General features: G+C 30.1%; 5 protein-coding genes, 1 long non-coding RNA gene and 1 pseudogene across 9 annotated transcripts; 5 read left to right on the forward strand and 2 right to left on the reverse strand.

Annotated features, from left to right (window-relative positions):
- The first annotated feature begins 3,868 nt into the window (after window positions 1–3,868).
- On the forward strand, window positions 3,869–4,314 carry LOC114402624. The gene is made up of 2 exons (XR_003664483.1): window positions 3,869–3,958; window positions 4,097–4,314. It is a non-coding gene; the product is annotated as an uncharacterized LOC114402624 (long non-coding RNA).
- Window positions 4,315–4,897: 583 nt separating this feature from the next.
- LOC114403863 (probable aspartyl aminopeptidase) lies at window positions 4,898–10,195 on the forward strand. The gene is made up of 8 exons (XM_028367065.1): window positions 4,898–5,319; window positions 5,397–5,669; window positions 6,115–6,268; window positions 7,007–7,246; window positions 7,592–7,724; window positions 8,237–8,418; window positions 9,253–9,365; window positions 9,762–10,195. The coding sequence occupies exons 1-8, from the start codon at window positions 4,904–4,906 to the stop codon at window positions 9,868–9,870; spliced, it is 1,620 nt and encodes a 539-aa protein (XP_028222866.1). The 5' UTR covers window positions 4,898–4,903; the 3' UTR covers window positions 9,871–10,195.
- Window positions 10,196–12,083: 1,888 nt separating this feature from the next.
- On the reverse strand, window positions 12,084–18,984 carry LOC114402838 (R3H domain-containing protein 2-like). Of its 2 annotated transcripts, none has more exons than XM_028365526.1 (5): window positions 18,470–18,984; window positions 16,920–17,622; window positions 14,330–14,696; window positions 13,269–13,673; window positions 12,084–12,365 (listed from the first exon to the last, which is right to left on the reverse strand). In XM_028365526.1, exons 1-4 carry the CDS (start codon window positions 18,732–18,734, stop codon window positions 13,623–13,625), a joined length of 1,386 nt encoding a protein of 461 aa, XP_028221327.1. In that variant the 5' UTR covers window positions 18,735–18,984; the 3' UTR covers window positions 12,084–12,365; window positions 13,269–13,622. The 2 variants fall into 2 exon arrangements, with proteins under 2 accessions (XP_028221327.1, XP_028221326.1); XM_028365525.1 differs by having other exon boundaries at window positions 12,084–12,371.
- Window positions 18,985–23,013: 4,029 nt separating this feature from the next.
- Window positions 23,014–28,641, forward strand: LOC114402887 (annotated as a pseudogene).
- Window positions 28,642–29,217: 576 nt separating this feature from the next.
- Window positions 29,218–33,005, forward strand: LOC114401692 (organelle RRM domain-containing protein 1, chloroplastic). 3 transcript variants are annotated; one of them, XM_028364269.1, is made up of 11 exons: window positions 29,218–29,698; window positions 29,778–29,875; window positions 30,097–30,337; window positions 30,421–30,518; window positions 30,595–30,660; window positions 30,986–31,075; window positions 31,456–31,524; window positions 31,601–31,737; window positions 31,892–31,991; window positions 32,417–32,584; window positions 32,681–33,005. In XM_028364269.1, exons 1-9 carry the CDS (start codon window positions 29,373–29,375, stop codon window positions 31,967–31,969), a joined length of 1,203 nt encoding a protein of 400 aa, XP_028220070.1. In that variant the 5' UTR covers window positions 29,218–29,372; the 3' UTR covers window positions 31,970–31,991; window positions 32,417–32,584; window positions 32,681–33,005. The 3 variants fall into 3 exon arrangements, with proteins under 3 accessions (XP_028220070.1, XP_028220072.1, XP_028220071.1); XM_028364271.1 differs by having other exon boundaries at window positions 31,631–31,737; XM_028364270.1 differs by having other exon boundaries at window positions 32,417–33,005.
- A 5,729-nt stretch (window positions 33,006–38,734) lies between these two features.
- LOC114401590 (copper transport protein ATX1-like) lies at window positions 38,735–41,912 on the forward strand. Its single transcript, XM_028364141.1, has 3 exons — window positions 38,735–38,904; window positions 39,846–39,921; window positions 41,556–41,912. The coding sequence occupies exons 1-3, from the start codon at window positions 38,896–38,898 to the stop codon at window positions 41,714–41,716; spliced, it is 246 nt and encodes an 81-aa protein (XP_028219942.1). The 5' UTR covers window positions 38,735–38,895; the 3' UTR covers window positions 41,717–41,912.
- Window positions 41,913–45,601: 3,689 nt separating this feature from the next.
- LOC114402367 (serine/threonine-protein kinase D6PKL2-like) lies at window positions 45,602–49,051 on the reverse strand. Its single transcript, XM_028364906.1, has 2 exons — window positions 48,254–49,051; window positions 45,602–46,690 (listed from the first exon to the last, which is right to left on the reverse strand). The coding sequence occupies exons 1-2, from the start codon at window positions 48,721–48,723 to the stop codon at window positions 45,892–45,894; spliced, it is 1,269 nt and encodes a 422-aa protein (XP_028220707.1). The 5' UTR covers window positions 48,724–49,051; the 3' UTR covers window positions 45,602–45,891.
- Window positions 49,052–67,556: the final 18,505 nt, after the last annotated feature.

Raw genomic sequence — 67,556 nt, forward strand, 5'->3', positions numbered from 1 at the left:
GAAACATAATTAAAAAATATTCTCAAGAAACACTATTTTTTAGGAATGCTATTTTTTTTTAAATAAAGTGAACATTGAAAATAAATATTCCCAACTTTAAATTTCTAATAGCTATAAAATTTTCCTATTTCAAACACCCCCTAAGAGCACTGGTTAAAAAATATCAAAATAATTTTTTTTGTTACAATTCATATTTGGAGTATATTGAAAATCATATAGATATACATTAATGATATTTTTTAATAAAAAATTGACTTAAATACTTTGTTCGTCTATGTAATTTAGTATTTTTTTTATTTTCATCCTTACAAATTTTGATTTTTGTTTTAGTCCTTATAAAATATATTTGTTTTGTTTTTCATTCTTAAATTATTTTCTTCACTGTTTAAAGGATTTGTTTACTGTTTAAAACACTATCTAAATTATTTTAAGGACGAAAAATTAAATAAACATATTTTGTAAGAACTAAAATGAAAAAAAATATAAAGACAAAAATTAAAAAAATATCAAACTACAAATAAAAAGAAAATATTGAAATTGACTTCTCTGTTGTCTCTTTTAAAGTTGTCCCTTCAAAACGATTTCATTTTAAAAAAAATATTAACACAACTCTTAAAACGACTTATTTTGAAGGAATAGCGTGGAGACAACTTGAAAAGAAACAACAGAGAAAAATCAAGTCCCAAAATATTTAAGCCTAAAATGTTTTTATTTTAAATTTCCTAACCAGTGTGGACACTAGTTTACATTTATCTTAATTTTTTGTCATCATAATATGTTAAAGTATTTAGTCAATCCTATTCTAACTTGGTCATTAATTACAACATATATAATCAAGTCAACGCCAGTTTAAGTTAAATCCATCCCATACTTATTTCACAGAGCGCACTAATAAGTAATAAATATAGTAAACTGTGTTTTAAAAATAAGGATGCACGATAATTAATTGTGTGGCAAAAACATAACAAGAAAGTAGAGGGAAAGAAATTGATATGGTTCTGAGTTTTATATGGTCAATTAATTTGATCGCGTGTAAGTGTTTTTTTTTCTAACTCAAGTTGATTCTCATCTGGTATTGGACCTTATTAAGGTCAGAATATGGACTTCGTTGAACGGTAAAGTTGAACATAACATCTTTTTTTGAATTGTGCTAAATGCATTGGTCTCTTGCATGTATATGATCAAATAATAAAATAAATAATCACTTTCAAACAAAGGGAACACGAAGTAACGTTTGGTCATCCAGCTAAAAGAATACAATGAATTGATTCAGATAACAGCCTAGTCTTATAACATTATATGAGTACTTTGTCAAGCTCAGAAAAGGTGCATGTAATTCTTTAGAACAGGAGGGGGGGTCATTTATTTTTTGCAGAATTAATGTTTAGTTGGAAAAGGTTTATTAAACCCCTCGTACACTCTCGATAAAAATAAATAAATTATAGGTCAGTACAATACAAGAGCTTGATTAAGTTGACTGGATTATCTTTGACCTCTCATTAATCTGATAGTGCGATGATCACATGATAAATAGATAGAGCATTACTATGTGCCATTTTTTACAAAGATATAACAAAAGAGAAATTAAAGAAGGCACAAACATGAGAAAAAGCTGCCATTGGTCATCATTGAATTAATCTAAATCGAAGAATTAAGTTCTAGTTTCACTGTCACAGTTGACGTAGACATAGCAAAGTAAATAGGGTAAATCCTAAAGTCTGCATGCAATGTAACATAAAAATCTTGACAAAGGAAATAAAGTATTAGTTTATATTTTCTTTGATTAATTTCACAGGCAAGATTCAATCCCCTTCGACACCAACTCCAAATGCATATGTTAATTGTTCAGTTTGCTGCATGGTCACAACGACCAAATTATACCTCACTGATAGAGTGGTTGAGAGGTACCACCTTTAAGCATTAACCTTGTACTGAATGTTTAAAATGAAGAAAAAGAAATCCACTCATGAAATGAAAGAGTTGAATTTCTAAACTAATAAAATTGAAAAAAAAAAAAAAACAAATTCTCAAGATCAGTACTATACTTTTCTGCCGGCAGGAAAAAAAAATCTATACTTACCGTGCTTGCATTACTTATTCAATAATTCTATTATTAATTCACATGGATCGTAGAATGAAAATTGTATAAATATAAAAAAATATTCAAATATATTAATTTCTAAATTAGTGTATAAATATTTGTATTACACAAGAATGAAAATTATATAAAAAATATATTTAAACTAAATGAGTAAATGTTTTCTTCGCACTAAAAGAAAACTTTGCATAAAACTATATTAATATTTATATTATACTAATAAATATTTAAATCATTGAAGGGTAAATTTTTACATGAAGCTTTTTTTATTGAGCCTTCTCAACTATAAGCATGCCTAGAACACATTTTTTGACTCCTTGGTTTAATAATAACCATAACAAAATCAATTTAAGAAATTACATAATTGAATTTAGTTTTGCCTTTCAGCTTAAGTCATCTTTTTTCTGGTTTTGATTTATATATCTCTTTCTTTTGGGGTTTTGCATCTTACTCCAGTGGGATTAACGTCTACTTGGACTGTTAGCCTATTATTGCTTATAGGCCTTCCCTTTGGTCCAATAAGTATATGGAGGTAGTACTGGGTTTTGGGATGAAAAAAAAAGAGGGCCTTAAATTATAAGGACATTGCTATTGTCATTATCAGAATTGTTATTGACACAGTCAAGCCTTATCCAATAACCATTTTACCCTTTTAAGTATTCCTACACCCCCAACCCTTCTCCCTCCCTCTCTCACTTCTCCATCATAACATCCCCACCATTTCCTTTCCTCTCTCACACTATTTTCTTTCACTTCATTTTTAATTCTAATCAAATTAAATTATGATACAAATTAATATCATTAATTGATTTAATTACTATTAATAAAGATAATTAATTCAATTAAGTTTATAATTGGTAACTTCTATCCAATTAATTCAATTTAATTAAAAAAGATACCGATTAATATTAAAAATGATAAATTATATGGCAATTAATTTGATTTCTTTTAAAAAAGGTAACTTCAATTTAAAATTAATTAAAAACTTTAGTTAAAAATGCACAATGAAATCATGTTTCTATTATGTAAAAGGGGTGTAAAAAAAATACACAACAAAAACATGATTCTATTGATAAAATATACACCATAATCATGTTTCCATTGTGTATTTTTTTTTAACACTCATTTCATACAATAAAAATATGATTTCATTATGTTGTTTGGGACCGACAAAAATACAATAACAAAATCATGATTTCGTTATATTATTTGGAGTGAAAAAATTATACAATGAAATCGTAATTTTATTACTTATATGGGATGAAAAAAATTATACAACAAAATCATATTTTCATTATAGTTTATTTTTTCATGCCGTGTAGGTAAGGAAACTATGATTTTGTTGTGCTACGTAATGATGCCATGGCCATTTTGATTTGTTTTTGGGCTTTCATATGTTTCATAAGAAGAAAAAAAAGGAATTCTACTCGGTTGCTTCCACTCGGTCCAACTTGAATGGCACAAGCAGGGGTGTAACTTGTAAGTAAATTAAATTCAATCATTCGTGAATTGTTTAAATTTGACTAGTTAAATATTATATTAATTCAAGCTCAGTTATTTCACTAAACAAGTAAGTTTAAATTAGCAGAGTGAAAAAAAGGGAACGACGAAGATGAATTTGAAGCAAAATAATTTTAAAAAATTATGGATGTTTTGCGATATAAATCTGATCAAAGAGAGAAGTATCTGTTTAATTTTTCCCGGAAAAATTAGAAAGGAACACCAACAAAAGAAAATAGGAAAAAAAAAAGAAGCAACAAGAAATTTCTCATTGGGTAGTATGGCACTATGGCTGATGGTATAATGTGGCTGATAATTAAGAAGCCAAGAAGATTCAGCATCAACTGGTTCATCAATTGGGTAATGATTAACAATTCACATTAGCAACTTTAGTTTTCCTTTGAGATGCATCAAATGAATCATTCTAAAGGAGAATACTAAACTCAGACGATCTCTGAGCTGTTTCCAGCATTGACCCTCAGTTTATGTGTCTTTCAGGCTGCAATATACATAGGAGTGTGCATTATGTTGGCTTCTACTATTGGTGGCTTGAGGAATATTATTGCTGATGCATCCAGTTATAGTTTCTACACCTAAACTATATGATGCTATTGCAATATGGCAAATATAATCAATCCAGTAAATCAAGCTGGATTAGATTATCTAATTTAATTAGGTCTTTGTTACTTTGAGCAGCTGTAGGCCTTTTTTCACAATGTTCTTTCTCTCGTTTTTTTTTAATGGTAAAACGATGTCATGTCAGCAATGTGGAGATGTTGAAAAAAGTCGCAGATCTTCCATTTTTACTTGATTGCTTTTCTTCTCAAAATAGCTAAACTGCCATTGAGATTCTCGTGCTAGTGATTTTATGTAACCTTTCAAGCTGACGAATATCTTGTATAATGTAACTCCTGTTCACATTTGCAAAGGGGAAAAGGCAATTTGCTATTATTGTAAAACAAGCTTCTTTTTTTTTTCGTAATCACTAGTACTTGAATTAATTATAATTTAAGAGTAATTAATCACATATAAAATAAAATTAATTATAGTTACATACAAAATTAATCATAATTGTTAGATCAACCATGGTGTATATTTTGAGATGGATGCATATGAGTATTCGAAAAATAAGTGAAGAACTAATTATTGACACAAATAGTGCTACTTTAAATTTCGACTAACTCTTAATGTATTTTGCCAAAGAAGATATTGGTTCCTGTGGGACCATTTGGTACCAAATATCATCTTCTTTTTGTAAAAATAAAAAATAAAAAATAAAAAATAAGCGGAGAACTGGGAGTTAATATGATGTATGTGATGACTGAGATTAAAATGCGATCTGAGAGTGAAGTTGAATTCAAAGAAAAAATGGCGTCGATAACTGGACCACAGATTCTACTGCACTCTGGTTCTCCATGGTTGAAACAGACGATGAAACCCTCGTCATCACCCTTTCTCCTCTTCCCAAAACACACTCCTCGTCGCACCTTCTGCTCCATCAATTCCAATTCCAAGGGTTCGAGTTCCATCGTTCCCGACCTCCTCCATTACCTGAACCACTCCTGGACCCAATTCCACGCCACAGCCGAAGCTAAACGACAATTACTCGCCGCCGGTTTCCACATGCTCGACGAGAACCACGACTGGCACCTCAAGCCCGGCGGACGCTACTTCTTCACCCGCAACATGTCCTGTTTGGTTGCTTTCGCCATCGGAGATAAGTCAGTTCACTTCTTTCTTCGCCTTCTCTCTTCTTTGTTCCGTTACGGTTTTGTTTGACGGCGTCGTTTTTGCCTAGGTACAATGTGGGCGACGGCTTTCACGTGATAGCGGCGCACACCGACAGCCCCTGCCTCAAACTGAAGCCCAAAACGGCGTCCTGCAAGTGTAACTACTCCATGGTGAATGTCCAGACTTATGGAGCTGGCTTGTGGTACACTTGGTTTGATAGGGATTTGAGTGTTGCTGGCAGAGTCATTCTCCGAAGTAGCCATAATTCTTATGTGCATAAGCTTGTCAAAATCAATAGACCCATTTTGCGCATTCCCACACTCGCCATTCATCTTGACCGGTATATATATTATATAGACTTTATGTCATTCATCATTCATCATTCATCACACACACCATATGATTGTTAATTTCATCACGCGCTTTGTAGACTTGTTAGAATAACAAATGTAAGGTCATATGCTTGATATTTCCGGTTTTAAAGTCAACAATGTAGTTGTTGTGGTTTTCTTCAATATTTGTTCTAATTCGGATGCTGGTATATTGTTGTCCAGATTGAAGCAACCTTGTTAAAATTCAAGCAATTCAATTTTTGTTGGCTATTGTGTTGTAATATCAGAACAGTGTTACTACTTACTAGTAACTTAGGAATTTGTCTGGTTTCCATATTTGGCCCCAATATTGTTTCTTCCATTACTTCTTTGTCATATACCGGTGTTCTGCCACAGAAGCATGCAAGCTACCAGCAGATTCTATCTCCCTCTCTTATTTGTTTTATTGTTTAGCACAGTGAACCAGGATGGGTTTAAACCAAATCTAGAGACTCATCTTCATCCTTTACTCTCAATGAAGCCTGAGGACACTTCTTTGGAATCCAACTCCAAGGAGAAGAATAGTGCATTGCCATCCAAAGCTCATCATCATCGGCTGCTTATGCAGGTAGCTGTGTTGTCTATCCTTCATTCAAGTTCAATGTGAAGAATTGTCATAGGTTTGAACATATTGTGACTGTCAGAGGACAGTAAACCATGAATATCCTATGGAAAGATATTGATTTCAATTTCAAACACTTATTCCAAAAACAAAGAAGAAACACACCTGGCAATATTGATTCAATTGATGCTGACCATCATATAAGAAACATTTGTACCTTTCAGATTACCATTCTTCTATAGTTGTAGTAGTACTTTATTAGTCTCAGAAAATTGTATGCAACTTAATTTTTATATATTCTTTTATTCTTCAGTTCATTACAAAGCAATATGCCAATGAATTGGTTGCATTAGATGTTTGGCATGTCAATATGTGGGAAGATGGGGAATGAAGATTTTCAGTCCAAGAAAGGGATGATTACATTGAGGGCAAGCAAGATTTTTTATTGCTTTCATATATTAGTTCTTAAATAAATCATGTGAGAAGGATTTAATTGAATTAATTAGAGTAGCTGATAAATTATGCGAAAATGATACTAACACCATAATTACTAGTGACTTAACATGAATTCACATTGGGTCAAACTAGAATGATGTCTAGGTGTTTTAGCAATTGATAAGGGTAAAATGTAATACTGTTATTCTGAGAATGAAATAGTTTAATATTTTTTCCATCATGATTTTAAATTATAATTACCTATCTTTGCTTACTATTCTTTATAATAGCCCTTGTATTAATTCGCAGGTACTGTCAGATGAGTTAAACTGTGATATTGATGACATAGTGAATATTGAACTGAATGTTTGTGATACTCAACCTAGCTGCCTTGGAGGTGGAAACAATGAATTTATTTTTTCTGGAAGATTAGATAATCTGGCCTCAAGTTATTGTGCATTAAGGGCACTTATTGACTCATGTCAATCTCCTGGTGACTTAGCAAGTGAAAGTGCAATTCGAATGGTTGCTTTATTTGACAATGAGGAGGTATTTCTTTATCTTGCTTAATTTGTGTGCTTAATGTTTTATTTATAGATGTCAGATTTTGTTCCATTTTTGCTTGCCAACAAATAATTATGTGTTTGTAATAATTTCATTTAATAATATTAAATTCAAATTGCTCATGCACCTGTAGAACACCCCCCCCCCCCCCCCCAAAGAAAAAGAAAAAGAAAAAAAAGAACCCAAGATGAGAAAGTTCCTTCATTTGAAAGCTGTAAAGCCATTTAGATAAAATAGGATTTTCCCTGTTACAATGCATATTTGTTCATCACAGTATGATGGCATTTTACTGTTGATTTCTCAATGCTATGTCTAACTGCTGCTATTTAGGTGGGTTCAGGTTCTGTTCAAGGAGCTGGAGCACCCACCATGTTTCAGGCCATGAGACGTATAGTTGGTGACTTAGCAAATAACTATGTTAGTGAAGGCTCTTTTGAGCGCACTATTCGCCAATCATTTCTTGGTATATCATCCCCTTATCACCCTTCTAAAGTAAATTTGAGGCAAATGATACCCAAGGGTTGATACCATCAGCTTGATTATAATATTGTGGATTGTTTGCAAACTTCAGTTGTCCATCATGTGTTATAGATCTACTAGAATACCCAATTACAATTGATTCTGGAAAAGTTTAGGGCTAAAAAATTATGGGAAGTTCAGAATTTGTAAATATAAAATAAGAATGGTGTAGTGTGGGACCCTCTCTTTTGGTTGCTAGATCTATTAGAATGCCAATTTGATTTTTGGATACAAACCAAATTTTTAATTAAATAAAAAAAGAGGGTAAAAGAGGTTATGCATGAATTCCTTGTAGTTTGGACTGGGAACTCGTCTCTGTAGGAGTCTGTGACTCTATGACAGCAACTACTGCTGTATTATGCGTATTTTATGTGATTTAGTAATACTCTTCACTATTTATCAATTGGCTTTCTATCAGGGACCACTAAAGGATCTTTTGGATTCTATTCTTTACAGTGTCTGCTGATATGGCCCATGGAGTTCATCCAAATTTTATGGATAAGCATGAAGAACTCCACCGACCAGAGCTGCAGAAAGGATTGGTTATTAAGCACAATGCAAACCAGCGATATGCTACTAGTGGAATCACATCTTTTCTTTTTAAAGAAGTTGGAAAAATCCATAACCTTCCAACTCAGGTAGTTCTTCTTTATGGTTGCATTTGTTTATACACATGTATGTATATCTATTTATGAAGTATGAAGTGCGAATTATTTGATTGCAAGTTATTTGATTGACATGTCAACAATATAAAATTCTCTTCAATAGCCACATCATATACTATGCTAATCTGTTAGCTTCTCCTTGATTTACATATTTTTCTTGATTTACTTTTCTCAACATCAGTTAAATTTCCTATAAACTATCTTAATTACTGGAGTTACTCTTTGAATTAATTCTTTGAGTTATTATTTGAATTGTTTAATTTATCTTAATTATTTAAGTTACTATATTTAATTTTTTCCCATTCCAACCTAATTCCATAACCAAGAAAATAGAACAAGTATCAAAAGAAACAATCAAAGAGTATTTTTTGGCCTATCTTATCACCACGATGCAAGTCTTGACAATCTTTGCTCATTGTTGATTAGAATTAATTTTCAATATATTTGCTTAAAGGTTCACCTATTACACATATAAGAACCAATCATATATTTTATTATAGATATTTTACTAATTTATTTATATACATTATTCACAGACCATTGGAATTTGGAGGCAACTTACTAATGTTACTATGTTACTAAAGTTAGTATACTTTTCTAGAGGCACCTCTTTCTCTTTATGAAAGGAATTTTTGAATTATATATTTATAGAGAAGACAGATAGTAAAGCTTGCATGAATTATCAAAAATGAAAATTAGTGTATAGATAAGAGTGTTATGTCTTCTTTTCTCTGATTTGTTGATTATTATAGTATATTACATAACTGAGGCATCTGAAAAATTAAATTTTGTCTACTCAAACTGTAGGAATTTGCGGTTAGAAATGACATGGGATGTGGATCAACCATAGGCCCAATACTTGCTTCTGGAGTTGGCATCCGAACAGTTGACTGTGGAATTGCTCAACTTTCAATGCACAGGTATAAAATGATTTTTGCATTAACACTTTGTTTAAAGAGAAATTAAAATAAAGCCTTGATACCAAAAAGGTTAACAAGATAGGGTTTGTTAGTATGTTTAAACTGAAGGGGGTAAAATCAATTTGTGATTAAGGCTTACATTTCTCGTTTAGAATCAGGTGCAAGCTGTTGGTATAAGGCCCCTATTGTCTTTTACTTATCACTACTAAGCGCAGTTATCATCCCGGTCAAATTCTTGCCTTCCTCTTATTGAAATTCTACTTTTGTAATAAATAAAGCAAAAAGTCTTGCTGGAGTGGAAAAGAAGCAAAACGTGTTCTTATTTTCTTGTATTATTCATCTCTGACCCACTACAAGAATATAAAATGGTTGAGTCTGCTTTTACTTGGATTGCAGTATAAGGGAAATATGTGGGAAGGAAGATATAGACATTGCTTACAAGCATTTCAAAGCTTTCTATCAAAACTTTTCAAGCGTAGACAAGATGCTGACTGTGGATACCTGAGGAAGTGTTGATGGTAAAATCAGCACAATGTTTTTACGATGGCTTTGGATTCTCTGTTTCAATCTGAGAACAAAAGTTGATTTTTCTCCTTGAACAGTGAACACAAGCAGATGAACTTTCTTCCCTAGCTTTTAGATGGATTATGCCAGGAAGTTGTTTTGCAAATATATCCGCCTTCCGATTCTTTCTATTTGCCCGAAGGGTACTTGTAAATACATTAAATTAAAACATGGATTTTCTTGTCAGAGGTTCTTAGATTGTTGGAGTACATGGTAAGAGTAGCACACCATGAAATCTGAATGCCTATTCTCATGTTTAACGTTAATTATCGGCACGTGCCACGATGCCAGGATGGATTAGAACTTGAAATAGATAATCAAGTATTGGGTGGTGGAATTATGGTGTGCTCATATATATTCGTATGCTTAGACTAAAATGGATAACAAATTATGACAAAGTCAACATTATGAAAAATAACTGAAACAAATGTCCTCTAATAAAACTGAAGCAAATGTAATATAAAATAATCTCCTTTTAATAGTCATTTTTACGTCACACTTAATTTTCAAATTTAAAATATTGTTAAACATATTTCATGTAACATGGCATTAAATTATTGACTACATCACAACTAAATCACTGCCGTGTCCTATGGATCATCACTCGGGAATATTCATCCTTTGTGTTTGAACGAGAAAAAAATGAGAACAAAAAAAAAATTAATTTGTTAATTGTTATGAATAATTTTTTTTTATTGTCCATATCTTTTATAATCGTTTTCTTATTTATATTTATTTTTTGTAACTTCTTCAATTATTTTGTATTCTTTATACATATAAATAGGTTACTTCTATTGAAAAAAATATACACAATTATCATTCATTTAATACCATATTAGCATAATTGTTTTTTCACATGTTATTAACAATTGGTATTGAAACCAGCAAGAAAAAATCATGAAAAGAAATCAATTGAAAAAAAAATTCTTTTAAATTCAAATTTTAAGGTTAGATTTTTTTTCTCTCTCATTAATTCCATTATTCATACTGAGTTTGGTAGAATATTTTATGTTCTATTTATATAATTGTGAATTTGATCATTTAAGAGTCTTTAAAACTATCATAGAAAAAAATTTTAAAAAATATTTTTCTCACCCAAAGTAAAAATAAAAGAACAACTTTTTCACTCAAAGTGGAAAAATAATATCAGTAGTGATTGAAACTTATAAATTTTATTATAATTTGATTTTGCACAAGAAAAAACCATTCTTTTGAGTTCATATTTCAAGATAAGATTCTTTTCATCTCCCTGATTATATTATTTATAATTATGATGTATATAGTTATATTATTCACATAAATATAAAATTTATTTAAACATAATATGCCTTAAAGATACTTTTAAATAAAAAAATCTAAAAATATTTTGTAAAAGGTCTTGAACACCTTATCAAATAAAGAAATTTGAAAACAAAATTCTTCCACTAGAAATGAGAAAACAAAAAAAAATAAAAAAGAAAATTTTTCAGCTTGAAGAATGAGAATAGAAAAAAGATTGATTTTTTTCATCAAAAGTGAAAAAAATAGTGCAACAGATGAAAAAGAAAGATTTTTCATTCTTGAACAACGAGAATATAAAAGATTGATTTTACCGCCTTCGATCCAATATATACTATGCTTTGACATGACATCTTGTAAAATGAAACATTAAAATAAACCAACTAAAGATACTTGCGAAAATTTAGTCTATTAATCCTTCCAAATTCTGCATCGATCCCAATTCCAGCAGGCAATGCTGCCATGTACTCAAGGCTTGGAGGAGAGTTCTATGACTCCTGCTTACACTAACTCTGCAGGTTGTTGCAAATTTGCCGGCACCCCAAGGCGTTGAGCCAACCACATGCATTGCATTCCAAACTTCTGTTGTCCTTCGCCGTATACAAGCAACCGTCACTTCCTTTGTTATTTTAATTTACTTTTTTGGTTTGGGGGCTATAGTTTATTTGGGTATTGTTTCTAATCTAGTTTAACTTTTCTTATTGTTTCTAATCTAAGTTTAACCAGCATAAGCATCGCCTAGTTCATCCTTCACCACCCCTTTTTCTGCCTCTTCCCCTCTCTTACTCCTACCAATACCGGCCAACAGTTGTCTCATTTTATGCATTGCATAATGTTAACAAAAAGACGAGGATGTAAAATGAAGCAAATAACCGATTACTCTAAAAAAATTGATAATATATATGTAGAGAATAAGGAAATGCAGAAAAAGAAGTGTTAGAACGGAGTGAAATATACAAACTCAAATCTATAGTTAGTCATGTATTATACATGAGGTCAAGGATAATTCACCAGACCATATTGTAAAGTATAGCGATAGCGACTAGTGAATAGAGCTTGGAAAATTCAGTTAAATCTCCAGATCAAAAGTTGCTGCAACCTCATGGCAAATGAAGGACTGAGCTCTTTAACTGAAACACCTTAAGTTTGTTGAGGGAGCTGTCGCTAGCCAAAACAAGAAAAACACAATATCAACGAACACATTCCTTTTTTTTTTTTGGACAGCAAAACGAACACATTCCTTAAAAGGTCGTTTTAACAAATGCTCTATTTGCATTACATACTCATCTTGAAAAGCGTTACTGTAAAATTTGTTTTACACTATGGTTCACATGAAAAAGGGTAAGGCCTATGATTCCATTTTATTCATTTTCCCAGTTTTATAAAATGAAATTGATGAACAGGTTAAGCAAAGCATATTGTTGAAATTGTATGATTTTAGGCCTGTTTATAAAACCTAAAGCACTAACCTTTATTTATACTAATCATAATTCTAACTAATTAGAGAAATAAATGCATGGCAGAGGCTCAGATGGAAAAGGAGGCAGACAGAATGCAGAGTACAAGCAAAAGAGGGTCACACTAGCATGAAGGAATACAGCTAAACAAGAGAAAATGCCTTAAGATGCTAAAAGGTTGACACAACATGAGAAGATTAGTTTGACAGAAGAACCATGAAATTAAAGTAGAACTCCAAATTTTAGGGAGCTTAGCAACGGTGCAGTGACAAGATAGGTCACAAAAGATGGTACCACTCTAAAACCATGAAAATAGAGTTTTAGGAATAAGAGGGAGTAAGAGAGATGAAAGAGAATGAAACACTAATTGATATTTGACTGAGATGTATTACAATGTATTGGTGTGTTCATAAAACCTAAAGCACAAAACCCTATTTTAATATGAAACATAACCTTAGCTAATTACTTGGGAAAACAAAACATGATAAGATAGGAAATATGAGAAACAATGCTAAAAGATAATAAGGAAATAAGGAAACAAAGGATAATCAAAGACTATAAAATATGATAAAATATTTTTCATATATACTATACTAACACATACCTTCATCCAAGTCAAGCACAAACTTCTTTAGCTCCATTTCCTCTGAAGAGGTCCTCAATTTACTCTTCATGATCAACAGTATATGTGCTCTAAAAGCTCCTCAAAAAATTCAAATGTCTACTAGGGACACAGTCACGGACTGGTGGAAGATGCAGGAAGCATCCTTGCAAAGCCGAGATTGGAGGGATAGATCAATGCTGGTGGGCTGATATTTCAAATATAAGCCAATCCATTCCAGCCAAACTCGGCCTATATGCCTGCACTCCAATCAGCTAAAAGAAATTTGGAGCTGCAGCAGCCCATGATCTTATCTTATACCACTGGCTGATTGGGTGCAGGCATGGCCCATGCCCCTCACCGGGGCCGGGCCAATCCAAAACTTGCATCTGGTGGGGGCTGATGAGACTGCAGTATGATTTGCATGAAAGAGTGCAATTAGATTCAAACTTCAAAGGCAAAGTGAAAAACTAAAGAATAATAAGATTGGTCTTTTACGTCAAATGCAAGTGTACTAAGAAATTTTCTTTCTATTTTAAATATTCAATTATTATTATTATTATATAACCATTGAAGCTTATACTTTTATATCTATAAAGTTTCAGATGATAAGTTCAACTTCTTAAGGTTATTCATAAAAATATTGTATTATTTTGAATAGAGTATTTTATTTCTCTATAACTGATCAAATGTTTCTATTACAATTTTATAGATCGTTAAAAGTTTTACAAGTATGCCCATAAATGTATATCAATCAAATTGGCCAACTATGAAAGTAACTTGCCTCACGGTTTTAGAGATACCTATTTATTCTATTAGACAGCCGATCTACATCTCTATATAAACTGCTATCAAATTCCTTTTATGCCTTTGAACTTCATGGAAGTTTATGCAACAAAAGCTTTACATATCTCTTTAGAATTGCTTGCTTTCAATTCATATAAGTAGTAATAACTTACCGTAAGCAAGACATTAAGCCACTGACATGGAAGCTATGAACCTTGTTAAAGCATAGTATAAGACTAGAACAATCACAAAATGGAGATCTTGGTAGCTGTTAATACCTGTGCAAAGGGTTGGTGAACATGTTCATGATGTATAAACGGCATTCCAGGGCGCTGACAGGGATACTGAGATGAATGCAGATACATGGCTGATGAGGAGTGTGCACCAACTTGATTAGGATTAAATGGTGGCATCATGGTCTCGGGATGTCCATATCCAATTCCAGCAGGTGTTGATTGTGCAGCCCAGGGCCCAGGTATATGCTGTGGAAGAGGTCGTGGTTGGTGTTCAGCAGAAAGGTGGGGTCTGTGAGCAGATCCAAGCTGTGGAAACTCAGTGTTGTAATTTAATACTGCTGTATACATTGGCTGTATTGCATACGATCCTCCATTGAACCCAAAACCAGGATCAAATCTTTGCATATACCTGCTATGCAAGTTATAAGTAAATTATTAGGTTAATCCATACATCAAATATAACAGTTTTTATATTATATAACCATAACTCAATATAGTCAAATACAACACATAACTATAATATATGTACATGACAAACAAGAACATAAAATCGCAATTAATTGTAATCCACAATCCCAACATCAAATCAGCTATAGATGTCCTAAAACCAAATAAATCTCTAGATGCTTGAACATCCGTTACGCAGCATTTAAATCCATACTTTATGCAAGAAATTTGGACACATTGGCTTTTTGGTTTAATCTCCTAAAAAACTTGTTAATATATTGTCAATTGGCTGGTAGCCGCTTAAACATATTTTGGGGCATTTCAAGCATAGTACTTGGAATAAGGATTACTCCTCGTTCAAAGTATATCCCAATCACTTTCACTGGAAAAGAACTATGATACCAAACAAGTGATCCACAAATAAAAGTTATTGGGAAAACCCAAGTCCCACATCAACTAATGATAAGGCCAAAATAGTGTATATAAGAGGGGGACAAACCTCACCTCAAAAATCAGTTTTGTAGGATTGAGTTAGACCCAAACTCACATTCTAAAACGATATCAGACCCAGTCCTAGATCTGTTATTGGGCCACCCGCTATATTATTCACGTACCAAGCCCAATAGTGTTAGGCATGAGGGGGTGTATTGAGAAAAACCCAAGTCACACATCAACTAGTGATAAGGCTAAAATAGTGTATATAAATAAAGGATAACCCTCACCTCAAAAGTTGATTTTGTGGGATTGAGTTAGGCCAAAATCAACATTCCAAGACAAATTATAAGCCTATAGTATATTAGAAATCACGCAGAGTATGGGTTGACAGCAACCATAAATATTACAGACAATCATGTGATAAATGGAGCAAGACCCAATAGGAATATGCTGAAAGAAAAATTCAAATACAAATGTGATACTTTTAAATTTCAAACAAAAAATAACAAAGACATTGATAAATTCCATGACTTCAGCCAACCTGCAGAAAAGTTATAATTATTTACGATTTATAATAGACACAAACATTGGAATTAGGGATGGCAAAAAGGATTCAACCAATTGGTTTGGCCCATTTAAGCCACTAAACGAGGCAGGTTGGGTTGAATAACTCAACCCACTGACCCATTATTGATTCATTTTCAGTATTGACTACGGCCGTTGGCATTTGCTTTGTGGTTTATTGGTTAATCAAGAGTTATTTGTGGTTATGGACTTATTGGTGTTAATGAACTAAAAGTATTAATGGTTCTAGTTTTGGCCTTTAAGGTCATTGGTGGATGTATTTGATGCTTCAATTATTAGGATGTTTTGATGGAATAATTAATGATATCGTTATGTTCGGATGGTTTATATTTTTTCTGTTTTCTTATTAATGTTTCTCTAAAACTTTGGTCTTTAACCAAGTTGAATGGCGTCATGTGGTCCATAGAGCCTACACCTAGTGGGATAAAGCTTTGTTATTGTTGGGGGTCAACCCATAGGTCACCCATATATAACCCTTTTTTTTTAAAAACTATGGTGAGTCAATCCAATCCAAACCCGCAGCCCATGAAGAGTAGTGTTAAGATTGGATTTTTAACCCAATATCAAAATGGGTTCAACCCAACCCAACCGTTTTTTATGGGTTGGGACCGATTGAGTTGGTTTGCTTCGCCACCCCCACCCGGAATATAATCACTTGCCACTACTATCTCACAATAATGCAGAAATATTTTGCATTGCTTCTATAATATTTTTAGTATTAAATAACAACATAACAGTCATTCAAATCATTCTAGGTTTGAAGAGCACTTGCAAACAGACAGGAAAATCTGAATATTTTTTTAACCTAAGCCAATTTTCAATTATTCATTCAAACAAGAGAGGATACATAAAATTAAATCTTCAATATGACAGAAGTGCTAGCAAATATCCGGTAAATGCGCACAGGACAGGATATGCTTAATGTATGCTAAATGTATGTCCAAATGCCTTGGTTAGATATTCTGTCTACACTCCATAACTACAAGATAAATGAAAATGTGATCTGAATATGAATAAACATGCAAAAATTTATAATCATGTACAGGTCACAAATCATTCATGCCAGCAAACTAAAACCATTTATTTTGACAAAGAGGAACAAGACAACAAGGTCACAAAACTTAACAGACAAATGCATGACTAACTAGGTAAAAGGCACACATACCTATCATAGTTCCTGTCATAATCAGGATCTTTGCGGTCAACCTCACGGTCCCGAAATATAGCCACCCTATTGTTTTGCCTGTACCTACCAACTGGCTCCTTCTCTGTTCTACTTCTAGCCCTATTGGTATTAGTAGAAGACTCAACCAGGCCCCTACCAGAAGTGACATCAGATACAGAAGCTGATTTATCTTCCACCCGAGGAACCACCAAGGAACCATGCAATGAGTTATCCTGCTGCCTTGACTCGCATTCTGGCTTCCCACCTACAGTACCACCATTATTACTTGAACTAAAAATCCTAGCTCGGGCCCTATTATATTCCTCTTTTCTCTCTTCCACACTTTTAGAGTTATTGTTCTTCACAGAGTTTGAATTTGCATTGCTGAGCATCTGTGTCCACTTTTGCGGCCTCTGTTTGATTGCAACCTTCATGACAGCACTGTTTTCTGGTGATAATTTTACTGGGATGTCTGCAAGGCGGATAACTGGAAGCTTACATTCAAAGGTTTTGCGAACAATAATTCTTGACCCAGAACCATCTGGTAAACTATTATCCAGTAAAACCATTGACTGCAATGAGTAATGCTGAGCCACCCGGTGTGCAGCCAGCCTTAAATAGGATGTTGGAAGCTGCTTAAATTCAAGCTGCTGTTGAGTAGGATCACGAATAAAATTCTCAACATCTTGCTCCATCCTCAAGACTGAATTTATCAAATTAGGAGCCTTAATCAGTTGGGCAAGATATAACAATCTAAGAACATAAAGCTTATTAGATCTAAACAAATAACATACAAATAATGCATGCATAAGTGCATAATAAATCCATTATAAAAGTAGCAACTCGCAAGAAACAGCATCACATAATAACTGTAGAACATTTAAGCGTCAAATTTTAAATAAGCTTTGTTTTTTGCATCCTCTATTTTGATTTTGGGAAGGGGTTATTAATCTCCCCCCAAAAAAATATCTACACAATAGTAACTCTAAATCTGGAAGGAACAGGGAAAGGCCTATGCAACAAATCCAGACATACAAAACACACGCTTCAAACTCAAAATCACTGTCAGGAGGCAGCTTGGTTGAGCTTTCATATGGGATTTGGATCCTCTGAAATGAGGCATTCACTGTAGAGGTGAGAATTAAGGAATTATATCTGCTGATGAGAAGGGGGACAGAGAGAGCAAGATGAATTTCAATTTAAATAAGAATCTATCACTTTAGAGACGCAAATCCTTTCATATGATAGCTAAACTTGAAAGTAGAGAGAGTATGCTATAATTGTTTCTCAAATCAGACCACACAAATGTAAAATTCCACAAGCAGTGTACTTAATTGCAACCCGATAACTTTATCAGTAATCATAACCTAAATCAACTCCTTAATGACAATTTAGGGCACTAATCGAGTCTACACACACACAACACCCCCAAAAAAAGTAATCCAAGACCTTCGGAGTCTATTGCAATTCACCAGGGCTTAACAAAGTAGCAATTTCTCTCAGAAAAGCTTATAAATAAATGTCTTCCACCGATTCGAAGGTAAACCTACTTGAAAGCCGTTCGCGAGGGTTCTGAATAGCTTCGCGAAGGAACTGATCAACCTGATTGATGACGTCATCGGAAACCTCGTCGCCACTGGACGAAGGAGGCGGAATAGGAGGCGGCATAGCATCGTCATCATCGGCGACACGTTGGTGAGGTTGCTTAGAATCGTTGTTGGAAGAGAGCATGAGGTTCAAGCGGTTCATGGACTCGTCCAAATCAGCGACCTCCCATGACTCGGGGGCTCCGAAATCCTCTGCAGAGCCCTCCATGGAGAAACTGCAAAGAGAAGAAAGCGATTTGTGGAGGGTTAGGGAATCGAACCTGATTCTGATACGGAGGAGTGTGGCGTGGGAGGTTTCATGAGAAGATTCGGTTTTAGGGTTAGGGTTAGGGAATGGGGATTTGGAATTGGGGGCAGAGTGAATGAGAATGCGAGATATAGGATTTGGTTTGGTTTGACGACGACGATGGATGAATGGATGGATGCAGCTTCCTTCCTTACACTCTCTCCCACGTGTCCACCGCCTCTAATACTACGCTATATTTTTTCCATTTTGTATATAAATAATATAAGAGATTAACCTCATATAAAAATATATAAGCAATATCATTTAAGTTTCACTACGTTCAGGAAAAGTATCACTTACTCAATCCAGTCCAAGATTGATTTGTTCAAATTCTAGTTTTTAAATTATACTCCGTATATTTTCTAGAATAAGTTTTATGTTTTAAGTCGTTCCAATTCAGTTTAGTGTCCTATGTTCTTAAAAAATATATATTTTTCTTAAATATTAATAATAAACTTTTATTTAAGGAATAATATTATATATAATATGATACTCCCTTCGTTCTTTTTAAATCGTCAGATTTTTTGAATTTTTTTTTCGTCATTTGATTTGTAACTTTTAAAATTACATTAATTATTCTTTTATCAATTATATCCTTACTTTTTTCTAATCTTTAATTAATTTAAACATATTTAAAATGAAAATGAAAATGATTTAATTATCAATTTAGTTCTCTGAGTTTTAAAAAAATGCACAAATTTTATTCATTTCATCTAATCAAACTGATGTTATTGGAATTGCCAATCAGATTGGATTTGGATTTAAATAAATGGCCCAATCAAAAGTTCAAACCAAATAAGAATGATAATTGATATATTTGCTAATCCAAGATCATAAATTTAATCAATCATCTCTTTTATTTTTTTCCCACTATTTAATGTGATATTTGCTCTATTTTTAGTTAAATTATGAATGTTTAAAAATTAGAATAACTCGGAGTGAAATTTAAAATTATTGACTTTGTTTAATTTCCTTTATAGGAAATTGATGCACCTTAGAGAGGAGTGTGGAAGGAGTTTTGTTGGTTTGCAAGTTTTCACTGAGCAAAATGTAAGCCTCGCTTAATAGTGAGTTTGATGATTGAAGCCACTTGACATGTAGTTCTTGCTCAGTAAGTCATAACTTTCTTTGGACAGAAAGTTCCTAGAGTCTCCTTCGCCAAAATATGAGTTTCATTTAGTGAGGCTTCAACTCTCATTTAAGTGAAAGGTACAAAATACAAAGCATAGATTTTGGAGAGAGAAAAACTTTTCAATTATTTTGTAACTCCACTCCATTTTTTGTACTTCTCTTGCTAAATGAGAAGCTAAACTTACCCTAATTAAGAGAATTGATGTACTAGCTAGAGGTACTCTCTCTAAATATTTTGATCATTTATTCGGTGTATATATAGTTTTATGTCAACACTTGTCTTCTACACTTAATGATTTTTTTGGATTAATTGGTTAACCTTAAACTTGTTTAGTTAATTTGAATATGTTGTTGGAAATTAGTGTTTGAACTTTGAAGTGAAGAAAACGTCTAACAAATGTTATATCTAAAAATTGAATAACTTTTGTTAGCCATTTTTAACGTAATATTTTTTAAACAAGTTATTTGATAAAACTCATTAAGATATTAGTACAAAAATTATATAATTTAGTCACTTTCACTTAAAAATTCAACATTACTTACTAGGTTGATGATGATATGATAATTTTTTTAACAAATATTAATTTCATAAATAGCACAATACATAACTCAACTTTCATGATACAATAAGAGTCATGTATCTAAAAGTAGGTTACAATTCATATTGAGTTACTTGGTCTTACGAGTTTTGTATATATAGAATTTTCTAGATCCATAGATCTAGATACATGATATAAGTGTCATTAATGGTAACGTAGATCTTGGAGATAGAAATAAAGATACTATCATTTCTTATCTTTAAGGTGAGAAAATAAACTTTTCCTATTTCCTTACTTATGATGGTTGATTCTAAAGTTGGCTAGCTGGATTGCCTACTCGTGGAATGTTGCATGGACAATGAGTCGAGTTCAAATAGGACAATATTTTCTTTTTTGTAAGTGTTATATAAGATAGCACAATGCATAACTCAAGTCTCAAGATACGCTTATTATCATACATGTTATCACCTTAGTAAAACTCTTATTAACTTAAACATCACAGTATTAATGCAAATATTACTCCCTGAAATCTAAAAAAAAAAAAAACTAATCCCCCTCACATGTTAATCATCTCTCATTAGCACCACCCTGGAGAAAATAACCATCATAGAAGAAAGAGTTTGATTTTCAAGTCAGATTTTGATTAAGATCAACAAAAATTTATTCTAATTTATTAACTCATCCTAACTTATGTCAAGAGACAAATAGTCGTCATAGTTACTCACTATTGATTGCTATCAATTTTTGTATATAATGCTTTATTGATAAACTATTATCAAATAAACCCTTGGTAATCGGTACAAGTAATGAAATTACTCATCATTACAAAAATTTATTTCTTAGAGGAATATCTCCCTCTCAAGTCTTTCAACAGAAGTAGCTAGTTTAGGGTAGTCTTCTTGTCTTGTTGTTTCTCCACAGAATAAAAAACAAAAGTCCTTTAACAAAAATATAATATAAGCATGGTTACACAACAAACAAGTCTCTGAAGTAAATTATAATTTTAAAAAATAACCGTGGAGTAAATACGGATTTAATTCGATGGACAATGGTTACCTAATATAATTTTTCTTTTAATAATTGTATTTATGACTACTTAATGATATGTTTGGAATGGATAAATAAAAATTAGAGAGAACAAAATGTTTGAAATTAAATTGAATTTAAAAAACAGGAAGAAATAAAATTAAAGTTTGACGATTATAAAAGTTAACTCAATAAAAAAAATTAATGTATTAATGATAAAATTTAGAGATAAAAATTGTATTTTCATTGTTATATTGGAGTCACAAAAAATTTAATGGTGAATTTTTAAAAATTACATGTAAATTCTTTCGTTACTAATTTTATTTTTTCTTATAGCGACTTGCCCTTCACTTTTCACTCAATTCTTACACTCTTCTATAAAAATATTATAAAGGATCTGCCTTTTCTTTTTTGTTGGGAATCACTTGAAGGTAAGTTGAACCAAAACATCAATTTTTTTTAGCAATGTTTGTTAGGTAAGAAGGAAATAAATAAGGGGAAAATAGGATGAATAGAAATAAGAAATGTTGAAGGTTACTAATCTGAAATTGGACTTAAACATGTTGAAAAGCATAGGCAGAGAGTTTTATCCATATTATTGTATCTGAGTGGTGCGCGGTGTGACTTGAATAACTTGCCATTGAATAAGTTACTTCATGTTGCCATGCTAAGTACTAGAGACAGAGATATGTTGTAAAATTCCCTAGGTACTGAGTACAGGGATATGCTGTAGAGTTGCACTAGTACTACATTTCTTCTGCAAAATGAAGGCTTATTTCTTCTGGCTCTAATTAGTAATCAAGCTCTCTTTATCTCTTTTTTAGTCTAATTAAACATGAGAATCACATATGTTGCAGAACACTGCATCCATTTTTTAATTAGATAATGCTCCCCCAGAAACAAACCCGAAACCTTCAAAGGCAGCAAGACGGTTATTGTGACGCATTCACTGTAGTGCCAACTGCCAAGGCTAGATTGAGATCTTAATGTGGACATGGAGAGGATCTGTGATGCGATATTGTATTATTTTGGTTAAGGACAGAAAGAGAAGAAAACTGATATCAGCCGTAAAAACTTTTTAAGCCACATGTTTCACGTATATTAAGAGAAATGAAAATGTCCATTTCTTAAGGAAATGGAGAAGAACCGAACCCCTCTCTTTTCAATGGACAGGACCACAGTCCACAGGGGAAATTATTTCGTAGTCAATTTTTTTTTTAATTATAAGAAAGAGTTAGTTAGTGACCATTGGAGCGCCAATCGCTTCGTGATTGTTCTAGGTTAATTGGTAATTTCTAAGAGTAAATTATACTTCTTGCTTGATGTTAGCATTTATTACACTTTTATTTTTTTTTTTGTAAAATCATTTTTTTTGTCTCTCCTAAATCGTTACTAATAGTGTTAATCTTTTGTGAAGTGTCCTAAGAATAACTATCATTTTAGTGCAAGTTTTGCCTACGAAAACATGATCACCTTTCTCGTCAACTCCTTTGCCTTCGCCAACCACAACAACTTCACCGTCCTTATCTCTTCCGTCGTCATCTACAGCCTCTTCCAATTTTGCATCGACCACACCAAGGACCGGCACCCTTGCTGCGTGTCGCATGCAGTCACCCATCTCGACAATCTCAGCTTCACCTACTGCAACGGCATGTTGCAGCTCGAGAGCTATTTCACCAAGTACGACCATGTCATCTTCATCAGGGTCAAGGATGTGACAACGATGTCACTAGATCTACACTTCTTTCTCCTTTTTTCATTATCTTTAATGGTGTTAATGGGTCCAGGGATCAAAGTGTAATGGATGGTAAAAAAAAAAGTCTTGTGTATAATAAAAAAAGGAAAAAAATTGAGTGTAATAAGAGTTAACCTCATGGGATGTTAGTGTGATTTGCTCTAATTTCAACTATTAATTCTTGGTGTGGAGCTGTATTAATTACGGAAGAAGAATTTTATCATCCACAATAATTTTTTTTTGGAAATTACAATAATTTTATTTAATTTGAATGAGATGGTCCCTGATGGAAAATATTTATGATCTATTAAAATAAAATAAAAGAGTTTAGTGTTACATGAAAGTTAGTTTAGACTGTAGTGGTTGGACATCATATAATAATTTCTCCGTTTCACAGGCTCTCCCTCTGTACTTAGATACAAATCCCAATGCTCAGTTTCTGACACAACCAATTTCTTACGTGTGGTGTCCCAGAACAAGGTACTAGTACAACGTTTGATGCTGCAAAGGTGCACAAACATGTCATGGTTGAGTGGCATCAGAGAACTGAGGCCTTTGCTTCACTTGCTGCTGCCCCTTAGCATCCATTGGGTTGCTGAGGAGATGACAGTTTCTGTTCTTGTTGATGTCACAACCTCTGCTTTGTGCCCTGGGGAATCAACTTGCTCCAAAGCTATTTACATCAATGGGGTCCAACAAACGGTACCAATATGATCCTCATTACTCAGGATCCCTTTTTCTTTCTACTTTTTCTACCATGTTCTTTTGGGTTGGTGGGAAAAAAATTGAGGGATAAGAGTTCTGAGGCCTTGGAATCAAGTGTTCCATTTTGGCCGTGTGATTATAGTATTATACTATTCAATTGCTAGGATTGTTTTGGTGACATGTTAGTGAGTGCAATTTGTCTGTTTCTTTAATGAAGCACTGCAGTATTTTATTGTAAGGTAGTGGGAAAGGTGAGCTGAAATTGCGACAAATCATTGATCTTAGAGACAAGATCTAATTGATGGATGAAGTCACCATTCAAAAAGATGTTATACAGATACGAAGAAAGGGAGAACGAGAGATACTTTTGTCAGCTAGCTCACCACAACCCTATATTTATTTACACTTTTATTGTGCCAAACTTTGACATCTAGTTCACATTTTGACTATATGACTATATGTGGCAGATTCTCCATACTTCTACTTCCTCCATTTATTCTCTTGCTTCACTAACAATTTGGTCCATGTTCATATGGCTGATTCTTTATTTTACCAATACATGATGTCCTTCTTTGGCATATTTGGGGTGTGTGTCTATAATGAGGAAGTCTGATTTTTATTTTTTATAATTAATAGAATTTTATATTTAATAATGTATTTTATTCTGCAGATTGTTGGAATTTTCAAGATGGTGGTACTTCCACTACTGGGTCAGCTTTCAGATGAGTATGGCCGTAAACCCTTGCTCCTGATTACCATATCCACGGCCATATTTCCCTTCGGTATGCTCGTTGACATCAAATGCATATAAGACATGTGAAAATTTACAATCTCAGTATCTCTGACTAAACTCACAGCAAAACCTATAAATTTCGTTGTTAATACTCCTTTTATTTTATTCTGCTGTGCTTTCAATTTCCTTTTGTAGTTTGTTCATAAAATTGATACCAAATTGAACTGAAGATTCATTTATTACAGATAATCTGATATGCTTTGCTGAAGTTTTGTCTGTCAAAGTACTGAATTATTTCTTCTTACTGTATTACTCTAGACTTCATGTAGTCTACTAAGTACTAACAGCTTAATGTTGATTTGTGTACCTTCTCAAATTGAAAAGAAATGCATAAAAAATTGTGATGAAGTCAACATTTTGCTCAATCTAACGTGTTGGTGATGTTAAGTTGCCCATAACAACATAATTTACTTCAAATTATAATTTTAGAAATGGACATAAAAATTCAAAAAATAAATTGAAAGGAAAAATGAATGCCATTTTCATCCTTTTAATAAATCTCAACGATGACAAAATAAATGATCCAGAAAATGAAAGATGTCAGATGATGAATACACAAACAGATAGAAATTGTGATGATGACTTTCTCTAGTTCCATGTCAGTTTGTTTACTCATGGATTTTTTTTTTACTCTTTTTCACTGTATTCTTGTTGCAGTTTTACTTGTCTGGCATTAGTCTGAGGAATATGTCTATGCCTATTATGTGCTTCACACAATTTCAAATATAATCAGTCAAGGGAGTATTTTCTGCATTTCGGTTGCATATGCAGTGAGATTTTTTTCTTAACTAATTGAATATAAACATAAGATGGTAAAGAATTTTATATACACCTTTTATATTTCCTCTGTCAGGCAGATGTTGTCAATGAAAGCAAAAGGGCAGCAGTATTTAGTTGGATTACTGGTCTCCTTTCTGCTTCACACGTTCTAGGGGATGTACTGGCTTGGTCTCTTCCTGAAAAGTACATTTTTGCGGTATGTCTGTGTGGTGAGTTCTACATTAATGTTCACTTTGTTCAGATCATATCACATTTTTTTCATACTTCCCCTTTGATAATGAATCTTATTTACAGTTAATGATTTCAGGTTTCAATAGTACTATTGACCTTTTCTCCTGTTTATATGAAATTCTTCCTTGTTGAAACGGTGATACGGGCTCTGAAAAATGATCAATACTCAGGTTGCTGGGCTAAAATTGTTGATGTTCCCCGACAAAGATATATATCTATGAGGAGAGCTGCGGAAATAGTAATTTTCAGGTTTCCTGTCATTTTTTAATGTTAAGCATTATTTAATATTTAATTATCTTTATAGTTTTCTTTTATGAAATATTTTATGTGCATGAATCATAAATACTGTGATATATTTCATTTTTCAGTCCCACTTTGAGGGGCATGGCTCTTGTCTCCTTCTTTTATGAGCTGGGAATGTCAGGCATAAGCAGTGTTTTGCTGGTATGTTTCATCATTGTCAACTAATTATTTAAGTTCATGTCATCATTGTCACCCGAAGAATCCTCAGTTTTTGTACCTTTTGATTGTCAACTAATTACAGTATGCTTTTACCTCTATTAAACTAAGGTTATTTATTTATCTCTAATCATCTTGGTCTCTTTTCTTTGTTCTTTCTGAATTGTTTCCTTTTGTTTATTTATGTATCACTAGCTTGCTTTCTCATTTTCATTATATACTTTCCCATCGAATTCAGAAACCTTTGTCCTTTTGTTTGTGCAATTAATATTCTGCTTGTCTTTCATTTTTTCTAACTTGGTGATATTCAGTCGGGCTTCTAACAGTGTTTGATAAGTTGATTATGCTTGAGAGTCGTTTTTTTAAGTACTTACCCTCAGTTGGCTTCCAGATGTTGTTGCTTCCAATACTCAATCCATTGGTTGGAGAGAAAGTTATACTCTGCTCTGCCTTGCTTGCATCAATAGCATATGTAAGTTATCTTGTATTCCTTTACTTTTCCCTTGCTTCCTGAAAGAAAACTTGCTGATACCATTGCTGTTCATATTTTATTTCTGTGTAGGCTTGGCTCTATGGATTAGCATGGGCACCTTGGGTACGAAAGATTGATAACTTTATGTTGTTTTAATTTCACTGTTTATTTTATAACTCTTGCACTTCAACTTTATCACCTCATCTACAGTAATCTTATTAAATAACTTGAATGAAAAGTTATAACTGGAGTCTGGAACCTTGTGTCGTGTACTTGTTGCAATACCATACAAATTTACACTAAATATATGTCTTGCTGAAAATCTTCAAATTTACATTTCCTTATTGTTACTGATAGTAAGAATTTAATTCACCAATGCAGGTACCATACTTAAGTGCCTCTTTTGTTATCATCTATGTCCTTGTGAAACCTGCTGTGAGTTATCTATTTTTCTTTTATTGATAAAATTATTCCCCATTTTTATAGTTACAACCAACTTTATGATCCTGATATAGTGCTATGTCTATTAATCTCTTGTTGTGCAGACTTACGCTATTATTTCAAATGCATCAAGCTCGACCAATCAGGTTTGCTCTCCCTTTTATGCATCAAGCCACAAAACATTACACAGAATGCTGAGATGAGAAGATGCTGTACAAAACAGCATTATCTGTCAGTTACAAGCAACTAACACAGAATCTTCTCACTAATACGTCATCTCCTGCAAAATTCTCTTTTAACCAATTGAATTTAAAATTAGACTATGTCCTGTTATGATTGGTGTGGACTAATAAAAGATTTCTCAATTTTTTCTGTTCTATTATGATGTTATATAGTTAACAAGTTATAATATTGGGATTTGAAATCTCTAAAGTACAGGCTGAACTGGGTGCAACGAGATACAGATGACCATGAAAATGCAGAAACTAAGTAAAACAATATGAAGCAAAAGTCTTTGAGCAAGCTTGTCAATTATGATGATATATTTCAAGTGAAATATTCTAGAGTATTTGGCTGAGTTTGCTGCATTGACTAAAGAATAGTGACAATGAGAGACGATGGCATAGTTGAAATAAGGCTTTTTCTATAAGAAAGATAACCACAATAGTATATAATAATAAATTAATAATATCTTCCAAGGAATCATCTTTAGCGCACTTTATAGGATCTTCCTTCTCAGAATTTTATGCTTTAATTAACTTCACTGCAGGGAAAAGCACAAACTTTTTTATTGCCGGGACACAATCTATATCTGATTTGCTATCACCTATTGCAATGAGTCCATTGACTTGTGAGTTGAATACTGTCTTCGCTAGATGCTTAATAGACCATTTGACAATTCTCAATGCTGACGATATAATTAATTAACTATTGTTTCAGCATGGTTTTTATCCAGCAATGCTGCCTTTGAATGCAAAGGTTTTAGCATTATATGTGCATTCATATGCATGGTGAGCTCTCTAAACCCTGTCATCCTTCTCTCTTGTATTGTACACACTTTCTCTCCACTAACTTTGAAATCTTGCAATTTTTTCAGATAATTTCTCTTTGTTTTGCTTGCATTCTAAAGCCAGATACAGATACTAGTTTGGGTAATGACATAGAAGGCAGCCCTGAAACCCCGCTTCTGAGTGATAACTGATTGTATCAATTGGTCACATGCTTGGCCAATAGGCAGCCTTGCCTCAATAATTTCTGCTCCAAATATCCATCATTTTTTCTGTATAGAATTGGCTATGGGAGAATATAAGCAAAAGTATAGGGAAAGGGTGGGAGAAAGAGAGAGATGGCGTCATCAGCTATATTGAACACTGAAACAAGTCAAATTAATCATTGAACACTTTCTATGCTTTGCAATAAAATAGTAAACAACGGAATGGGTTTGTGAGATTTGAAGGCAATACATTTACATTATTTACGGTTAACATTTTTTATGTGATGAAAAAACAATTCCGGAATATTTTGTGCTTTTTCATTTATAATAATATGCTACTTAACGACTAACGAGGCAGAGTAAAGTAAGTAGGGTCTGAACTATTTTTTATAAGCAAAAACTATTCCATCCTTATATAAATCAGACTTATCAGAGTCTTCATACTTAATGAGAAAGTATTTTTATGAGTTATTTTCTTCCTTATCAAGTCACATGGACATTGTGTGTGTTACTTAAACTTAATTAAATCCGATTGAAGTTTGATTTTTTTTTTGGGTGAAATTTTAATTTTGATACATTATAGAAAATAAAAAATACCATTTTTTTAGATAAATTAGATTTTAATAATATTTTAATTTTAATCAATTGTAAAGCTTGATTATATAATGTCAATTGTTTTATAAAATATAATTTAGTTTAATTTTTTTTAAAATATTTAAATTTAAAATACTTGTGTAATTTATAATATTTAGTTACTTACTAGTATATTAAGTGCATATTTGAACAATATTTTTTTAAGAAAATTCTTTAAATTATGCAAAAGAATTATTCCCTATAAAAAAGATATTTTATATTTCTCCTAATCCACGGGTTATGAAGAGAAGCCCATTTACAAGTTCAGCTGTTCAGTTGTAACATAACAGCAGCTTCGGCAGATAAGCAACTGTTCTCAGTTTGTGTTGCCATTTCCACTGAGAAAGACACTCACTTTTGTTTGAATATCCACGAACCAAACCATAGGATTGTGACACAGACATGGAACTTCTCTCTGTGTCTGTCTCACTTAGCAAATGCCAAACATTATCCTTTCCGAAACCAAAGGCACCCCAAATTCACGAACTTCCATTAAACATTAGATTACCCAACAAAACAAATCATTTCAGTCTTTCATCATCTTCTTCTCCTTGTTGTAATTGGTCCATTACTAGGGTAGCAGCAGCAACAACATACCCTTCCTTCAATCCTTCCACCACTCAGAACCCTCACTGGATGGTGCTCATGGACACGCCTCCTCAAGGGGTCAATTCCAAGCCACAAGTCATTGATTATTACGTGAAAACTCTGCAAACCGTTCTTGGCAGGTACTTCTTTAATGGATTTTGTCTCTTTTTCGTACTCTCTTGTTTAGCTGAAAATTGCTTTGAATTTGGCTTTTAACAGTGAGAAAGATGCTCAAATGTGTATATATGATGCTTCATGGAACACTCACTTCGGTTTTTGTTGTGACATTGATGAAGAAATATCCTCCCAGCTGGCCAGTAAGTTGTTTTCTTCTTCTCTGATTAACCCAATTCCTTGGTGATGTGATAGAGTCTTAGGAGTAAGGCTAGTTTGTTCACAATTTCAGATGTGGTTTTGTCCAATGTAATATATTGTTGCTGCAAAAATAGATGTTTGAAGCTTTTAGTCATGTGGAAATGATATTGCATTTGATATTATTTTTAAAATGAATTTGAATCTATTGCATACATGTTGCCAGGTTTACCTGAGGTCTTGTTGGTTAGGCCTGACCTGGATTTCAACTCTTTGAAAAAAGACTATAGTTTATCAAGTGGCGAGGCAGGCCACCTATCAGGATTACGAACTAGAACTAATATGTTGTTCCCTGCTGGAAATTCAAAGCATTGGCTTGTTAAAATGGATAAGCCCGGGGTTGAGGCTGTTACCAAGGCTCAGATTGTTGATTATTATGCTCAAATTTTGACCAAGGTCATGGGAAAGTGAGGACAGTGAATTCTAATTCTTTTGCTTTCGTTATTGGATTTCTCCTTTCCCTAAAAGTATATAGCAATAATTTCTGCAGTGAGAAGGATGCACAGATGTGTATATATCATGTTTCCTGGAAAACCAACTTCGGTTTTTGCTGTGAACTTGATGAGGATTGTGCACAAGAGCTTGCTGGTTAGCCTTGTAGAACCTTTACCCAAGTGTCAAAGTTAAAATTTACCCATCAAATGAATTGCTTGTTGTGGTGCAGGTGTGCTAGGTGTCTTGTCAGTTCAGCCAGATAACAATTTTGAGTCTGAAAATAAGGATTATGCAGGTTTGTCATTTTCTAAATTCCTCCACAAATATTTTCCATGGGAACTTCTTTTTAATATCATAATTTTGCCTTGATTAAAGTCCTCAGAGTTATGTGTGATTATGGTCCTTGTATCAAGCTGGTTTTGTGCATGTTTAGGTAAAACTGGGTTAAAAATTGGTGTAAGACTCAGATTCTACTTGTAATCGATAAACTTATTTAATTGTTTTTAATGAGGATCTGGTTTCCACTGATGTTCAACTATGCCTGCTCATGGTTTCCTACTCTTTGGTGTTGATCATATGGCAATTCTCTCTCTGGTTTTCTACTAATTATATATCTTCAGGCAGTAACTTAGAAAATAGTTGGAATGTGTCCAACTCTTCTGAAGCAAGTCAGGAAGCTCCCTTGAAAACAAAGAAACTTTTTGTGACAGGTATGCTCGCGACATTTATTATAGGTTATCCGCTTTATATCTGACTATTCATATGATGGATATTCGACTAAGAATTATATGTGAATTACTTTGTCAAGAACAAGTAATTTGGTATTTACGTTCCTTTACGAGATACTAAGCATGGTACAAGAAAAAGTAGTCAAAGAAAATCATTTTTAGAGAACATTTTTTTTTGAAAAATAAAATCATTTTATTAGGAAATTGTCAGTTGTCAGATGGTATTTGTTTCTATTTTTCATGTTTACTTTAATTTCGCAACATATTCTTTACTTTGTGGGAGCTTTAATTATTGCTTGGGGAGAGCATTTTTGGTTCTTGCAAGAGATGATATAATTGGCAATTATTTGTCTATTCAACAGGGCTATCGTTTTATACATCTGAGAAAACCTTGCGTGCAGCATTTGAAGGCTTTGGCGAGTTAGTTGAAGGTAGTTTCATCTTCATGCATTATTTTCTTTGCTCATCATAATTTAGTGTCTCAAAACAGAAACAAATTCATCCCAGCTTTTACTAGCAAATGGTTATGCTTGGCAGTTAAAGTTATTATGGACAAAATTTCAAAAAGGTCCAAGGGTTATGCATTTGTTGAATACACCACAGAGGAGGCTGCAAGTGCAGCACTCAAAGAGATGAATGGCAAGGTAGATTTGTCTTTCTTTCTTGCTTGAAAAATGTAGTTTTGCTTAGAATCAGTTCTGCTTCATGACTGTCATGGAGAGAGAAAAAGAACATGGGTTTAATAATTCAGAAATGAAAGAGGCTTTGCAGTCTTTGAAGATTTTATTCTGTGTGCAGATTATCAATGGCTGGATGATAGTGGTAGATGTTGCCAAGCCTAACCCACCAAGATACCACAGGAATCATGCTGGATGATCAAGTTGACAAAAGAGAAAAGGTCTGCTGTGTGAATTTAGTTCCTTTGAAAAGCTTGTGCCTGTCAATCTTTATGCTTTCAAGGCATGATAGTGTAAACTTGGCTCATGTTCATGTTGGAATATCCACAAGACTGAATATCATGTAAATATTATAGGATCAACTAGTCCTCTATGTCAGGAGTTGTTTCTTAGTTCCATTTTTAATTCAATTAGTCCTCTATCTTAACTTGTTGTCATACTTCATAAACCTCTTCTTTTTTACTTTCATTTTCCCATCATTTATCAAATATAATTTTCTTGACCGTGGAATGCTTGTCTATTCTTCCAGACTTCTTACACTCATCGTGCATGTAACTTATTTGTACTGCATTTCTCATCGTGCATTCTGTTTTCAGTGCGCTGTCACGCCAGTGCTGTTAACTTTGAATCTTTTCATAACTTCCAGATATGGGAGATAAATGCAATGCATACTTCCTGCAAGTAGTCTTGGCTGGGAGATGTTATTAGCAACATGTGTAACATCGCTGAACAAGTTACTTCTTTATTACTTCATGGCTTATTCTTCCCCTCAGCCTTCATTCTGATTCCAGACTTGTCTTCGGTATGCTAGCAGGTATCTAACAACTAAATCATATTCTCTAGATATGATTAGGCGGTTATGACAACACTTGCCCATGTGAGTGAAAATATAAATCTCTATGTTGACCAGGATTCCTACAGATTGTGCGAGAGTGAGACCGTAGCATGCTGCAGTTGACTAGCAATATTGTAGCCTCTATAGGAATCTGGCTTCCTGTTAAGGAACTGAAAAGAATGGTGATGTTTGGGATCTGGGTTCTTATTGTTAGGTCTTTGGACATTAAAGAGTCCATTTGAAATTAACATATTGTTGGTTGAGATAGTGTTGTAAAATAATATATTCTGAACGAGGGATGAAGCTTTAGCCATTTGGACTAAATTTCCATATTCTCTTCGATTAAATAACATTAATGCATACATGAGAATCAAAAAACTTAGTTGGCCTTATAAGAGTACCTCATATTTCCATAAAATCTTATGACCGGCCAGTGAAGAACTAACGGTAACAATGGATTTTCGAGAGACAAAGTAGACATCATGATTTTTCGAGTTTTTTATCATGAACTTTGGTGCTGGAAGGCGCATATGCCCTGGAATGATGCTAGCTATTAGGATATTATTCTTGATGTTGGGTTCGCTAATCAACTCCTTTGATTGGAAGCTTGAAGGTTGCATTAAACCAGAAGATGTGGACATGGATGGAGGAAGAAAAATTTGGAATTACCTTACTAAAGGCTCAGTCCCTTCGAGTTGTTCCTATTGATATAAGCAGCTAATGATCTGTTTTTGAATGCTGTTGTCGTAATTTTCTTCCAAAGTTGTCTTTCCGGAAATTAATTTCGGAAATCATAAATGTTACAAAATTAGTTCCCATAAACTAATTTTTAGAAATATATAAAAGAATTTGTTTCCTTACACCCCCTTGTTTTTTTTAGGAGTACATTAGAAAGTTACATGTTGAGTGTAATTTAAAAGATTTATAATTATAACTTATTAATTTATTCCTTCTAAAACATAAGTGGGGCAAGTTAACAAAATTCATATATAAATAGTTCAATAGTTATACAAGTGTAAAATAATTTTACTCCATTATTTAATTAAAATTTATTATATATATATATATATAATATCTAACTTTGAAGGAAGATAATTTATTTGGGTTGATCTAACAACATTAGCTAGTTTTTTTTTTGTTACAAAGATTTTACTAGTTTACACCAAGTATTAAATTCAAATCTTATTATGATGGTTCTAAAACTAAATTAAGTAGAAAGAATGGTGAAAAAAATTAATTGCTTTTGTTTTCCTTATTTTTATATTTAGAGCAAAGTATCCTCACACTTTCTGAGGTTAATCCTTATTACATTCAACCTCACTCCTTTTTTTTATCATATACAAGACTTTTTCATTTTTTTTACCATCTATTATAGTGTGGTTCCTTGACCCACTAATATTATCAAAGATAACGAGAAAAAGAAAAAAGAAGTGAAGATCTAATGAAATTATCGTCACGTCCTCGATCTTGATGAAGGTGACATTGTCATATTTGACGAAACAACCATGGAGCTGCAACATGTTGTTGCAGGGGGTGAAGTAAAGATTGTCAAGTTGGATGATCGCATGTGAGAAATATTCTACTAAGTGTACTCTCTACTTCTATTCTCATTCTATTTATTTGATTTTGTAACACTATGTCAATTATTTATTTATTTTTGTAAATCTGCATTAGTATTATTTAGTACACACTTATGTTTCATGCACTTCATGTTGGGTTTTCGACTTGTTTGGTGGTATTTCAATAACGTGTGAATAAATTTTGTGAATGTCATGCTGGGTTTTCGACTTGCTTGATTTCACAAAGTTTATCACAAAATTAAAATTTTTCTAAAAAAGGTAAAATTTTCAAATAAAATGACAAAGGTAATCTTTTTTTTTTCTCAAATCGTAAATCATTCCTTATTTTTTTAGTTTTTCCAACATTTTCCTCCTTAAATAAACATTGATGACAACCCAACAGTAGGCTACCAAATATTAAAAGAATATTACGTACAATAAAATAAAACTTTACAATAACGTGTATACATTATTATAGTATGAAATGTGTTAATTTTGGACTGTATTTATTTTTACTTATTTTCACTGATGTCATGCTAAATATAATGCTTGCAGCTTCCTTTCTGAAAATTGAATCCCCCACACCATATACGTTTAGAAATTCCTCTAATCTGCAATACGGTATAAGCTTTGCCTATGGAGGGACTGGTATTTTCAGTACTTCAATTGATGGACCAAACGCGACTGTCCAAATCGACTCATTTGAGAAGCTAATCAAACAAAATATCTATACCAAACATGATCTTGAATCCTCAATTGCTCTTGTCAATGCTGGTGGTAATGATTATACAAATGCATTAAAAACTGGGCGAATTATTGTAAGTGGTCAAGCTAGTAATTATGTTTATATTTTTGCACAAATTTTGGTGTTCCTACTGTCTCATTTTGTTATGTGCGTGATTCGAATTAAATTGTAGACGTTTTTATTAAGGCCTATGTTGTAGGAGAAAATATTTTCTATTTTTGTAAATAACTATAAAATTTGTTATATTATTTTTACTTTATTTTTAAGTAATTTAATTAAAACAATAAAAACCTATTTTACTATTTTTTATTCAAATATTTAGAAATAAGAAATAAGATAACAAAATATTGCTCCAAGTTGTACAAGAACTCAACAAGGAAGCAGGCAAATAAGTTTTCATGACACTGGACCTCTACAACTCCTTCCTCTCTGCAATTGAAATGATGCAGAAAAAACGTTCTGGTTAGCTCTCATTGTGCTTTCATTTTACCAAAATAGTTTATTATTTTTTTATCCATAAAAATTAAATACAGTAACAAAAATTTACAATACTAATGCGTCCTGCTCATCAACCAAAACACTATATTTGGGTACAATTGAAGAGGAAAGCATTTAATAAATAATTATTTTTAAAAGGATCTCGTTTTTTTATCTAAACCATGCTAGCTAGAGAAATACTAAGATTAGACTATGTAGTTATTTAACTAATAAGACTAGTAGTTTGTTGAAAAGAATGCGTCAAATAATGATAAATTCTAATCCACAGATATAGCATTAGCTGATTTTGTGCAAGCAATTACTTTCTTTGTCTTGTAAAAAACATTAGAATTGAAGAATGGAAATATCAGAAACTATGACTATAGATAGTTTGATATTTAAGTATTGCACAAATATAATTGCATAATTCTAAGAAAACTTCTTGATGATCCTTTTCTTTTTATTTTATGCAGAAAACTCAACACTGATGAATCCGTTGCAACCGTGTTGTGAGGGAGAGAATTTGGGTGATTCATGTGAAAGTGTGGATGACATCAAAGAAATATAGTTTATGTGAGAACCCGAAACTTTCTTTCTTTTGGGACACAGTTCACCCTTCTCAAAATGGTTGGTTTGCAGTCGATCAACACAATATTGCAATCTTCTCTTGGCCAACTTATTACATGAAAAAAAAATTTAATCAATATTAATGTATTTGGATTAGTTTTATGATGAAAAAAATCAATTAATTTTTTACGATGAAGGTAAAGTAATAAATAATTACTTCTATTTTTCATTATATTATATGATTTTGCATGTAGATCGAATAGAATTAATTCTTGTGTATTATTCACACACCGATAATCTCTTGTCATGCTTCATATAAAACCACATTGGGGATTAATCAAAGTTAGTGTGATCGAAACCAAGGCATTCCGGAAAGATAGATTAGAGATATTTTCAAATTTGTTAGTTGTTGTCATTATTTTGCTAGTTGCTGATGTGACCGTTAACTCTCTACACATAAGCAAATTACCTATGATGTCATGTCAAATTAAATATGATACGTAAGTTGATGGACCTGACTTCTCTGCTGTCTCTTTTTCAGCTGTCCTTGTGCTGCCCCTTGAAAAATCACACAGTTTAAAAATTGAATCACAAAATTAAATATTAACACAACTACATGAACAACACATGAACAACTGAAAAAAGGATAGCAAAGAAGCCAATTTCGTAAGTTAACAACGTGTTTCACATGATATCGTATTTGAATTAAATTAGAATTAATTAAAATAGAGGTTTCATATGTGGACCTGATACAAAATTTGCAATTTAACATGGACCTCATCCAAAAAGTGTCATTACTAAACATGTTCATGTAAACTTGTGCATATAATAACTAAATATCTGATAATTGTGAAATTTGAGTTAATTTAATAGTCAATTTTAGTTAAGAATGATTACAATTTCTTCACTTTACTGTTATTTTTAATCAAATAATGAAGAAATTAATATATTTACAATTTTTTTATCAGCAGAAGTCAAAAGAGAGACTAAAGTGTAAACTCTCTCATGACAATGAGAGGCTAAAACCCCATTGTTGGGAGCCTAACAAGCAAATTTTCTTGTAATGTAATATTTTCTTAATATCTATTTAATGCAATGTCAATTTTTATCGTTTCACTTTATTGTTATTGTATGACCTGATCCTTCATGCATTTGTTTTAGAGGTTATACATTGGGACATTGAGAAATGATAATTTCTAAAGAACCGAGAAAAGACATCTAAAAAATTCATTGTTAAGGATAAAGTGACTTTGTTTTGTCTCTGCATACATATCTAAACTTCATGCAATTTACTGTTTTATCTCTGCAAAGGGATTTGGAAGATAGAATAGATAAATTAGGTTTTTCATCGTGAGGAATTAGTGTTGAATATCTTAGTAGACGTGGGTGGAAATTGAAATAGTATTAAATAGAGAAACACATTAATATTGCATCAAGGGTGGATAGGCATGATAGTCCCAACATATTTTAAATTCTGAATTTACCTTTAATCATCATCTTTATCTTTTATCTTCATCATCTTTTAATTTAAATCTTTATCTTATCTCTTAATCTTCTATTTTAAATTTCTTATCCTTCTTATCTTTGACTTTCTTTAAATTTTACATTTAAATTTCTTATCTCTTTTACTTGTCTCTTGCTTGTAAATTAGGTTTGCATGTACAAACAAAATTCATGTGGATTCAACACTAATACTTGAGACAAATTGATACATTTGCGAACGAGTTAATAATACCAAATCCACAACCTTAAATTTGATCACAACACAATTTGAGTACATCTTAAAAAAAACAAAACAACAACAGTTTGACTCATCTACTGAATTGCAAATGCAATGGTGACAACACACAACAAACCCTATAAGAAGACCCCAATGCATCTTAGGACCTTTACCCTCTTTCTCTTAATGTTTGTCTTCATTTGTTGCTTAGTTATTTTTTTCCATAGTTCTTCAATATCATTGGCATATCCGTGAGATTGAGCTTCTTCTTTTGCAAGAATCTTCTTCACTTCTTGAACTTGTTCATCATATAGACGAATTCTTTTCTCATGTGATGCAAGTTTTTGTTCAATTGTGATAACCTTATGCTTAAGCTCCTCCACTTATGAAAGATAAGGATTAACCTCCACGATACTTCCAGAACCTTGGTTGGTTTAAATATTTTGACAAATCATCATCCCAAAAACAAAATTTACTCCTCTTATCTTCCTGCACATTGTACAATAGCCACTACCACAATGGAAATCAAAACACACTAGAAACCAATTATGTCAAAAGTAAAAATTTCTTACATTCCACTCATCACATTGTCAAAATATCTTGACTGATGCTTCTTGGTTCGAAATTTGCCAACTTATTGCACCAACAACAAATGCATAGGAACCCAAATGATGAAGAAGAAGCTCTCATGGATGTCATTCTTTTTTCTGGACTAGAGAACATTCAACTCGCACAAATACCCCTCAATGAAGACAATCCAACACTATACAGAGGTGCTCCACTGTGAATCTTAGATCTTAATTCGACGTAACATCACAGGTAATTTGCTAGCGTGTATTGTTAATGACTACATCAACAACTAACGAATTCTTTTAATATCATGGGCCTCGCACAAAACTTTTTAAATATGAAAAATCAATCGCAAAAAAAATTATTAAAAATAAGGTGCAATATTCAAATATATATATATATAAGAATGAAAAGCATATTTAAATTTTAAAAAAAAAACGTAATCGCATTCGAGTTGCCTATATATATATATATATATATATATGAATTCAACGAAACCTTTACCCGTCTCATCTCACGCCACCCAAAGTTGTCTTTCGACCTTTCTCTCTCAAAACCTTTGCTTTTGCGTTGGCTATATATATATAAAACTAACTTCCCCAAAACCCAATCATATATCATTTCATTTCTTTTTTCTCGTCCATCCGTAACCATGTCTCAGGTGCAATTTTTTACATTTATTTTCCTCGTCTTTTTTCCCTCAATTTTGCTTTTACAATTTCTGATTCCCTGTTCTGAATGATTGACCTGGACTTTATAGCTAGGAATTTCTGAATTGTAATTTTTTATTGGAATAATTTCTTTGATTTTTGAAAAAATTAGGAATTCCTGTATTCGGTTGGGAACCCTTAAAACTAGAGCAATGATTAGTACATGATTGGGCGAAAATGGCATGCATTATATTTTCTTCAACCATCGGTTTCTCTGTCAACTATTGCAGAATTTTTTTACTTTTTTAGTTAACATGGTTTTTCTTATAACGCGCATCGCTATAACTTTCTTTTGAACTCTTTATTCCTGATTATATATGCTCTAACAATTAAGGGATGTGATTGCTTCCTCTGCTCAGGAATAGTTGAATTAAAACGTTGTCTGTTATTGTTGGTCAAAGTTCAAATCCAATACTAGATATGATTGATTGGTCCTTTATTATTTGCTAAGATTTTTCAGATTATGGCGTGGTGTTGTTCTTTTCTGTCAATTTTGTTATTATTACTAGCCACTAGGTATAGAGGATCTGTCTGAAGGATCTAAAAGACTTGGTTAGATGCACCAGTGTTCAAACGTTTGTTTTGTTTTTCTTCTAAAGCTTGTAGGTGTAGCTTTCAGTTTGTGTTTGCAGTCTTTATACCTGAGTAAACATGATTTACATGGCTACTTTCACCTTTAGTAGCAATGATGAACCATATTATTGTAGTAGATTTATTATATATGTATCTGATTTCCTGCTTTGCTCTCGTCCATACTTTCCCTCCCTTCTTTTTCTTAAATTCAAAGTATGAATGTATTTCTTTTATGTGTGCGTATAGGGGTTTAAGAATTAAGATGATTATTTATTCTTATCTCCCCCTTAATATGAAATTTTTCGCATTATGATTGCAGACTGTTGTCCTCAAAGTTGGTATGTCATGTGAAGGATGTGTTGGAGCAGTGAAGAGAGTTTTAGGAAAATTGGATGGTATGTCAAATCCCTTGAATTGAAAATTGTCATTATATTGTACTTAAGCAACATTTTAATTAACTGTTACTTTGTTGTTCTGTGCCTCTTGTCAAGTTCTGTCAGTCCAGATACGTTGTCAGCATGGCATCTTAATTCTCAAAAGTTTTTGGTTTCTGATAGAATATATGAAATTATCATATCTAAGAATATCTAAAGTTATCCTCTAAGATTAGTTTCCCTCTTTCCTCATTATCTTAGGTCACCATACTTCCTTATCATATCATTAATTGTTTCCCTAATTAACTAGGATTATGACTAGCATAAACAAGGGATGGTGCTATAAGTTTTATGAACATAACAATATATCAATACATTATAATACATATTATCTTTTATATCTCTTCGTTCATCTATAACTTTAAACCCAAAAATTTCAACATGGTATTGGGTCCTCTGAGATTTATCTTGTCACTGCTCTACTGCTGAGGTTCCTAAAATTTTGAGTCCGTCTTTCTTGCTGAACCATACTTCCTTTGACATCTTATGGTGTTTTCTGCTCCTTTCTGTTGTGTTGTTCATTTTGCAAGCTCAGCCCTCTTCCCATTGTGTTCTTCATTCTAACTGTTTTCTTCTCCGTCTTAGCCTCCACTGTGTGTTTTACCAACTTGTTTTGTCTTCCACAGCACGTGATGCTAGATTAGAAGGAGAGAAAGGTGAATGGTGATTGGTGTCTAGCCCTGTCTCTTGTCCCAAATGCCATTGGGTCCTAGATTCCTAGTCTGTCTCGTATATGCTCTGACCCCATTAGAATATATGAAAACATCAATATCATAAATATTTCTTAGAGTATACTCTGGGATCAGTTTCCCTATTTCCTCATTACCTCTAGGAATTGCTTACAGCATTTCCTTATCATATCATAAATTCATAATTTGTTTTCTGAGTTAGCTAGGATTATGACTAGTATAAACATAGGTTAATGGTCTAGGTTTTAATATCAAACACAACATATGAGGAACTTTGGTTGGTATACCTGTCATTTCTATGACTTTAAGATTCCAGCTCAGCATGTTTATTTCTATCGTATTCTTTTAACAGGAAACCATAGAAACAAATTGGCTTCGAAATTTGGATTGTTTTCTTATATGTAGTATAGTATAGCAAAAGGCTGTTAGTTTCTATGAAGAAACCACATCAAATTCAGTGTTACATTCTAATAACCAGCATTAACAGTGAGTCATTGACAACCAGAGCAGGGTATTTTTTTTATAATTTCCAAGAATTAACTACAAACATGAAACAATATGATCAAACAATCACAATCCAACAGGAAAGAGAAATAACGTTAAGAGAGAAGAGTGTTAACAAGAACTTTGAGCTATTTAGCATTACCAATGACCTCAAAATGTTCTACTTAAGTCATGTAAGGGCACATAAAACACTCATAGATAACACTGGATAGGGAAGGAATTAAAATTTCAGGAAGGAGCTTCAGAATCAAATAAACAGCTGAAGCATTTTCGAAACATGTTCTGCTACTTAAGAGAGGAAGAAAGACAAATAAAAGATAATGAAACGTTGAATTGATATTTACTGAGATATAATACAATATTCCGATGTTGTAGAATAATAAGTGGTAATTTTATTTGCAGGTGTGGAATCATATGACATTGATTTGAAGGAACAGAAGGTGGTAGTGAAGGGAAATGTCCAGCCAGACACAGTTCTTGCGACCGTTTCCAAAACTGGGAAGAAGACTACCTTCTGGGAAGGTGAAACAGCAGCATCCGAAACTAGCACAGCAACTGCCTAGAACATTTCGCTCTATTCTGTGCAGAAGAAGTAGCTGCGTAAATCAAATACTATTTTATGGACTTGAAATAACGATGGGACTTGTTATCTGGTGTATTTTAGTGTGTCACAACAAAGATTGCTGTATATGACTGCTTTCAACATCTGTGCTACTGTATTAATGTGCTTTTATTGAGAGTTTAACTTCCTTTGACTTTGTTCCGACTTCCCACTGATTTTCTTCGTTCTGTTTATCAATTCAAACCGCAAATATTTCTAAGGCCATCTTTAACCGTGAAACAGTGTTTTTCCTCTCTCTCGTTGACATTCTCTTCTAAACAAGGGCTCATTTTTTTAAACCAAGTTGCTTCTATAAGCAATTGAAGTTCTATTTGCCCTTGTGCCTAAAAAAGTAATATTTGTCTATTACCTTTTTCAAAAATCGAGGTCAGCAACAGCCAACAGGTATGAAATGCATGTTAAACTAGCTCGCGGCATACTGAGCATAGTGTAGTGTGATTTGTTGAGGAAGTACAAGCAATAAAAAAACAAAAAACCCTGAAATGCATGTATAAGTATAGTTGGAAATACTCGTCCACCATGTCCATGAGCAAACCTTCTCCTTCCTCTATTTCAAAATTAAGTGTTACATTTGAAAAAATATATATTTAAAAATACGTGTTATATTTGATTTTTTAATATAATATTAATTATTATTTTTTATTAATACTTTTAATAAATATCACTTTAGTTTTTGAATCTAAGAGGTGTATTGGATTAAGATTTTAAAAGATTATTTTAGTATAAAAAAGTTTTGTAAAGTTTAAAGATTATGTAGGAATATCATGATTTATCAGATTTTTTTATAAGATTTTTATGATAGTTTGGATTTATAGTATAAGAATTAAAAAAATTTGAAAGGATTCTTTGAATTTTTAAAAATATACTCAAAATTACAAGAGTTAGTGAAAAAAATAATAAGAAATAACGATGTTTGAATTAAAAAAAATAAAACCAAAATAATTTTTTAAATATTTTAATAATTATATTGATTCTAATTTTATGTTATCTTATACTAACCTATCTTGTAATAATATCTTCTCATTCTTACTTTTAGATTTGAACAATAAATTTAAAATTATATGTTTATTTTTATTATTATTATTATAATTATTTCATGATAAATTTAATGACATGTGTTACATGTGATGCAATAATAAACATATACTAGAACAAAATAGTAAGAGAGGAAAATTGGTAGGAAGGTTACTTATGTGGATAACAGAATTAAGGGTGACAATCACGAAAATATTAGGTCGAATATGTTATGGGCATAGTCCGTATAAGGAAAACATGATTAGTTTTAGAAAAAAAAAACAAATGTTAATTTAATTATAAAACAAAGGAAAAAATGAAGAGAGAATAAGTATATTTGACATTTTTTATTTTAAAAGAATAGAAAAAATATATATGACAGATGCATCTTAAAGAATATTAAGGAGAAAAAAAGATATGTGACGAGAGAAAAGGAAATCAGGTAAGTGTCGAAAAAGAAAGAAAAAAATCTATTAAAATCTCAAAAATTTTGGTAAAATTATTTGATAGATGATGTTTTATACTAAAAATCTAAAGAAATCCTTCTTACAAAATAATCTATACAAATATGTATATTTTTTAATACTAAAAAACTTTTTATGAGTTATAAAAAATCTTAATTAAATATCATCAAATTTGTTGACTTTCTTAAAAAATCTTTAAAACCTTAATTAAATATCACAATACTTATTTATATTATTTAAAATTAAGATTGAATATCATAAGACTTTTTATAAAAAAATTTAAAATCTTAATCTAATATTAGAGTCTATAATATTAATAATAGTCTTTTTATGTATTTAATAAGAATAATTTTATAAATTAAAATTTTTATGTATTTATTAATTTTTCTTATTATGTAAAATAACATAAAATCACATTTATTTTGGCAGCAAGAGACTACTTATTTGGCAGAGCTGCTTCAGTTGCCTCAAACCCCATTGGATGTTTAAGACGGGAAGATAAACGTCCTTATAGCTTAAGACCCAGCAATAGTTTATGCATTCACGTCCAAGTACATTATTGAACCAGCCTCAAATGTCTTCCACTTTAAAAAATGAAAGGTATCGCGGAGAAGTTCGATAACAAAGTGCCAACGCACATAAAGATAAAATGAGAATTTTTATATTGCTTTCACATCACACAAGAATAGAATGATTGAGTCAAACAACATAAAATAAACTGTAACTTTCCTTTTAAAAAAACAAAAAAATAAATGTCGCTTATCCTGCTAATTTCTTTTGACCGTCAAATATAGAAATGTGTCACAGAAAACAGAAATTTCTTAGATGATAAAATGTCTTATAAATGTTCCATTATTCTAGTTAATTATGTGTAAATTTTATGTGTGTAACTAGTATATTCATGGCTAGTCAAATCCTAGAAAAGATAATCATTGTAGAAATCTCAATGCATAACTGTATATAGGACTTAGCATATGTTTGGAAACTTTGTTTTTTTTTTAAAAAAAATAATCACTATTTTTAAAAAATATTCTTTCAAGAAGCTGATAAAAAAATGTTTTTCTAAAATAGTTAAACCCAAAATTATATATATATATATATATATATATATATATATATATATATCAATTTTTTACATAATTTATAATATCTTTTTTATAAATAAAAAAAATTGTGAGAGTTCGATCGATCGCTCTGGAACAAATAAAAAAAAAACCTACTTTATATTAAGTAAAATAAACTTCAACACAAGAATTAAATATGAATTTTAATTTTAATTTCAGATTCATATTTGCGTTAATTATTTCTCTAATTAATTATTATATTTATTAAAAATTCAATAAATATAATATTTAATCCTATATAGTTTAATTTCATTATAGATTAGATTATTGACGTCACGGTGTTGTTAATGTCAATGTGAAGTTTGTATTGATTTTGTCGATAATTAATTAATCTTTAAAAAAATGACTAATTTTCTTTAATAAAATCTTTTCTCTTTATTAATTTTTTTTATTCAGATAACTTAAGCTTAAAGACTTTGTTAGTTTTACTTAGACCAAACAACATGTTAATAAATAAATATAATATAATAAGATATAGAGGTTTAATTATTCCTTTGGTACTTATATAGTACTTATATAGTTGCAACTTACAACAATTTTTTATTTTAATTTTTATAATTTAAAATATTTCATTTTGATCATGTTGTAAATATGTAATTCTTTTAATCTCCCCCGTTTAAAATTGCTTAAGGTTATTGTATCCAAATCCTCTCCGGACCAAAGTTCTCTCTAGTCCTTCTATCTGTTTTATTTTTTTGCTGGAGAGGTAGTTTCCCTCTACTTTCTCCTATTTTCTGCATCATTTGATTTTTTTATTTTTTTTTTGTGCTTCTTTTTTATTTATTTTTTGCTGGAGAGGCAGAAGGATATGTTTCCTTGTTGCCGCAATTAACATGGTTGGTAATTGCAACCACCAACGCTGTGAATCAAAATCAAAATGAGAGCACACTGAGAGCAAAAACCTTGTTTTATTTTATACACCAAAAAACTAGATGCAATATATTGGCAGCTAAATGGTAGGTCCACCACCCAACAACAACATCTGTTAAGAAACAATAATTGATGTGGACAAGCGAAACAGGAACAGGAGGAAGTGAGCAAGAATTGCCTTATTACATACTCGAATCTTCCTATGTTCCCTTTCATATTATCAGAAAAAGAAATATAAAAGTAAAATTAGCAAACTAAATCTAAAATAAATGATGATAGGTTTTGTCATAATTATTTTAACCTATTTTCCTTTTCATAACAATAAAAATCCGGTATCCAATGAACACTTTGAAATGATTTGTGTACCTCTTTCTAAAAATTAAATAAATTTGTTAATTACACCAATTCCAGTTCTGTGCACACATACATCATATGCACCTAACACATGCCCGTTGATTTGCTTCTTTGATTTTGCAATAGGAGAGATTTATTTTACACAACTATAATTAATTACACAAAATCCACACACAATGCTTTTTTTTTTCTTCTTCAAATTTTAGTAATCCCGTGGTATTGTTTCATTTGTATATGAACCGTGTGAGTTGTATCCATCCAATGGGGAAGGTGGTGTTGTATATGGCCTTCTAATAGAAGTCTATAGCATTGTTTGTGCAATTATAGAGAGGAAGCAACTCCTTGCACTTGTCTGATGAAGGGATGTAAGGAGGGGTAGCACACCTCAACAATGGCCAATTGACGCCATTGAAAAATGGATGGTGCTTAATTGCCAGGGCACCCATTGTAGACCCTAGTCTCATTGTTGAGTCCTTGACCAAAAGTTGTGAGATCAAATCCCTGGCTGGTCCAGGGATCATTGGCTCCTTAGGGAACTCAAGGGCTCGAGCTACAATGTTAGCTAGGGTTAACTCATTCTCAAGCCCTTTAAAGGGTGTGATCCCATAGAACATTTCAAAAATGAACACTCCCAAGGTCCACCAATCAACAGCATTACCATGACCCTCCCCCGAAATCACTTCTGGCGCCAAGTACTCGTGGGTCCCAACGAACGACGTTGATCGAATTTCTATTGGCTCAGCTATGATCTCAAGGGACCCACAACGAGAGAACCTCTTGCTACGACCCCGTTTTGGGTGGAAGCATGGGACAGATGGCACGATGCAATTGGGCAGCATGCATGATGACATGGTGGGAGTGCATTGCTTCCTGGAATGTTCCTTAGAACAGGTGTTGCTGGGTGGATCTTCATCAAACACCATCTGAGCCGTTGATGCGGTATCGTCACCTTTTAATGAGAGGTCAAAGTCTGTTAGCATAATGTGACCGTCTGATCTTATGAGCACGTTTTCAGGCTTCAAATCACGGTATATTATCCCCATCATGTGTAGGTACTCCAACGCAACCACAACTTCAGATGCATAGAACCTGTAACAGCCAAGCCACCAATATTAATATTACTACTAAAATGTATACCAATACTCACATTTGCACCTTCGACATTCAAGTCAACAAAACAGTAGAATTGTTATTATCGCCATCGTATTATTTTTTGGTATATCACCATCATAATTTTATTACCATCAATATTTCTTCAATAATTAAATTATGTAGGGTCCACTTTTGAATAATCGTAGCCATTATTTTTAAAATTTGACCAAGGAAAACGCCATGAAGTTTTGTTTTTCAGAGGGAAAAAAGGATAATAGTGTCCTCAAATTTACAGCTTGAATCTTACATGGCAATCCCTATATATTATATTAAGAGCCCGTAAGTTGCATTTCAGTATATCTATTTATGCAAACATTTTTTATCTACAAGTATCTTCTATGTAAAGCAAGGCACTAAAAAATAAAAAATGATACCTCTCAACAAATTAAAAATTTAAAATGTGATTTGTCGTTTTGAGGAAGTTAAACCTTTTGACTAAACCCAAGCTCCATTAGTTATTTATGCAATAGTTTAATATCAAGGTCTCAATCCAAGTTTCGGCAAGATTAAAAAGTCTATTAAGGGGGAAAAAACAATTAAATCTCTAGAAATTCAGAAACGACGAGATGGGAAAAGCTGAAAAGTTTATTATTATTATTATTATTATTATGGCATTCCGATAATGGTTACTGGTTAAGTGGGGGTGGCACTGAATTATTATTTGGTGCACGACGGACACACCAAAAGGTTTCGTGGGCTCACAATCAAAGGCATCAGAGGAGACAGGAGTTGAATCTGATGGCCCACAGGCAATGAAATTATGAACAGACTAAGCCAACTCAACTCAAAGCCAAGGGCCTATCCCCACTTTCCCATCACAAAACTGCATCACCAAGTCAGAGAGAAGCCAAATAAACTTTCTCTCTCTCCACCTCTCCTCCATCACTAGAATATTAATTATACATTGTCCTTTTGGTTTCATTAGCCACCGCTGATATATACAAGCTCTCCAATACGTGCCAATGTTAATTGAGTTACATATCCCACTAACCACAAACAAACATCTCAGCCAGCAACGGATACCTATTAAGTTTGTTTCTATTTATAACCTAACCTTACGTATTTATATGTATATTAATAACAACACATAAGTATTGGTATGAAATGATATATTAATCCGCCGCATGCATGTTCATTCATCATCTAAAATTGCAATCTCTTGTCTATATAGAATCAAACACGAGAAACTATGTACATAGTTCAAAACTATCACATGTATATCATCCTAGGACATATAAGATCGATCTATTAGGTGGTTGGAAGGTGGAGGCTTAAAGATGAAGGGAATAGGGAGAATCTCCCACTAACAAATTTCTAATAAACTAAAATTTATCGATCGATAAAAAAAAAATGTCTATGATCAAATGATCCTAATTAATTAATCTTCACCCAAAAATTAATAACATTGGATTACACATTTAGGCCAAAGTGTAATTAATAAAGCTCACATGCACATTAACATGATGAAGGAGAGTTAAAGTAATGAAAGGTGGCACAAACCTGACGGCGGCGAGGTGGAAGCGTTTATCGGGCTGGCGCTGGCGGAGGACGTGGAGGTCGCCGCCGGGGCAGAACTCGGTGAGGAGGCAAGACCAGCGCGGCGAATCGAGAGAAGCATAAAGAGTGGGCAAAAAAGGATGATCCACCATTTGCAATATCTCTCTCTCAACCTTTGCCCTCGTGTCTTTGTTCCTGGCCACGAGTTCCTTCTTGTCCATCACCTTCGCCGCGAAGAGGCACCCGCTGGAGCCCTTGAGCTCCACCAAGTAGACGCTTCCGATGTCGCCACTCCCCACGCGCTGCACGAACCGGAGGTCGCCGAGTGCCAGGGTGGCGCCGCCGCCGCGCTGTATGGCGTCCCAGGAGGGGTCCGAGGAGGGTGCGTGGGACTTGGCGGAGAACGTCCACTCCGTGCTGGCGGTGGCGGTTGTGGCGGAGTTGTCGGAGTCTTCCTCGGCGGAGGAGTGCATTGTGTTGTGAGTGATAATAATAATAATAATGGAGTTGGAGTTTGCTGTGTTGGTTGTGAGAGGAAGGTGTGTGTGTGTGGTGTGGGTGCTAATGGAGAGTTTTGAGGAAGGGAGGTGCGGGCATAATGGGCCGGCAGTTTATTATTGGGCCATCTGGTGCCTTCACACTGGGTCAAGGGGCCCATCTGCTTACAATTTTATTTTATTCCTCAATTCTCATTGACATGTCAAGCATCAACTAAGTGTTGCTTCTTTTTCTTTTTTAGAAAAATGGTAGCATTTTGAAGGCACCCTGATTGCCACCAAGCAGCACATCAATGATATGTTGGAGCAACTAATGAGATCCACTTAAAAATTATTGCACAAAATGTTACACTTAGCGTAAGAAGATATCTCTGAGAATAATTATTTCATTTAAATCCACCTTCATAAAAAAATATATGAGAATTCACACAAAATCCTTAATTACAGTGATGAACCAAGTTGCGCTTTTAATAAAGTATTGTTTCTTGTTGTGCACTAATTTCTTTTAAAAGGTTGTTTCTTTTGTCAGTATATATCTTCCATTATTTAAAGCTAATTTGGTGCAAGGTACCAAACGATGGTTATTAGTCTTAAAATAAAAACAGTGGTCATTAGTAATTTAGTACTAACGCCTGATTGGTTTAAATGACATGTATTTTAGTTTTCTTAAATAAACAAGATTTTGATTTTAAAAAATTATGTATGAAAAATATAGGAAAAACTAATTTCATTTTGTTATAATTTTAAATAAGAAAGGATATTTATGAATTTTTTTATAAAAAAAACAATGCCAGTTTTAGAAAAACTAAAAGAAGTTACAAGTTTTGGTACTATATTTCTTTTATTTTAAAATAAAAGATATTCCACATCATGTATGAGCGGATGAAATTAAAACTTATTCTAAAAAATAAATTTTATATATTTTTTCTGACTGGTATTTTTTCGTATACTGTAATGTTCATTTAGAATTTAACTTGACAATGTGTTTTATTATAATCGAGCTATTACGTCATTCAGGGAGTATTTAGTATATATAATTACTTTAAAAATTATAAAATAGTACGTAACTCTTTATTTTGTTTAACAAAAGGTATTTGTAACTTTTTGTTTATTACTCAACTAATCATTTTCTGTCGAATTGATTTATTTTGAAATAAAATAATATCTTCAATTGTAATTTCATATTTAAATTAGAAATTGAATTTAAAATTATAATTAAAAGACTTAATGTATTAAACCAATTGTAACAACAACTTTTGGTTATATAAAAAGTAAGGTGATTAGATTATAATGTTAAAATATTTTATGATGTTAATGACCTTTAAATTTATAAATAATTTATATAAAGTCAGAAATTCCACTTCATCCATTATACTTGAAAATAAATTTATATATATGGACCATTCAAACTAACAAATCTTATTCAAAACACACGCGAATCTTTAGTGTGATAGACAAGGGGGCCATGACTCTTCCAAAAGTTTTAAAACTTTTCTTTTTGGTAGCAGGTTTTAAAACTTTTAAAAATATATGAAAAAAATAATACTATGCAAATTGGAAATAAAATTTATTAAGAGAAAATTGAAAGGGTATGCTAAAATCATTACTTTTTATTTCCATTATTTGTTTAAAGTGATGGAGTAAATAATCTCTCTCTCTCTCTGTGACGGCCTTGATTCTTTTTCACAATCGCATGTTATTCTATTATCAGTCATGGTCATATAAAAATTATATACTTATATCCTTTAGTTGTATTCGTTTTTAAATATCATTATACTTACTAAAAACATTCATTACTATAATTATTGGTTTTTTTTTTCTTCCTTCTTTCTTTTACACGATTTTAAGATAACGAAAACTTTAAAAGTCAGGCTAAATGTTCTTATAATAAAATTTTAGAATACAGAATGATGTCTCGGTGTTTGAGATAACAAAAAAAATCTTAAAAAAAAAATACTCACCGCTTATTAAATACTTATATTTATATTCTATCTTTTTCTACTCAAAGGATTAAGTAAAACTAAATATCTTACAAAAATTGAACTAAAAATTGAATACAAAAGAAAAAGCACTTTGGAAAACAATTTAATTTCAGTTAAGAAGTAAGAGGTAAATTAATACTAACAAGTTTCTTGATTACACACACATTTCTTTAAGAGTATATTTGAATAGAGAATTTTAACTGAGAAAAGTAATTTATCAGAGAAATTGAATTTCTGTAATCTAGAATTTAATGTTTGGATGTTTTTTTTTTGAAGAATTTAAAATTTTGAAATTTTAAAATAGAATTTTAAACAACTAAAAATATGAAATTTTAATTTCCTTCTAAAAGGTAAGAAATTGAAATTATCTTCTTACCGTTCTCAAGAAAGACAGTCTGAGCTCGTGGAACATCGATTGGGTGTGAGCGGAAACATGTATAATTAGCACACCAATCATATCTTTTCTTTTTTTCATTCATTTTTTTTCAACTTCATAATTTTAAATTTTTTTATCCAAACACAAAATTTTGAAAATAAAAGAATTTCAATTGAAGTATTTAAAATTTTTAGAATTTAAAAGAAATTATATTTTAATTATACTTAAATTAGAGTAGCGATTCTTATATTTTAATTAATGAATCTTATATAAATAAAATGAGTTTTATGTTAAGCTGTAGTAAAAGTTTACTTTTTAAAATCCCACTATTAATCTAAGTGAGTCTTGGCTGCTGAATTGTAGATGGCATAGGAGGTTTGGGATTTGATTGGATTTAATTTGGCAATGGAGAAACATGTTCATTTTTCACAATATTTAGTGGAGTGAGCAAGATGTGAACAGAAAATTGATCAACCTGGAGCGTGGAGTAAGTCTTCATAAACATTTTCAAGGAGCTTTTGCATGATCTGAATTATGGGTCATTCTTCATGGGATTAATTTGACTAGTGAGCGCGGGTTTTCATCCACTCAGATTCAGGAGATGCTATTCCTATGGTTAAAGGCCTAAAGGATGTATCAACCAAGTGGTAACCATTTGATGCTGAGATACCTTTCTTTGCAATATATGCTGTACAAGCTTGATATAGCTGTTTGTTCCTGTTGTTCTGGCTTTTGCCCCTTTAATGCAAGAAAAACTTAAAAGAAAATTACTATAGATGGCCATGTACGCGGTTATTGGGCTGTGGTCCACTACAAAGAAAATGAATTGTTGGGTTAAAAAAACGCTGATAATATTTTATTAAAAATATTTAAATAGAAAATATTGTTAAAAACTCGAGGATGTTATTATTCTTATTACAATTGATTTGAAAATATTTAAATTTATAAATATAAAAAAAATTATTTGTTGGATTTTATGATTTTATTCAAAGAATAATAAGGGTAAATTTGGTTTGCATTTTCATTTTCTGTTTTCAGTTTCTGAAAATTATTTTTATTTTCAAAATATTAAAATTATTTTTATTTTCAAAATATTAGAGTTCAGTTTTAATCTTTCTGAAAACAAGATTTTATTGTTTTCAGTTTATATTTTTACTGAAAATGAAAACAGAAATCCAACCAAACAGATCTTCATCACCATTTCCTATTTCCAGTGAAAATAAAAATAGAAAACAATCAAATCAAACACCCCCTAACTTTTTATTATGAGATATATTTTTTGGTCTATGTAATTTAGTGTTTTTTTTTTGTTTTTGTCTCCGGAATTTTCTTTTTTCTTTTAGTCGTTTCAAGATATGTTTGTTTTCTTTTTGTCCTTAAAACACTTTAGATAACACTTTAAACAATAAAAAATGATATATAAAGCGCTTTAAGGATGAAAAATAAAAAAAATACATTTTACAATAACTAAAACAAAAAAATAATTACAAGGACAAAAATGAAAAAAAAATGTTAAATTACAAGAATAAAAAATGTATTTAAACCTTTTATTATTAATTTGTCTCTTCACATTCAATTGTAAGTATCTCTTTTTTTAATTTTTTATGTGATTTTATCATTGTTTAAAATTTACTTTTTAAAATAAATAATTACTAATATCTTCTAATTTCACTTTTACATTGTTTTTTATACAAAATTAGTATTTTATTTTTCTAATTTCAAGCTTTATATTGTTTTTATAACTTTTTTATTCGATGTGATCTTTTAATATTTTATTTTGTATCAATTTTGTTCTTTTGTTATAATAATAATTATGATAATATTAAATCTCATAGTTCATTGGAACCTTATTAGAATTTGAGATGCTTTGACATAAATTGAATTATCTCATTAGAAATTAGGTTGTTATATCCTTAGTCATCATCCTCCTCTTCCCCTTCCTCTCCTCTTTTTCCCCCTTGTCATCGCTATTCACATTTTTTTTTATGAAAGACCATCACCATTCAACATAATACAACATCCCAAAGCCTTATATAAAATCAAAGGCTTTTTCCTCCTCCCCTCTTTAGAGTAACTTCTAATGATATTATTTTCTCACACGTTACTCTTTCGTATTTTGGGTATTAAAAGTGAAAAAATAGATAAGAGCTTTAGTTTTAATTTATTCAAATATTACATAATCTTGCTTATGAAATTCTGAACATCTTGCAGTTAACACAAGGAGCATCTCAACTAAGATTCAAGTGCAATCACAAAATTTGCCCCAATAGAACATAAATGTTTTTTTTTTCATTTTTGTGGTCAATTAGAATCATGATTGTTATAAAATTTTGTACAATAAAATCACGATTTTATTATTTTTATTATTGTTGATGCACCATGGAAGTACAATTCTATTGTACAACAACAATTAGTTGCATAACGAAATGGTAATTCCACCATATGAAATTTTACACTTTCATTATACATTTTTTTCTCCAAAAAAAAAAATACTAAACAAAAGTGTGATTCCATTGTGCATTTCTTTTTCAGGAACAAAATCAAAACAGAATTGAGATTTTGTTGTATACTTATAACAAAATCACACTTTCGTAGTACTCTCATGTTTTAACCCCCTTGCACAACAAAATCATAATTTTATTGTGTATTTTTTTCTTTCCCGAAAAGCATTACAACATCATATTTCGACTGCACAAAAGGGGGTGCGAATTTTTCGCACAACGGAATCACAATTATGTTGTGCTTTTGTATAACAAAATCGTGATTCCATTGTGCAAAAAATTTGCACCCCTTTTATGCAATAGAAACACCATGTCGTAATACTTTTCGGGAGAAGAGGTAATCTTAAAATTTTGAGGAATTGTAAGAGTATTAGGGCCAATAGCAACTCCCATGTTTTTTATGGATACACTATTATACTGAAGCCCAAATTTCCTTTGTTGTTTAGACAAACATTCCAAGTTCAAATAATTACAAGTTTGGAAAAAAAAAGGATTTGATAGTCTTAATTATTTCAATTGAAATAATTATCATGTAATTATATTTTTCTTGTATCTAGTCAATTTGTTTTAGTCACTATTCAAAGTCAGCATGTCTTTCCTTTATGAAATATTTTAGAAACTTGTTGGTGCTATGGATTTTTGAGATATTTTATGCTTGGAGGGTATTCCAAGACATTCTATTTATTTGTTTTTGTTGAAATAAGAAGGTTAATATACTGCATTTTATTCAGACTTCATCAAATACGTAATGAGACTTTGTTTTCAATATTTTATATTTTTTCTTTTTTGTGTGTGTATATACATACATAGATGGGAGTTGTGTCAATATATATGGATACATGTATAGAATTACTTAAGTGTCAACACTTAATTATTTTGATAAATAAAAATTATGAATACTGATTATTGGATCTAAAATAATGCACGTGACTTTGGAACATGCATGACTTGATTTTCCTTTTTCTAGTGTTGAAGTTTTTTTGCAAAATATTTTATATCTTCCTTCATAATTCTTTTTTATTTTTTTGCTTAATTTCATTGTGTGGTTTGTGCCTACATATGTAGATGCGAGTAGTTGCACACATATGCAAAAATATGTGTGAAATTACTCAAGTGTACACTTGATTATTATGATAAATGAGAAAAATGAATATTGAAAATTGAAACTAAAATAATGCACACGACTTAGAGTGCTGAGTGATTTGATTTTCCTTGTTCTAGTGTTGAAGTTGGTTTACAAAAAAAATTATATCTTCATAAAATTTTACATTTTTTCTGAACTTTAATTTATTGATTGTGTGTATATGTACAGACATAGAAGTGAATATGTAATGTACGTGTACACATGCATATATATATATATATATATATATGAAATTATTCAAGTGTGAACAGTTGATTATCGTGAAAATGAGAATAATGAATATTAATTATTTCGATTTAAAATAACGCACATGATTTTTGTATGTGCTGATGCTGATTAAAATTAAAAAAATTTAGGTGTGATTTTGATAGTATTAGATAAAATTCTAGAAATATACTTCCGGATGTGATCTTGAGTTGTTTATATCGTTTATGCAATTTAATAGAGAGTTTGGTAAAAAAAAAAAAAACCCTTAGATTTTGATAACCAACAGGGTCATCCTACTTGTTGGGGATTTAGATAGTTTGTATAAGCTCATGGCCTGTTACCTTGTTCTTGTCATTAATGCACACCAAAAACCTAGAGTTTGATTTGCAAGTTTAATCATAATATCTTATGATACTCTAAACCAGTTTATGTTATAAGGAAGACTGGAAGAGCAAGAAAATCCAGCAAACCCAAAACTGAGTGATCTGAAGCCCAACAACTGCATATCCTATATACCTCCTTCCTTCTTCTCCATTATAGAATAAATTTTAAATTTCCTGCCCCATATCACAGTAGCTCCCCATAACATTGTTGTTCTAACTTATAGGTATTGTTTTATTGAAATTAAAGCAAGAGAAAATAATTAAGGAGGTTGTGACTTGTGTGTCCAGATAACAAATATATGTAACTTAATGCATGCACAATAACATTATGAATATGGGAAATATCTCTACTTGCCTTTTTAATTTTAACTAATTGGTTTCTAACTAAAATGTGTAGTTAGTTTGTGATTCAAATGTAGTTCGAGTGTCTGGACAAAGTTAAAAATGATGGAAAAGTAATTGTTTGGTCACGATGATACTTGAAACGGAATGTTTCATATATAAAATTAATCCCGTATCATTTAAATTATACGTTAACTATTTTTCTAAAAAAAAATTAAAATAATCTAGATTGACTTTTTTGGTGCACCAAACCAAATTAGAGGAAATAGTACACTATATTTAAATTTAAACAATAATATATAAATAATTTTAGTTTTCAAACTATTTTAAATAACTTGTTTTTTAAAAAAAAATTAGTTTAATTTAGTGTTTTGATTTTTTTACACAACCTTGTACCAAAGTACCAGATCAACAACCCCCACCCAATTGCAACTTGGAAATTTTGCCTACATCACCAACCATCTTTACCTCAAACAAACACCACCAAAAAATTACAGCTACCGCACTACCATAAAACCATTGTACCTCTTTTAAATCAATTGCATTTCCATTCATCGCAAAAGACATCCTATAATTAAATGCAAGCAACCTTACAAAATACAAATCTCATTTCCACGAAACCATATATATATATATATATACTGAATTAAATTACATCAGTATAATTTTGACAATTATTACACCATTTTTATAATTTGATATAGAATTATATCTATATATTATCATAATTATTTATGTTAAATTTTATCAAAATTAAAATAATCAGATTATTTATATTTTGAAATATTTATATTATATTGATTTTAATTTATATGAATCAGATAATAAATAATTTTAAATTAATATAAAATTTTACACATACGAATGAAAGAAACTTTAAATTTAAGTTTTAAGAAAATTCAATTAAAAATAATAATGATCACTTGATCCCTCTTTTTATATATATATATATATATTGTTTCACCACTGTATCCGATTTGTTAAGATTACCACTTTTGGAAAATATTCATATTTATGAACCTGGAGCCTACTAGTACGATACATTGTCGGCGATGCAAATGTGCAATACCTTTTTAAGTTTTGGATCTTGCTAATAAAACAGATAGAGAATCAACAATAGAAAAACTTATTAAGAACTATAACAAAATATATTATTAATATTTTTTAAATAAAACTTTGTACTTTTAATATCTTAACTAATATCCTTAAAATAGAAGTTAGCACTTGACTTAAGTTTTAACAAAGGACTTTGAGTAATGTTGATAATTTAAGACATTAGCTATTTCCATAGTTAATTTAAAAATAGTAAAAATATACAAAAAAATAATAATTAAGAAAAGTATTAAGAAATTGTTAAGAAAATTAAACTGTGAATTAATTTTTAGCGTAACTCGTGTGTCAATATATATATATAGTACGGGCCTGTGACCCATGAGACAGAGAAACCGATTATTTGACTGGACTTGGAAGACAGTGACATTACATAGCCAGAGCTCTAAGTCTTAACAGTTAACTCAACAGGTTTCATGTCACAGAATAATTTGATGGTAAGGACACCTATCATATGTTACAGTGGAAATAGGTTAGGCATCAAATGACTTTGCTTCATATTTACTCTTTCCGACTTAGTTAACCAAGAAACCACGTACGAGTCCTTCGTAATGACTAAGTATGCCATGAAATGAAAGACCCTTAATTCAAATATATAAATTATTATCCTTACAAACTCGTTTGGTAGGGAAATTTCTGCCTAGGGTGACTTGCTGATGTCCAAAACTATGAAACAGCTGCCAACGATAGTATTATTTCTCTGTAATTCTAATTGTATTTTTTTATAGGAAAAGTTAAATGCATTTTCTAAGACGTTTTTCATTTTTTTTTAAAAGGTGTGAGAATTGTAAAATATTTTATAGTGTATAAATTGCATTGTTCGTTACGAAATGTTACACTATAAACTACTATTAAGAATAAGATAGAGGGTTCTGAGTAGACTTTTTGACAAGATAGAGGAGTATTTAACAAAAAACTATTTTACCAAAAGAGAGAGCTATGTATGAAAACTATTTACATTGCAATGGTTGTTTTTGTCATGTAGGCGGCAGGAAATGTCATCGTATATGGCCATTCTTTCTCTTGGTTTGTTGTATAATAAAAGATATTACTTAGGTTGTCTTTCTCTTTTCAGATTTTAGCATTAGCTTAACCAAGGCTAATGGGAAAAAAATTATTCTAAGTAATATCAAAGCGTCACTTTTGTGCTCAAAATGAAATGTACCACTAACAAATTTTTATTCTATTAGCATATGCTCCCTGTATTTAAATTAATAGTTTCTTTTTTCTACTACATAAAGATAAAGTCTATTTTGATAAAACTAATCCAACATTAAATTGCTATGACATTTTTTAGTGAGGGTTTAATTATTTATTTATTGTGAAATATATATTCTTATAATAGTTAACATGATAAGTTTTACAAATTACTAGACTTAACACTATTTATTTTTTTGTAAAAAAACACATTACTTATTCTTTTTTAGAAAATGATTTAGAAATTTAAGTTATTTTTATAAACTAGCAAAAAATGTTATTTATTTTAAATTAAATTATAAATTAGTATAAATTAATACACATACATCAGCATTTAAAATCTTAGCATAGGTCATCCTAAAGTATAACAAAACGCTTTAATTGATGAAATTATTGTAATAACTCCCACTGCTATTATATTCTTATCCGTAGCCAGTAGGAGTGAAAATTAAGATAATGTAACGCTATCATTCTTAAAATATCTTTTATTTAATTTTATTTCTATTTTTAACGATTCTTTTTTATTTATAATAACAAGTTCTAATAAAAAAATATTTTAAAAATAATCTTATTTTTACTTTGAGATTAATAAAATTAAATAATATTAATTAACTTTCTTAATTAGTGTAAAATTAATTATTTTTATTTATGTGAGTGTAAGTTAATAATAACTTCGTTTCCTTTCCCTGAAAATTCAGCAAGTGCCATGATTAGGTAGCTTATGCTCAAACTTATAATGATTTTTTTTAATCACATTAACAAAGTTAGAACATTTTGTAAAAAAGAAAAAGACAAAGTTAGAATCTAATCTAAGAGTATGTTTTAATTAAAATTAAGATAATTTAAAAGTATTTTATTTTCGAAGTAACATTTTTTTCTTTTTACATTAAATATATTAGAATTCGTTATTATACATTTGAGTTCGTAAAGGTATTTTCAAAATTTTAATTTAAATATAGCGTAAAATTGTATGTACATTACCAGAATTCTGTCACTGTGCCGACTTAGTGGATTAACTTTCAACAAGATTGACCTATTTTTTCAGTGGAAGAAAAAGAATAAAACTAGACTTCACAACGAAAATTAAGGAGCAACTTCATTGATTACTAATTCATTTTTAATAGGAATTTGATGAGAAAATTAGAGGAAAACAATTAAAGACAACGTAGAATAATTTTTTATTTTCTATTTTTTATCTAATTAGAAGAAAAGTGGAAAAATTATCTTTTATATTCTTCTAATATAATTATAGATAAATAGATTAATAAATAAATAAGAGAATTCATCAACTTAATATATTTTTCTCGTTTATCACTTCACTCACAAAGTTTTTTCTAGGTTTATATTCCTTTTTTAACTTATCACTAAACCTTGATTAATTAGTAAACTTATAACACAAATAATAATATATTACTTATATTTTGTTAAGTACACGGGTTCAAATGGTTTAACAAACGATTCACTTGTTTGATACTCATCATCTCAGTATCTTGACTAAATTGATAATTGGTTCAATTATTAAAATTAGGGTTTTTTACAGGGGATTTGAGCTTTTAAGTCATGCATTTTAGTCATTAAAATACTCAATAATTCTATAAGAATAATAACAATTTTTTTATTTTTATTTTATGAATAGTTTGATTAAATGTAGTAACGTGAGTTGTACTACTACTTGTATTTACCAAAGAAATTAAAACCTAAGTCACGTTGTTGTGGCTCGTGCAAGATGGGACCAGCACTGATATTGATATACCGCTTGCCAACCAATTAGGATTTATTATTGATTAAGGGAACATTTATTGCCATAGAAACGAAACCGACTGCCCACTGGGAATATGGACTTGGCCAATGCCCATGTTTGACTCTCTGTTTAGTTCAGTTAAAAAGAAAAAAAAATTAAGTTATGCATGAATAACTGTAAAATGATTTTATATTATTATTTAATTATAAATAATTATTTATCATAAGTTTATTGATTTTATAATAATCTTATTAAAATTTATATTAATAATAAGTTGTAGTTGATTGATAATGTAAAAAAATACAGTAAGAAAGCATAATTGTCAAAATAAATAATATTAGGAGGAGGGATAAATTATATCAATATAATTTTGATAATTATTATATCATTTTATAATTTTTAATTAAATAATGTTATCATTGAATTGAAAGTTTTGTTCATATATATCACATTTAAAATTTCATATTAATCTAAAATTATTTATTATTTTATTCATATAAATTAAAATTAACGTAATATAAATACTTTAAAATATGTTGAAATTTGAATCATTTAATAATTTTTTTGCTGTTATTCAATTTTGATAAATTTTAGCATAAATAATTTTGATAATATATAAATATAATTCAATGATTAGATGAACAAAAATCACACTCTATGTCAATTTATAAAATTTCATCTAAATTGAATATATTTTGAACACCTCCGAAAGCGTGTATCAAACCATGGAGTTGTTTCAGACTAACTACGGGTATTTGAGATTGCTTTTACTTGTAACTTAAGTTTAAAAAAATTCAAAATAACAACTAATTTCTAATTTTTAAAATTTTATTTGTTTTTCTATGATTTTTAGTTTAAAAATAAACTTATTTTTAAAGTTTCATACTTTATATTAAAATTAATTTAGGATTTCTTTGAATGATAGTAATGGCAATAGTAACAAACAAACTTGTGATATTAGTAACAACAACAATGATATGGTAATGATAATAATGAAGGTAATAGTGATAATGATTATGATGATCCAAATAATTACTGGTCAAAACACATTAAGTCTTGTGGGGGCAATTACAAGATTTGACTTTCTTTTTTATTTAAACATATTTAATAAAAGAAATTTGTCATATAAAAAAATAGGAATTGTTTCCATAACCTAATTTTTAAAAAAATGTAGAAAATTATAAGAGATAAAAAGAGAATAAACTAATATTAATTTTAACACTTTATCCTTCTATTATAGAGAGAGATCAAGTTCAGTTTTAATCTTTCTAAATGTTTTTGTCCTTTTTATTTTTCTAATTTTAAAATGTGTCACTTTTAACTCTCAAAATACTTTAAATATTGTTTTATAAATTGTATATAAATGCTTATTAGATACAATTTTGGATAAAAAAAACACGTTACATTTTAAAATTAAATAACTAAAAAATGGACCAAAAATTTTAAAGGGACTAAAATTAAATTTAAATTTTTTTAGACAAAACAAAAATATAAGTAATCTTTCATAAAATCTTAGATATTTTGAATTCTCTAGCATGAGATTATGTATCTTGTAAATACTTATATTTTTTTGTTAAAATATTATAGATTATTTTTGTTCTCACTAATGAAAATTTCAGATCCATCGTTGGTGGTGGTGGACCTAATGGTGATATTAGTAATGATGATGGTATCAATGGCTATAATGTTGTTCATGGTATCAATGATATGAAGGTAATTGTAATGGTAGTGTTGATGTCGATGACAATAGAAATAATGTCGAACTTTTGTATGTTGGTGGTGATAATAATGATGACAATTTAAAAAAAGACATTATCAATTGTAAAAGTAGTATTTTTATTTAAAAAGGGCTAAAAATTAAATTATTTTTTTCTTAATGAACGGAACAATACTTTGAAACTGAAAAAAAAAACATTTTAATTCTATATTTGACAAATTCATTTTATTTTTTAAAATTTCATATGAAAATGAAAATTTAAAACTCGTCACCACCCTAAATAAGTCCTTAATTGGTGATCTTAAATTTGAATCATGAATATAAAATTATGTTAAAGTGTTTAATGATTATACACCATCAATATAAAATAATTATGTAATATTATTCAATTATAAATTATAGTTGATATGATTTGTAAGATAATTATAATAAAAATTAACAAGCTCTTTGTACATAGCAATATGTGACTAAATGATAAAAGAAAATTATTTTGTAATTTTAATGCATACTTTTTTTTTCAATGTTAAATATTCAAGAGAACTTTATAGCACATAGTGACATAGAAATGCCTCTTATAAAATATTCAGGTGAGTTTGTTTAAACTTAAAAGAAACAATTTTAAAATAAGTATTTTTTTATAAAAAAAAATTAAGTAGATAATAGTTGCCTCTAAAAAACAGAAAAATATTTATTTTAAATAAAAACAGTTTAGATAAATACATCAGAAAAATAAAAAAAATATTAATTTTATTAAAAAAAACTTATTTTAAAAAATAAATTTAAACAAATTCACTTATAATTTCTTGGGTGAAAAAAAATCACACTTATTAAAGAAAATAACTAACTTCATTAAATTATGTTAATTATAATTAAAAATGACTTTTTAAAAATCATTCTTCGGTTGAAATTTGATGTCAAATATAAAAAAAAATCATATTTGGTTCTATTTAAATGAAAAATATTTTAAAAATAATCTCATTAAGGAAAAGTTTGTTAAAATTTATTTATATATAAAATAAAAAATAACGAATTGTTGTTGGTTATATTTGAAATCGAAAGAGGTACGTGATTTAGAAAATTATATGTATTTTGACCAATTTAAACGTTAAAACCTAAATAAATCAATTCAATCGTAGACTTATGCTGCTTTACCATTCACTGCATGACAGCCTACATTAATAAATTTTGACAGCCAAATTAATGCACAGAATGACATTGTGTTATGTGTACTGTGTTGTTATTATAATAAGAAAAAAATGGTTAATCAACGCGCGCGAGTTCGTTAATGATAAGGAAATTTATTTCTTTTAAATAAAAAATTTATACTGATAATACATAATTATTTGTTTCTTTTAAATTGGAGCCATAGAAATAAAAATGTTTTAGGAGAAATTATGTATTTTTAATAAATTTGCTCAGCTTAATTCAAATTATTTAATATTAAATTTTAAGAGTTTCGAAACAAATTGGTTTTAGATATATTATTAAATTAAAAAAGTATACTCTTGTTTAATTTTAAGAAGAATTATACTCAAATAAAATATTTTATTTAACCATATATTTTTCGCAATATACCATAGTATTAAGATATACATCCAAAAGTGAATAGAATTAAGAAGTTAATTGTTATACACTACCCACTAATTACAATCCATGCTATGTGACTTTTAAGGTAGTTTAGATAAGATAGGGAAAAAAAGGTTAAAATATATTTTATAACTTCATGATGTGGCTCTTTTAGAATTTAATTGAGATATCCCTTGATTTTAAAAATTCAGGAATTTAGTCAATTAATTAGATTATTAATGAATAATTATATTTAGTAAAATTATTAAGTAAATTATAAATTACTAATTATTAAAAACTTTTATCAAAGATTATTAAATTCCAACATCTTCTCCTCAATCTCAGCCACTTGTGAAGTTTCTCATCGCTAGTAGGGCGAGCAAAAACATGAGAGGATCTTTAGTGATAAAATTTATTTTAGGTTTTTGAATTAATTTTTGTAGGATTCATAATATAACATAAGATATTTTTTTTTCTTTTTTTTTTTTACACTCTAGTGGTAGATCCCACTTTGAATTCTTGAAATATTTTTTTAAGTCCCACAATAGATCCCGCTTAAATATATTTTATAAATTAATTAAGGAGAAAGATATTAAAAAACTACTTTTTTTAAAAAAAATAATTTTTAAGAGTTATTCTCCTAGAGTTCAATTTTTATGTTGAAGAACTTAAGCATATTTAGAAATAAATCTAGTAAAAAAAGATTATTAAGCTCAAGAGCATTAAAGATACTCTAAGGTGAATGTCAAACTTAATGTTTGTGAGAAGAAAAAAATGGCACCATGGAGACCCTAAACATTGAAACCCTTTTTTTATAAAAAAAAAAAACGTGTACTTATTGTAAAACTAAACAATAAGTAAACTTTTTTTATAAAAAAAAGAATAAATTCCAATATTTTCAATACTACAAAAATTAGAAAATAACTTTAGAGTAACGTGATGTTCCAGGAGTGGGACTTCATAACCCAACAAGGGTGAATAGATGTTGGACCTGTATCACTTTCTCTATCAATAGCGTTCAGAATTTCAGATGACCTCTACCGTTTACATTTAAAAAAGAAATAAGAAACACATAATTAAAATTCATGATTATTATTCGATTACATTTCAGTTCGCTAAATTCAAGGTGTTGGTGTCGGTTTTTTCTGTTAAGGTAATCATGTTTGACTTAGATAAGATAGTGATAATTATTTTTAATATTTGATGTAATTATATATTTTACTTTTTCAATAAGATTAAAATTTAAAATGATATATTACAATACGTTGAAATAATTCTAAATAAAAAATTGATCTACACATTGAAAAATAATTTTATTCTTGGTTTATTCTGATAGGTTTAACTTTTATATATAAAATTTTAAATTAGTACTTTTAATTTACTAGAAATAATATATATTTTTTTAAAATGATCTTATTAATATAAACTAGTTTTTGATCCAGACGATACACGGGATTAATAATTTGTTTATATATATAGGGTGATTTTTATGTAATTTTTTTATACAAACAAGAATCATCCTAAAATATATACATATTTTTTTGTATTGAATTATTTATCATCACATATAATAAATAAAGTATCCCAAAATAAGTTATTATAATAAAATAAAACAACATATTGAGTTATTATGTAACAAGACATGATGTTAGAAATAAGTTACTCGTCATTTTTAAGTCTTTTTTTTTTGTAAATTACTATAAATTGATCTTATTAATATAGTAAAGTTGATAATAAAGTATTGTTTAATTAAGTTAAATGAATTTAATTTTTTAGAACAATTTTATATGATTAATATTGGCAAAATAATGTAATGTATAATTAATACATGATATTATATATACACAAGAATATGTAATGAATTATATTTTGAAGTTTAATAAAATGAAAATTTTTGTTGTAATATATTTTTTATATGAAAGATATCAAAATTTTGATCTTATGTTACATTTTCTAGTTAATTCAAAATAAAAAATCAATACTAAAAAGTATGAAAATAAGTAAATAACATGCTAATAAATATAAAAAAAGTAAACAAAAAATACACGATAGAAAATAATAAATAGTAAACAAGAAATACACAATATAACAAATAACATATTTGAATTATGTTAATTGTTAATAAAAATATTTTTATTCCAAAAATTTATTTAAATTTCATCGATATATCTTTATTACTAAGATCTTAGTAATAAATTTCTTTTGTCAATTATATTTTTTTATTAATGTAATGATTTTATTTTACCATTATAATATAAAGATAGAATAAAATATATTTACTTAAAAGCATATTATATATTAATATCATGTCAATTATAATTATATTTATTTATATTAAATTCATTGATGTTGTTAACTATGGTTGATTGAGCCTGTGCCTATTCAAAATTTTAACAACTTCCACCACGAGAAATATAATAAAATCCGCTACAACTATGATCCTTTATTTCGACACAAAAATAATATGAAATTATGACAATTAATAGAAATCGTATTCAAACATTGTATATTAAATTTGCACATGAAAAATATTAAAAATTATACTACATTTTTTGTCCATTAGTTGACACGAAACTAAGCAAAAATTTAGTCATTAATAAAAACTTGAAAACGCTTTTACATGTAAACAAATTTAATTTTAATTTTAATTATCATATTAACATTTTAAACTTTATGTATCATATTTTTATAATAACTTTAATTGTGGAATTATCTTATTCAAAAATAAATATGATTGATTAATCGTAAATTTGTCATTTTTTTACTGAATAAATTTACCATAATATATATATATATATATTCAATATGCAATTTTAAAATTTTAATTTTTAATCTAATTAAAATCATATTGCGTAATCATGAATTTTTCACTCTAAAATGTAAAAAAAATTATTAGAATTTACTCTTCTCATACATTAACCTACTATTATAAAGATTATTTGTTTATTATATATGATTGTCTAATAAGAATCTTCTAGTATATATTACAAATTAGTAAAATATTTTATAAAGTTTAATCCAACTATATGATTTATCTTAATAAAAAAATTAATTTAACATTTCACATTTTGAATTAATTTGTTTCTTAAATTAAAGTTTGCAAATATTAGATAAGTTAACGGTTATAAAAATATTGAATATCAATTAAATGGTACAAGTGTCTTACATATGATTTAATGATACATTAATAATTATTAAATATCAACTAAATGATATAATTTAAATTACATGATACTATGATATAAATAATAAGAAAATATTTTTTTCAAAATGAATCCTACTGTTATTTAATATCATAATTAAAATTTTAAAATATTTATTGTTATAAATATAGAAGAATTGATTCTAATCGAAAATTTTCATTAATTTCTACCCATTACAATTAAGTCAAAATTATTTTATGAAAAAAATGAATTAGAAAGTTTTTTGATATTAAATTAAATTTGAATAAATCAATTTAAAAGTTTAAAGTTTTTAGTATGAGTGTTCAAATCCAAATCGATCAAAAATAAAAACTAAAATCGCTAAAAAAAATCCAAAAATTGAATCAAATCAATTTTTTTGGATGATTTTTTTCTTAAACCGATTGGTTCGGTTGAGTTTGTGGTTTACATTTTTGAAACTAAATTAAACCGTAATATTTATACTAACATTTATATTACTTTAGTGTTCTGCATTTTATGTGTGTACCACTTGAATTTTATAATTTTATATTATTATATATATGAAACTTATATAATGCATACTATTTTTTTTTCAAATGACTTTTTAAGATATATACGATTTAAAATAAATTAAATTTTATAGATTTTTATTGTAAAAAGTTTAACATATTAATAAAATTCGTAGATTGTTATCAACAAATTTTTAACGTAATTTTATTTAAAATATGAAAAGTATATAAATTTTAATGAAATAATATTTTTAGTAAAAATTACAAAAATTGAATGAACGAAACCATAAAATATTGATTTGGTTCAAATTTTATTTTAAATAAAAATCAAACCGAACTGAAGTACATGTATTTTTCAAGTGACTTTTTAATGAGAAATCGAATCAAACCAAGCTATAAATACCCCTAGTTTTTAGAGGTAAAACTTGGCAGTTTCTAATGCTAACAAATTAAAAAAAAATTCTAAAAATAAAGAATTTTTCTTTTTAACACATTAAATTAAATTTGTAAAATATATTTTTTATAATTAACTGTTTTATTATGTAATTTTTTTAGGAAAATTAGAAATTATCATTATTTTTTTAGCTTATGAATTGAGTTGGTGTCTATTAAATTTTCACATGAAAAGATGAAAAATATTATAAATTTTGCTACATTTATATGCATTGCTTATCATGAAATTAGAATAAAATTTAGCAATCAATAAAATTTTTAAAACACTAATACCTAATGTCTTTATAAAGATTTTTTAAAATTGGAATTATTTTATAAAATAATTATTTTATTCGAATTTTTTATTACAGAAAATTGAGTTTTTTTTTTTAGTTTTGATTTATATTTAGTTAAATTGAGTGAACCCCATTTATGAGA

The sequence above is a fragment of the Glycine soja genome, chromosome 20 (genome assembly GCF_004193775.1).
Source record: "Glycine soja cultivar W05 chromosome 20, ASM419377v2, whole genome shotgun sequence".
Taxonomy (NCBI): Eukaryota; Viridiplantae; Streptophyta; class Magnoliopsida; order Fabales; family Fabaceae; genus Glycine; species Glycine soja.

Bases quoted from the DNA above. Each gene is read 5' to 3' on its own strand.
- LOC114401692 (XM_028364270.1), top strand. From the start codon at position 29,373: ATGGAACTTCTCTCTGTGTCTGTCTCACTTAGCAAATGCCAAACATTA. The intron at 30,338-30,420 runs GTGAGGACAGTG...TAATTTCTGCAG, and splicing joins TTGACCAAGGTCATGGGAAA to TGAGAAGGATGCACAGATGT. The intron at 31,738-31,891 runs GTAGATTTGTCT...TTCTGTGTGCAG, and splicing joins TCAAAGAGATGAATGGCAAG to ATTATCAATGGCTGGATGAT.
- LOC114401590 (XM_028364141.1), top strand. The intron at 39,922-41,555 runs GTATGTCAAATC...TTTTATTTGCAG, and splicing joins AGTTTTAGGAAAATTGGATG to GTGTGGAATCATATGACATT.
- LOC114403863 (XM_028367065.1), top strand. From the start codon at position 4,904: ATGATGTATGTGATGACTGAGATTAAAATGCGATCTGAGAGTGAAGTT. The intron at 7,247-7,591 runs GTATTTCTTTAT...GCTGCTATTTAG, and splicing joins CTTTATTTGACAATGAGGAG to GTGGGTTCAGGTTCTGTTCA. The intron at 9,366-9,761 runs GTATAAAATGAT...CTTGGATTGCAG, and splicing joins GCTCAACTTTCAATGCACAG to TATAAGGGAAATATGTGGGA.
- LOC114402838 (XM_028365526.1), bottom strand. From the start codon at position 18,734: ATGGAGGGCTCTGCAGAGGATTTCGGAGCCCCCGAGTCATGGGAGGTC. The intron at 17,623-18,469 runs GTAGGTTTACCT...TGATAAATTCAG, and splicing joins CCCTCGCGAACGGCTTTCAA to TCTTGAGGATGGAGCAAGAT. The intron at 14,697-16,919 runs GTATGTGTGCCT...CTTGCATAGCAG, and splicing joins TATGACAGGAACTATGATAG to GTATATGCAAAGATTTGATC.
- LOC114402367 (XM_028364906.1), bottom strand. From the start codon at position 48,723: ATGCACTCCTCCGCCGAGGAAGACTCCGACAACTCCGCCACAACCGCC. The intron at 46,691-48,253 runs GTTTGTGCCACC...TGGCTGTTACAG, and splicing joins TTCCACCTCGCCGCCGTCAG to GTTCTATGCATCTGAAGTTG.